Below are 59561 nucleotides of genomic sequence, written 5' to 3'. Positions count from 1 at the left end.
CGGACACATCCCTATCGAGACATACGAAAACCGTTGTGGCCCGAATGAACTTTGTGCCCTCAACATCAATTCCATTCGTCCGATAAATCTGACGATTTCTCCAACGCTTGCCGACTTTTTATGGTTGTATGGCAAGTGGACTGTTCGACCCGATATTGGTGGATGGAATGGCTTCATGCAGCAAGTGATAGCTGAAAGATCATTCAAGAAAACGAGGGTGATTCCATTACCAGTCATCGATGCTCCTCCGTCCAAAGAAGACACTATTTATACCGCGTTACGTTTGGCTACCGAAAAATGCAAAGATGCCGGGCAAAAAGGATGTGTTGTCACTTTCGACCTTCCGCTTTTCATGAAAGCTCACGATATTATATCTGGCGTTGATTCGACTTCACCTGTCGGTAAAATAGTCCTCCGTTTGGGCGGGTTTCATTTATTGATGTCCTTCTTAGGCTCAATAGGAAACATTATGGATGGCAGTGGCCTGACAGAGCTTCTACAGACGATATACGCTGGTAACAGCGTCGTCCATATTTTGTCTGGACATGCATATTCTCGGGCTGTCAGAGGACACACACTGGTTCACCAATCGCTAGCCAAGATGATAATTGACAGCATGGAGAGCGAATTTACGGAAGAAGAGCGAGAAGAACTTGATTCGATTTTATCCGGGCCCGAACGATCCTACATCCTCGCAGAAGCCGAGAATCCTGTTGTTGAAGCCGCGTATAAGAAATTCGAAAATCAACTGAAAGTACTTGAAGAGCTGAGCCCGACCGGAAGACTTTGGATACAATACTTTCGTATGGTTACGCTCATGAAAAACTTCATTGAAGCCGAAAGATCGGGAAATTGGAACTTGCATCTTGACACCATCCAAAAAATGTTGCCATATTTCCACGCTAGTGGCCATTTCTTGTACGCAAAAGCAGCACATATATATCTGCAGAGAATGATGGATTTGCAAGATAAATTTCTTGATTTCGAGCTGCAAGATTTTGTTAATGGCTTCTTTACGATGCACTTTACGGACAAGTCGTGGTCAGGAATTATGTCCGACATGGTAATTGAGCAAAGATTAAATCGACCTATGAAAGTAGCTGGTGGACTAACGCAAGGACGTGGGATAAACTCTCACACAACATCCAGATGGATTCTAGGAATGATCTCAATGCTACACGTTTGTGACGAAGTCGAAAATTTTTGCGGCGTATTCAGCGCAACTACTGAGCAGCATGTTGATGCTAGACCGTCGCGCATTGTGCGAGATAACAGCGACTCAGAAAAACTGGACAACTGGTTGAGTGAGCGCCAACCTTTCATCGAGGCATGCAACTTGCGGTCACTAAGTACTGGTGCCATCGGCGACTCGACAATCAACTGTCATCTTTGCGATGAAGTTGGCGCGAAAATGTTGAACGAGATGATCGGAAGACCATTCGCGACGTACAAGTTTCAACGAAAAAAAAAAGTCCTTCCATTAGCTGCAATTACCAACAGCATCCGCGTGGATGACAATGCGCCAGTTGTTCCAGTTCAGCCGCTGTTATTATTCCAACGAATGACTCTGTCTGAAAATTTGCCAACGGAATTAAAAGAAATCTTAAAACACGAGCTGGCACCTTATCCGATGTCGTTATTCACACAGGAAGGAATGCGCCACGGCACAAAATCTACGTTGTATGATTGCTTCCTGCCGTTAAAAACACCTCCGGACTTAGGGCCGAACCCAAAATTCATTATTGACGGTGGATTTCTTCTACACAGGGTTGTGTGGGGCAGCAACGTTACCTACTCCGATATATGCCAGAAATACGTAGCATACACAAAAAAACACTACGGTACAGACGTAGTAATTGTATTCGATGGCTATCCCGAAGATATTTCCAACTTTGGCACCAAATCTGCCGAACGACTGCGCCGATCCCAGTTGAAGCCATGTGTGGATATAATTTTCACCGACAATATGACCGTCACCGCAACTCAAGATAAGTTTTTAGGCAACGAGAGCAATAAGACCAGATTCATCTCACTACTGAAAACGGTTCTCATCAAATCAGACATAGAGGTGGAGCAAGCCGTAGAGGATGCGGATGGTCTAATTATCAGTACGGCTAAGAGAATTTCGCAGGAGTATAGTGCTGCGGTTGTTATTGGTGAGGACGTGGATTTGCTGGTTTTGCTGACTGCAACAGCCGGCGCGTGCAACAACATTTTCTTGAGAAAACCTGGCCGAGGCAAATCGACGGACGCTACATATAGCCCACACTGCCTCAAACCGATATATGGGCCGAATGCCGCAAAAAACCTATTATTTTTGCACGCCATTAGTGGTTGCGACACAACGTCGGCACCATTCAACCTAGGCAAGCTGAAAACAATGACCGCATTGAAAAAATCTCCGGATTTGGTTTCGTTAACTGAAGTTTTTCTGCAAGACAAAGCAGATAAAACAACTATCGCTTCAAACGGCGAACAATTCATTTTGAATTTGTATCGCAAGGCGGGTGACACGAATTGTACAAATCTCAACGAGCTCCGATATAAGGGATATAAAAAAATGGCAGGCAGTGGGAGGGTTAAATTAGAATCCCTTCCTCCTACCTCTGATGCGGCATTTTTTCACTCGCTGAGGTGTTTCTACCAAGTACAATACTGGCTGGAAAATTATCTGGAACCCGAGGAGTGGGGCTGGCGTCGCACCCCCCGTGGATTGGAGCCAATAACGATGTCATTGCAACCAGCTCCGGATAATTTACTGAGATCGATTGCGTGCAAATGCAAAACCAACTGCGGCAAAGCGTGCGGATGCAGAAAGGCCGGCCTCTTTTGCTCAGTTATTTGCAATAATTGCCAAGAGAACTATTGTTCCAATATGGCCAAGATTACCGACGATGATGATCTTGACGTAATGGACGAGGACGACGTATGCCCCGATACCGCCAGGGCCTTTAATATTCACGAATCACTTCCATCGACCTCGGGTGCTTAACTTTCCGAATTTTATAACCTATTTTTTTTATCAATAAATGTGTGAAACAGTTTTAATTGTTAATTTACTTCTTACCCAAATTAACCGAAAAATTTACCCAAATTAAATACCCTATTTTTAAATAGTTTCATCGATTGACCTTTTTATATTGCGACAGTGGCGCGGATTTCGCTCGGTAAAATGATATATAACTACGAAGGTATTGACACTACAGAAAAAAGTTTAAGAACAAAATTGTTCATAATTAAAAGATCTTTACGTTGATGATCGGTAAAATTCAATAAAATCCAATGGTTGGGGAGAAAACGACGAAAAATAGGAAAAAAAATGAAATTTTTGCCTTGCGGGAGTCATAAGTTGAAAAATATTAATGTTAGAAAAAAAAGTTTTAAATAAAAAAGTTGGTAAATTTAATTTGGAAAAGAAAAGGTCTCTATAATTTTTTGGCTAACAGTGATCATTCTCGAGATATCGAATTAAACGCGTTTCGGTCGAAATGACCTTGAGCTGACCTCACTACAGCCCCTCAAATTGGAATTTAAGCTCAGGGTGCACCCCCCTTTCGATCCTCAAAATGCCCAAACTGTGTTCGCTCATGTTTATTCATTTCGTAATTTGACTGGACTAAAATTGGATTACTAGCTGCCAGCCTCGACTTCTTCCGGGTAAAATAAGCATTAGAATTTAATTTTTTAATTCAAACAACAAAGATTTTCGTAAAATGTGATTATGCTTACGTTATAGAATAAATCTATCTTCAAAATTTCATCTTTCTAAACTGCGAGGGTTTGACACAGCATTTTATAAGTTGGTTTATCCTTTTCGACTACTTAATTTTATTATAACAAATTTGCGTGCACAATTGATTCCTTTTATGTATTAATAATATTTATTGAAATAACAAATATTAAAATGTCTTCATCAAAGCTTATCGTTATTGCAACACAAATTTCAAATCAAGTTAAGTACCCCCTTTAAGCGAATAACAAATTTAAAAACTCGACGAAATAATATAACAGGATAATTTTATATATTTAAAAAAAAAAAAAATTATGAAAAACAATAAACTGTATATAATTTCTTCAAATATGTCTGTTATAACCAATCTCACAATCTTTAACTGTTTTTCATTTATGCTAATATTATAAGGCGAAAGTAACTCTGTTTCTGTTTCTTTGTTGCTCTTCTGTTTGTTTGTTGCTCTTTCACGGCTAAACTACTAAGCCGTATTTGATGAAATTTAGTATGAAGGCAAAGCCTTAAAACGCGAGAGAAGTCGCTCGCGACAACTAGCATTAAATTTAAAATATTTATATAGTGTATGACGAATCTGAATGTTTAAAAAAATACCTAACCAATACTTATTGTTATTAATGTGTCTAATTCGTTTTCTTACACGGATTACTCATCAGGTAAAATGGAATGTATTGGCAATTTGTTTGTCAAACGGAATGACTTAAGTTTATTAAACTAAAGCCTTAAAACGCGAGAGAAGTCGCTCGCGACAACTAGCATTAAATTTAAAATATTTATATAGTGTATGACGAATCTGAATGTTTAAAAAAATACCTAACCAATACTTATTGTTATTAATGTGTCTAATTCGTTTTCTTACACGGATTACTCATCAGGTAAAATGGAATGTATTGGCAATTTGTTTGTCAAACGGAATGACTTAAGTTTATTAAACTAAAGTGTCACAAATATATATGAACATATAACTTGTTCATGGAAAATGAAGCATCTCGCTTTTGGTTTCTTTCGAAACTTAAAAGTGAAATTAAATTGTAAAGTTTTCAAGCATATTACGATTTATAAGGCACATATTGTCACAATCCGATCAATGACACCTGAAATTACTTAGTAATTTCGGAGCACCTCACGCTTTTTTAAAGATGGAAGATTGAAACTTACGACTAAGCATTTAAGGCTGATCAACAGTTCTGTTCCGTTTTATCATTATCATAAGAAAATACAGGAGTATAATGTTAAATTTTGTATAGTCATGGATCGTTTGATACGAATGAGTAATGTTATAACTACAGTATAATTAGCATAATTTTAAAACAATACCTCTGTAATAAACTTGAATTATAAATTTTCTTAAAGTTGAGTAGTTATAACCGATTTTCGGTGAATGATTGTTATTTCTTTTTCCCCGATACCAGATGGAGAACTTGGCTCCGATGTGACGAGCCACGGCGAAAGTGATGATATCGGTTGACACTTAGGAATTACATCTTCCATTCGTTCAACTGGTTTTGGTGATGCCAGCTTTGTTTGGGAACGCGGTGGCTCAACAACAACGATGGAAACATATTGCGAATTATTTGGATTCGTTTCATTCAGTATCTTCGGCGATGGCGTTGAGGGTATCGACAGGTTTATATTAGAGGATTCGTTAATGATCTTAACTTCGTTTTCGCGAGCCTTTAGAATGTTATTGCACTTAAGCTGTCCTGGAGGAAGATTCTTTGTTGAAGGTAAATAACATTTACTTTGATTGTTTGGCACTTCGTTGTCAGTCGAATCTAATTGGTCCTTTTTGACTTCGTTCTTTGAATCGTCGTTGTTTAGTTTCTCTTTTACTAAACTCATTAAAAGATCATTGAGTGGATTAAACTCAGCCACCGGTGAACAATTGCAAGATGGTTTGTTAATAACAAGTTGGGTTAAGTTATTTTTCTTTTCTTCAATACTATCCATCTTAAAAAGAACTTTATTGCTGATTGCATCCTCCTTCGAAATGGTCATTTCTTCAGGTTCTTCGTCATTTAGGAGATTTTTAGTCGAAGGTTCTCCTATTTCACTTGCTTTAAGATCAGTTTCCACCAAAACAGATTTATGCGATTTTGCACTACTTTTCCGCGATAGTGTATCTTGTCCGCTTTCAATTGCAGCAGTTTCTGCTGAAGTACTGGGTTCAGGTTGCGCAGACGTTTCAGATTTAACAGTTGTATTTTGTTTTTCACGTTCCCTCAACACGTGACTTTGTCTTCGGGCAAATCTTTGGCTGGGCCGCCGCTCAAACTGAACTGTTCGACGAGCGCGATTTTGTTGTGTTGTTTGATACTCCGTTTTCCCGGAATATTGGAATCTCGATCCCATTCTAAAGAAGTTTTGCCTTGCAGAGGGACCTTTCACTGGAGCACGTAAGCGGAAGAAAGTGTGATGTTCCACAGCACATTTCCAAAGATGTTTACAAGCTTTTTCATTGTGAAGTCGAAATACAAATGTATGTTCTTGTTCTCGTCCTTGATCGTCGTCTTCTACAACGACTAGAGTCAACTTTTTTTTCTTAAAATCTAATTTACTTATTTTGGGCCAGAAAAATAGGCCAATCTTCTGTGGTCCCTCGAAAACAAGAATTCCTGTCGGTGTTAATCCTAAGTGATATTCACACCCATCTTTGCCTAGCACAATGTGCATATCAACACCATACATTTCAAGCCACTTAGCCTTGTTCAAATAGTTTACTTCTGCTTGAGCTGGTGTAAGACCCTTGTATTTTTTGTATTCCTCAAGTATTTCTATTTCCATTTCTTCAGTTTGATTAGGTACAAACCGAAACTCAGACACAGTAGCTGGTGTGTGGACTAGCTCATCAAAATCACCCAATTCTGATTGTAGAGCAAGTGCTGCTAATTCCACTGCTGTTGAATGGGGACATTCAAGTTTGCTCTCTAATATATCCCTCTTTAATTGTAAAAAGAATTGATACCTAGTTAACTCTTCTCTTAAATTATTAGGTTCAGATGAATAAAATTTCACTTTAAGTCTCAAGGTGTAGGGTGGACCTATCTTTACTTGCTTTTTTATAGTTTTTGTTGGATCCAACCAATGCTTTACATTGTTTGTATCAGTGAATTGTAAACCAAAATAGTCTTTTTCAATTAAATCGAGGGAATAAAACACCTGCTCATAGAGATCCCCTGCACTAGCTTTTTTTGATAAATTAATAGAAAGGTCTGTCTCGTCAAGTAACATTACCTTACATTGTATCAAGTTCTTGTTGTTTGAAGTTTTCTGATTTTGTTTGTTGCGTGTCTGGCTGGAAGACCTCCCTCTTCTGCTTAGAAATCGTAGCATTGTTAACTTTTACTTCACCTACAGAAAATACAAAATTGTTTTAAAAATCATATCTAATGAACAGATGTTTTCATGTTTCAGTTAATTTAATATATTAATAGTTAATGGAAAAAAAAACATATTTAAAATGAATAGCTTAATACAATAAAAACTAAATATATTTTATGCTCGAAAAGTTCCTATAGCTTTCATTATCATAATTACATATCCTATTTCAACATATCAAAACACATAATATTGTTGTTTTATCAAACATTATGAACACTGTTGCAAATATCAAATAACATTATTGAAAATTGATACAAAAGAGTACTTCAAAGTAATAAAGTAACATATCAAATAGTACATAAACATTAATTGTTTTTCATTATACTATTTTAATTTTAATCATGAGAAAACTTAATTAATCCGGGAATTGATACTAATATTAAATTAAGTTTAACTTAAATGGGTTAGACTAGTTTGCGCAAACTTTACCTTGACTTACGACGACTTACGTCGTGAGGGATGTCTTGTGGGTATAGATTTGCATATAGACAATTCACTTTATACAATAAATTATAATATCAAATTAAAAAAAAATCGCTTCGCTTTTATTAAAATGATTATACGTACCAAATTGGTAATGACTACGAATGACTGCAAGTCTCAGCTTTAAGCAACAATCTATCAGCAGAAATATTAAACTTTAATCATGGTTGCACTATTTTACTGTTACATTAAAATTACAGGTAATTGGTAAAAAACTTTATATGATTATAAATGTGAAACACTGAGGAACTAATATAATCTGATATTGATAAAAGTTTATAACGTGTTATTCTAGATACAATTTAGCAACTAAACTTAATCACAGATTAGGTAAATTTTAAGAGTTAATTGACAGTGTCATAAGCAAAAGCATTGATCAATAAGTGCTGCCAAATGCAAAAATAACTTCGCTATTATTTTATTAAAAACTTATTTAATGTTGTCAAAAAAAAAATATTTCTTAAACGTATTCTTTTGTCAAACCATTGAAACAATTTATACTTGTGAACAACGTATTAAATGTACTAATTGCTTTTAAGTAATGAATACAATAACAACTATAAGTACTACAATTTTAATTTTAAATTTTACCTTATTAAATTAAATTTTACCCTTTTATGACAAAATAAATAAAAATAAAGACAAATAAATTTCTAATTCGTCTTTAAGAATTATATGAACCCCACGTGTAATGAAGCCTTAAGCTAATAATGGTTGTTTATACTTTATTCTGCATTCATATTTTATCTGTATATGTTTGACATTTTGTCGTCGTACGTATTTCATTAAAAAAATCTCTGTAATTTGTAATGTAAGGTGTTTTCGGACAGCTGTACTTTATAAGCTTAAACACGCTTATACCAAAATAATAAGAACTTATATACCTACATCAAGTTTTTAAATTTTAAAACTGTAAGTACTGATTTCTAAAATATACTATACACTAAAAGATTACAATAATATCCATGAAACATAAAAGTAGGGTTATTTTCTGACAAGTCGACGTTGGTAATAGTCCCATGGCCAGAAAACAATAAAATTTAACTAGTGGAATTACTTTGCCTGTGTTGGTATGTTTTGTCTAAATACTTGCTCTTATCGAAATTCATCTTTTAAGCTTACAGCACTGTAAAGCAATTATTTTTCAACAATATTAAATCGTATTTTAATAAAATGATTATTTTTACATACTAAGTTGTAAAAGTTGTTAGTGACTGTCACAGGCAGACTGAAACAGCAATTGTCATTTTAATAGGAAAATATTCAAAATTTTTTTTCAACTACCAACAAAAGTTAATAATATACATGTACTTGAGTTATTGTCTGAAAAAGTCACTTGAACAGGTGAAAATGCTTATCAGGACATGAGTGTACTCAGACATTTACTGAGAATTTTTGATGCTAAAACCCAATTTCTTGTATATGGCCTGACTATAAAATAATTGTATAGTATTTCTTTCCCACACCTTTAACTGAAATGTGGTACATTTCAGTTAAAGGTGTGTGTGAAAGTTTACAATATACAAGTCATACTTTCGATGTAAAATCTCAAAGTTTATATATATAAAATTGTTTAAGATGCCAGTTGCTGATGAAATCCAGTCCTCATGGGCTGATGAAGTGGAGATTGATCAGGGAGCACTTCCACCACCATCAGAAGTTGTTGAGAATGGTTTAAAAATTGTTACTGAATATAAATACGACAATGACAACAAAAAAGTAAAAATTGTCCGCACATACAAGATTGAAAAGCGAGTAGTGTCTAAGGTAAATTTCGTTTTAATGTACAAATCATAATGCTTAGTAAGTTAGTAGTGATTAAGAGTATTTATTTTGAAACATTGATTCATTATATTCTTTACTGATCATATAATTATTTTTTTTCCTTATGTTTTCATTTGTAAATAGAGTATTGCCAAACGTAAAACCTGGAATAAATTTGGTGATTCGGCAAATGATAAACCAGGACCTAATCCAGCTACTACAAATGTTTCTGAAGATGTTTTTATGCAATTTATTACAAGCAAAGAAGAGGCACAGCGCCCAGATGAAGGAGGTCTGGAGGCACTTAAGGTATAATTATTTTTTTAAACTGTTTCATGAATATATTTGCTTGGCCAATTTTGAATTTTGGTTCATCTGTCATTTTAAGCAGAAACTAGCAAATAAAGGTATATTTTTTATTCTCATGATAAAGTTTGGGTGCAAAACTAAAAACTTTATTGTAACTTTAATGAGCAAGAAAAGGATGTCCAATGTTTCAAGCTCCATTAGATTAACTAAAAATTTCTAGACAAAAAAGGCTAAGCCATTTGAACCCCAGACAATAGCAATCTCACAAGTGACCATATGTTTTCTGTAAATATTTACTGTCTACTAATTCAATATAAGAAAATTTATTCACAACTTCTTAATTTTAGGCCAGACCAAGTAAAGTATTGGTTAAATGTCGTACGTGTCATGGTGAACATTGGACAACAAGCTGTCCATTCCAGCATACAGAGCTTGCTCAAGCTAAAGCTAACGAAGCTGCTAAAGCTGCAGGTAAGATTTGGTCACTTACTTATATTAATAGGACAATAAAATTTCACAATATTTTTAAAATTTAAAATGGTATCTAAAAATTCACTACCATAGTTTTCACAACTAGTTCTAACCAGATTTATTGGAGAAGAAAAGTCACTAGAAAGCCTCCTACCTGGTTAACTTATCTCTTATTTAGTATTAAAATGTACTTTTTATTTATTTTTAAAGATAACAGTTAAACTGTCAGTTTATTTTATATACTCCACTTATATTTATTTGGCACAAATGAACACTAATATACTTATGTTCATTATAATTTGTTGTGATTATAAATCATTTATCTCCATTTATGAGTGCTTGTAAATTGTTTTCCATTTCCATATTTGCTATAAACAAATGAAATATAATCTTAGACAGCAGTATATCCATAGAGTTTTAAGTAGGTAAAAAAAATTAAACATTGATGTTACAACTTGAAGATACATTGCCAAACAACCTGTACAGCATTTTATTTCCAGGTAATGGTTATAAGGGGACGTAGATATTGAACAACCTAGACATAGCTATTTGTTTCGAATCTAAGAGTTGCATATTCATTAATAAAAAAATATTTCTCTATTGATAAATTTGGTCTATTTTCTTTCATGGCAAGGAAGTGCAAGAAAATTGCCTTTCTTCTGGTGCCTCCGATGTCTAGTTGTTGGAATTAATCAGATTTTCTATGTGTCTTATAGAATATCATCAAACTTAATTTATACAAACAAGTTTGCTTCTTGAGAAGATTAATAAAAAATACTGAATTAAAATGTGAGAGTACCCACTACAAAGAAATCCACTACTACATTCTACTAAAAATTTAAATTATTCACATTGTCATGGGCTTCAAAATATTATTATTCTTTATTATATTTTACAGAAGCGAAAGCGGCATCTTCCTCTAATAAATATGTTGCGCCGAACTCTCGAGATGGTACCGTCCGTGTTACCGGTCGGGAGCCTCCGAGTGCTAGACGTGATGACTTAACAGCCATCCGTATCTCGAACCTTAGTAACTTCGCCATTGAAGCCGATCTTGATGATCTGGTTAAAGGATTTGGACCAGTGCACAAGTTGTATCTTGCTAAGGAGAAGGTATTTTTATTTTTATTAGACAATAAATTATTAGTTTCAATTATTAATCGTTGTCACTATTGGTTTAGGATCTATTTAATGAATGAATAAGAAAAAGTACCCGGTATCTTTATTTTATATTGTTTCCATGTGGTATGATCTCCATAACCGGTGACATTACTGAAGTGAAAATATTTATAAGTAGATAATTTCGAAACATATTTTGTTTGCTTTTTGTTGGAAGAATAACCATAAAAATCATTTTAATATTTACCTTCATTCATAATTATTTACTAAGTACTGTAAGTAGTAAGTGTCATCAGTGAGTTCTTATAATAAGTGGTTGTTCATATTGGTTTGTTTTTTCAGAGTACTGGCCAATGTAAAGGATTTGCTTATGTGCATTTCAAGTTTCGAGCGGATGCTGCTAAAGCTATTCAAACTTTGAATGGATATGGTTATGATCACTTAATTTTGAATGTTGAATGGTCAAAGCCACCTCAAAATAACTAATGATTTGTATACTTATTCAACCTTGTCACACATTACAGAATTTTTAAATAAATTGAATTTATCAATCAATAGTTTTTCATTTGGTAAAATAGATATACCTAGTAAATTGAAATAAAAAAGGAATGCATGTTATTGGTACACATAATGAGAATATATGTGAGCCAGTGTAACTACAGGCACAAGGGACATAACATCTTACTTCCCAAGGTTGGTGGTACATTGACGATGTAATGAATAGTTAATATTTCTTACAGTGTTATTGTCTATGGATGATGGTGACCACTTATCATCAGGTGGCCTATATGCTCGTCCACCACTTATACAATATATTTATGAGGATAATAACATCTTTTTATTTCCACTTAAAACTTGGATGAACCTTAATAGAAGAATGTGAACATTGGCTATGAATAAAGAACAAATTGCAACATAAATTAATGCGAAGCCTAAATCCATCCTGATTTAGGCTTTGCATAGCTTGCCTAAATCCATCTTTGCCTATACTACCCAGACTCGCATCTGGGTAGTATAGGGGTTACAATAGGTCCGATGTGGATGTTTAAGATTTTAATAAGATCTCTGATTTAAGACCTTGTTCTTGAACAAAGTTCATTAAAAGACTGATTAATGATGATATGTTTTCCTAAAAACAGGAAATTCTGGAAAAAATATTTTTCTGCTATATCTTTTTGAAACAAGTATTTAATTGTGAAAAAGAATAATTTTTAGATATGTATATTGGTATAATCCATATATGCAAATTGCCTTTCTAAGTTAAGTAAAAACAATATATATATTTTTTTATTGATTAAAAAATATTCAATAACTAACGTTATAGAGGAATATAAGTAAAAAAAAATATTAAAGGGAATAATTTAATAAAGCAGTTAAATACACAAAATCACAATATTCTTAAACAATACATCCCACAAACATTCACCATCATTACGTTTGTTTTGGATAACAATAAGGTTTCTTTCTATAGGCTGAAATAGCATAAAAAATCTTTAAACACCATTCACAATAGCAGTACATTTACTTTATTTAGATCCAAAGTAATACTTATATCAAGAATAATTTAGTGAAAACTCCAATTTTGCTGTAAGTCAACTAAATCTTGCAATTTTCATGACCTATAATTTGTTTTTATATTTAGATATCAATGTCATATTTTTCATCATCACTGTTAGGGCTGTAAGTGTCTTCAGGCAGACGAACTTCCCCACAAAACATAAGCTCAACATAATTAAAGTAATCTAAGGCAATGTTTGTAAGCATTGCCCCAGTTGATACACCAAGAATTGTACCAAGAACTGGTTTTTGACCAATTGAGCTTCTCAAAATAGCCCAAAGGAAAATCGAACCAAGTGGCCAAAGACAACCTCCCAAGAAAGCCCATGAAAACCGTCTTGCAGGGGCCGCTGCAGCAATGTGCGGACGTGCCCACAACCATAGTCCAGCACCTCCTCCAGCAGAGAGAAATAAAACATCAGTTATATCACGACGAGGGAATAGCCTGAAATATTATTAGTATACATTTTTAATATGCTCAGTAATTTAATATTTTAATTATTTTAAAATAATTATTATAAGTTTATCAGTTACAGTTAAAAGTTTGGAAAGAACTAGTAAAAGTAACTTGACAGATTATTTTATTCTACTTGATTTTTATTGTTTACTGTGGCACAAGATCAAAATGTAAGAAGACACTCGTCTACTACATACGTACCTTACCATGAGATGAGGGTTCATTACACCTATTGATAAAGTTGTGTAACTAACAAGACCTTGTATAGGTAAATAATAAAATAATACATTTTCTTTTGTAAGCGGCGGTACTCTCGCTTGGATTATTGATTTATTCACTGTCTCCACCGTCTTCGAAAATGTTACCGGTAAGGCAGTAACTTGTCGTTTTAGGTTGTGGTAAATTCTTTCTATAATTTCCATCTTCCTCTAATGGTTATGTAGCTCAATATAATTAAACTTGAGCCGAGCGTAGCGACGTTACGTTGCTAAGCATTATTTGGCAACTGTATGTTTGTGACGTTATTTAAAGTACGATTTAACTATCACCATTATACATAGATTCATTCAAGAATAATTTTAATTTCGCAAGATCAGTTTGATATCTGACATTGACAATTATGTTGTTGATTTAATCGATTACGTCAAAAGTTTTGACTTTAGAATCAAATTCAGAAATCAAACAACTCATATAGTATTTTATATAAAATTAGTAAAACGGATATTGAAAAGAACACATAGAAAAATATAAATTTAATTCTGAAGAACAAGAAACAATTTGAATTATAATTAAACTCACTATTAAAATTATATTGACAAAGAAACCCACAGGATATTTGCATGGAATAAGGCTTTTTTAGTTTTTGTTGGTAGGTATGTTTATTAAATAAAATTTCATATCCTTCATCCGTAATTTGTCTTTTGGTATGTCTTTTTACCAAAGATTCAAACTTTTGTATCCTGATTCCTGAAGTCATTTTACAGTAAATTTATTTCCACCCAATTACAATGTTTTTGCTAAATAAACATGGTAAATAAACAAAATTTATGTGGTAGGTTCAAACGATTGGACTATTCCACTTCAGTTTTGTCATTTATGAGAAAAACTCCTAATTGTAGAGCCAGTATATCGAAGTCAGTTACAAAAATTAAAAAGAGCGGTATCCTTAGGTTCCGACTTACAATATACTTAAGATAGATTCTGCTTTTTTTTTTCCTGCTGCCTCTATGTAAGTAAAATTCCGATAGCAACTAGCAAGTCGGTTATCTTGTCATTGCCAAATGTCAATATTTAAATATGAATTATTATTATAACCTCCTCTCCTTATGTTAAAAGTGTTTTACATAATTATTATGTTATTATCACAATAACTAAAATATTGAAAAATATGTTTTATACTAAATTATAATTTTCTCCTCTTCTATAGCTATATTTAATAAAAATGATTAATTTAAGGAATAAGTGTTTTACTCCTTTAGTATTTAGAAGAGCAAAATATAACATCAACAATCACTTAAAAAGAACTACTCGAAATTTATCATGTCTCCTTGGAATAGAAACATCCTGTGATGATACAGGCTGTGCTATTATCAGTGATAATGGTGAAGTATTAGGGGAAACTCTGAAATCTCAAAATTTAATGCATCTTCGTAATGGTGGAATTATTCCTGATGTTGCTCAAGATCTACACAGAAAATACATTGAACCAACTGTTGATAAAACTTTACAAGCAGCTAACATAAGTATGTCAGATATAAGTGCTATTGCTGTAACTTTACAACCTGGTCTTCCATTAAGTCTTGCTATAGGTATGAAATATGCAAAGCATTTGGCTAGAAAATTTAATAAGCCCATCATACCAATTCACCACATGGAAGCACATGCATTAGTTGTGCGAAAGGAATATGATGTCCCATTTCCATTTTTAACATTGCTTATATCAGGTGGGCACTGTTTACTAGCTGTTGCTCAAGATGTGAACAAATTCTTGTTATTAGGAGAGAGTATGGATAGTGCTCCTGGAGAGGTCTTTGATAAAATTGCAAGAAGAATGAAATTACGAAATGTACCTGAATATTCACAAATGTGTGGTGGACAAGCAATTGAAATGGCCGCCAAAAAAGCAACAAATCCACACATGTTTAAATTACCTCTCCCATTAGCAGAATATAAAGATTGTAATTTTAGCTTCAATGGACTTAAAACATCTGTGTTGTATCAACTTCATAAAAAGGAAAAAGTTCACAATGTGGAAGCTGATAAATTAATTCCAGAAGTGAATGACTTATGTGCGGCAACATTAATGGCTATTTCTAGACATTTAATCCATAGGACTCAGAGAGCTATAGAATTTTGTAGTAAAAATGATTTAATACCAGATAATAAGAAACAACTTGTTGTATCTGGTGGTGTGGCATGCAATAATTATATCTTTAAATCTCTTACAATGCTGTGTAATGAATTAGATTATGCCATTTTCAGACCCACACCAAAGTTATGCACTGATAATGGAGTTATGATAGCATGGAATGGTTTGGAAAAGTGGCGGAGAAATATTGATATAGTTACTGATCTTAAGACTTTAGATATAAAAGCTCAAAGTCCATTGGGTGCAAGTCTTGTTGAAAAAGTTATTGAAGCAAGGATACCAACTAAATTGTTTAAAATTAAAGTAAATCTATAATAAATTGGTAAATAAACTAGATACAACACATGTAAACATTTATATAATTCCTCAATCCTTTAAATTATTTTCTTAAAGTCTATATCAAAATACTAAAATACCTATATAATTTTTTCAGATTGCTTAGCCACGAACTTGAGTTAAGTAATTGCAATTTTTTATAAAAAATTCAAAGTAAAGGTTATTAATATTTTTTTTCTTTAAAGAGGTATACTTATTTATTATTGTGCATGTAATTTCCTAGTTTCAAGCATGGATTATTATTTTCCTTTTCGACTTGTCTGGGCGCTGAAACATAAAAACTGAACTTATGTTAACATAGGGTAATATATATCACACATTTACTTTACAATACATTCAAGAAAAACCTGGACTTTAAGAAATAAACGACGCAACTCAACGAATTAAGAGTAGAATGCATAATACAATCTGTTTAGAAAAAAATGACTATATAAATACGTAATTCATACCTGGAACTTCCCAAGTGTGCGATACACGTTTTTGTGGATACTTTTTAATATGTGCATCTGATCTGTTTACGAAGGTATTTTGTAACTTGAAGCTAGTCAGTAACGTGTAACTACTCGAAGGATAAGAGTGTGTTTTTCGTATTAAATTTCGTATTTAATATCTTAAAAATTAAAATGTTGAAATCATTAATAATTGAAAAAACAATTAAAACAGTAAATTTACTTCAACGTTACTTATCTTCTGTCAGACAGGAAGGTACTTATAAAAAAGACCAAAATGATTTATTGTGTTTTGAAGACATTCCAGGTCCTAAAAGTTACCCTGTTATTGGCACATTGTACAAGTATTTACCTTACTTAGGTAAGTAACATCAATGGTAACACATTTACATAAATAATATTTTTTTTTTATAACTTTTGACATCGAATTAACGGTTATTTTTGCAGATTACCCCTTTTTGTATATTTTAATAATTTTTTTTCGTAAATAACCTCTCTCTGAATTTTATATAATCAGTATGAGACGAGAATAATAAGACGTTCTGCTTATAAGGACTTGTTTACATTGCTCCGGTTTTTAAAATCCATATTATATTATTAAGTAAATTTTTCTTTAGGTAATTAAGGTTTTTTCTTATTTTAGTTATTATTTAGAGGTTAAGGAACCCAGTAAAAGTTGATGTTTTTATTTCTAGTACATATTTGCCGAAAAATATCATATTAAAAATTCCATATTTAAATAGCGCGCGAACACGATACTTGGATAATATGGCGCTGCAATGGGGTCGGTGACATCACTTGCCTGTATTTTAATCTGTTGTACTTATAGTAGGCAAGCAGGGCTAAAAACAAGTAACTTCGTCATAAGCCGGCCAATCAAGAGCGTTTTGTCTCACGTGACAAACGTTTAAAAAAATGCATTTTTATTTATGGAAATTTGAATAAATCACGTATTGTTTTCAAATGTCGTTAGTAAATAACCATTTTTAAACTCATTATTTAACTGATTACAATAATTGACACTTTATTTTCGCATTGTTAAATAGCCTATTACAGGACACCAGGAGCATAAGGTTTCCTCGTTATATTTCAACCGGTGACGCCCAAAATCTTCCGATATCCAAGGCGAGCAAGTACAGCACCTTGGAGTTACCCTATCCGATCCGTAGTCGTCCTAAGCACGTCCTATACGATCCCGTCGACAGACTCATTGCCGACAACTCTACTCAAATAAGTACATACAACACAAACCGACCCTGCCGGCGGGGTCGAGGTCCCTCTTATTTACCGACTCGTCGGCGCCTAGGCGTACGACGATGAATGCTCACGTTATTCCTCCCTGCAGCCGACGACGGCATCCTAAGCCGAGGTCCGGCGTCACAGGAGGCACCCTAGGATGCGCGTATTCTGAGCCCTTCAGTGGGCTCCCATCATTAGGTTTGAGTAGTTCAGCTCGCCTACCCCGCCCGGTGACGCTGTAGGGGCCAATAGGGCCAACTACAGTACTCAGTTCGAAAAAAAAAAACAAAATTTAGAATGGTCAACGATAAATATTCACCTTTTAATAATATGTTGATATGTACCTGAAGTTACTAGTTTTAATTGTCTATCCGTTTGACACGATTTCACGTTTATCTAATTTGATAAAAAGAACTGAATTTGATAAAACTTTTTATGAAGCAAACTTGAATCGTAAGGATAAGGCTAAGTTAACAAAAATAGAAGCTACTAATGGTTCAATTCTTGGATTGGTTACCATTTTGAACCGCAAACAATATTCATTTATGTAATGAAATAGATTTTCTTGTTTTGATAGAATTGGAAATACTTTACATTGCTATGAATAAAATTGTGCTTTTCCGATGAATATAAAACCTAGGTGCCTCATTATAATGAGAAGTGAGTTTATTTCCTTTTTTTTAAGTTTATATGTTAAAACGATTTTGACTATTTTAAATTTTATTTAACAACCAAATGTATATGAGTAGTGAAAATAGTTTAATTTACTTCAACGGCTGAGAATAAGTGAAAAATGTGTAGTAGGTTTAACTTGTACAGGTAAATTAAATAATTCTAAATATAAATTAAAAAAAAAAAAACTATATAAGAAATGTAGGTCTTTTTAATTTGATGTATTTATTAAAACTCCAGTTATTTTTATAGGTGACTACGATGCGGAGGCGCTAGACAATGTTGCGTTGCTCAATTGGCGTAGATACGGAGGCTTAGTCAAGGAAGTTCCTGGTGTGAGATTGCTACATATTTACGAGCCCGAACTAATAGAAGCAGTATTTCGTCAAAAAGAACGGTATCCAGCCCGCCGGAGTCATGTTGCTATGCTACATTATCGGCTTAGCAAACCAGAAATATACAATACGGGCGGACTTCTTTCCACGTATAATTCAATATTTCATTATTCAAATACTTTACAGATACAACATGATATGACTTTGTATTTACTTTTATATTTCTATTTCGGCACAAATAATAAACATTATACTAATATTTACTTCCGTATAATATTTCAGAAACGGTCCTGAATGGGGTCGAATCCGAAGTTCATTTCAAAAGAATTTTTCTAGTCCTCAAAACGCTAAACAGTATGTTTATGATGTTGATAATATTGCGAAGAAATTTGTGATGTGGGTTAAGGAATGTAGAACTTCTTGCATTGAAGATTTTTTGCCATACTTAAATCGCCTTAACTTGGAAGGTATAAAATTAATCATTTTTAAAGAAAGTAAAGGAAATCTTATTTCAAAAGTACTTAAGGGGAGGTGATCATTATTGTAGGCCTACAGTTCAGTTACATATTCTTTTAATAATATAAAATTGGAGTGTCAGTTTGTAATATTAAAATAACCGCTTTTTTCTAGATGCACGGTATACACGGTAGATATACCAAAATATTTTTTTATTGTTTTTGTCTGTGTCTCTTTGTTTCGGCTAATCTCTGGAACGATTGGATTGATTTTGGTTTGATTGGTCTTTCACTGGCAATTAGCCGATGTAATAAGAAGTAACTTTGACTACAATTTTATTTTTGTTAATATCAGTCGCGCACGAAGTCGCGGGCAGATATTATACTATATTCATATTTTCTTTAAATTAAAAAATGTACTATATTAGCTTAAAAATGGAATAATTAAAAAAAACACAATATTTTTTACAGTGATTGGTGTTATTGCTTTTAATGAGCGTTTTGACAGTTTCTCCCCGAATGAACAAGACCGAGAATCTCGAAGCAGTAAAATTATTAAATCAGCCTTTGGTTCTAACAGCGGTATTATGAAACTTGATAAGGGATTATTTTGGAGATATTTTAAAACACCATTATACAGAAAACTCGCGGAGTCTCAGGAGTACTTAGAAAAGTAAGTTTTTGTGTGAAATAGCTTGACGTCACAGAGTTTAAAACTTATTTAATATGTTAATCTTTGGTCCAAACAGAATATCTATCGATATATTGTTAAATAGAATACATTTTTACGATAAAGAAAAGGATGACGATGACAAATCCCTGTTGGCTTCTTTTCTTCAACTACCTAACGTCGATTTTAAGGATATTACTGGAGTTATGGTGGATATTTTAATGGCAGCCATAGATACGGTAACTTTTTTATTTTTTTGTGGCTTTTGTTTGTGCCAAACAGGCACATATTACTTCACCAATGTCACGTGCGATGCTGAAGACACGATAGAAATTGATTGGTACGGTCGAGATTACATGTTCAAATTAATTTTGAAGGCATAATAGTAGTAGACAAATTGGGAACATATAACCTAAAAAACTTTTTTCTTAAATATAAATAAAAATGTATATATCAATAACTACGGTAATAATATTATGTATCTTATTCAATTTTAACACCGGAATGAAAATTACTTACTGATTTAGAACTTAATAGAGACAGCTCAGTCAACTTGGTACTACTGTTGTGATATACCTACTTAAAACAATTGATGAATGAATGAATGAATTGGATGGTCGCTTGACTAATCTAATAAATTATTTACATGATTGTATTGGTAATTGGACATTTATTAGACACATCAAATAGTATTTTTTTATTTAAATTGAAACAATTATTAAAATGACTAGATAGTAATTAATAGCGTTATTATTGGCCCCACGTTGGGTTTTATAGATTTTCGGCTGCACACACATAATACATACACAGAACGATAATAATATGTCAGTACTTCTACAATGTTATAGAATGGTGTAGGTATGTCCTAAATGTCTCCGTGTGTTGTTAACGATAAGAAAAGGGAGAGGTCAGTCAAAATTGACTGAGAATAATAGCCTAAGCAACCTTTTGGAAGACCGCTTAGGCAGTTATTCTGTTCTAATCATTTCCATTTATTTCTAGTTTTATATTGGTCGATTTTTATATGGTTTCTAATATACTGATTAAATTAAATACCTACTTATTTTATTTTAGATTTCTAGATCTTTCAATAAATTTGCTTCCCAAATAAAGCCTAAAAACCACCTTTTGATTTGCAGATATATTATTTCTATTCTAATAAACTAATAGACTAGATTTTTAATTTAAATTATTTTTTTGTTATAGACTTCGTATACAACTAGTTTTGCCTTATATCATTTAGCACGAAATCCAGAAAGTCAGAATAAATTATTCGAGGAACTGTTCTCGCTAATGCCTGAAAAAGATGCAGAAGTTACATCTGAAATACTATCGAAAGCTGTGTATCTTAGGAGTTGCGTTAAAGAAAGTCTACGTCTGAACCCCGTCGCAATTGGAGTTGGTCGAGTGTTACAAGATGATGTTATATTAAAAGGATATTTAATCCCCAAGGATGTAAGTCTTTGTTTGTTTTTTAAAAACTTTGTTTTTCTCTCATTCAAAGGGGTTAAGTAAAAAACACTTAAGAAAAAGTACAAGCCAACAGTAATACTTACTTACTTTTATAAATACCCACTTATTAATATTTTGATTTTCCAGACGGTAGTTGTGATGCAGAACATGATAGCATCCCGTCTACCTCAGTACGTCCGCGATCCCTTGCGTTTCAAGCCGGAGCGCTGGATTAGAAACTCTGACCACTACGAAAATATCCACCCATTCCTTAGCCTCCCTTTTGGATTTGGACCGCGGTCGTGCATAGCACGGAGACTTGCGGAACAAAACGTCAGCATCACTTTGATACGGGTAATAGAAAATAGATTTAAAACATTATTTTTTTTTGAGTTTATTTTTAAATTGGAAAAAATATGGTGGTGTGTTAAATTTTCGAGATTTATTTATTTCAATGTGTAATACATTGAAATAAAACTAGTTATAACGGATTTGAATCGGTATATTAATTATTTTTGACATCCCGACGTTTCGAGCACTTTACAGCGTTCGTGGTCACGGGTAGGTCTACCCGTGACCACACGTAATAACTATTTTTATTTCAAAATATGGTGGTAATGAGAAGATAGTAGAGTCTAAATAAGAAGGTTATGTGAAAAGCCAAATACCTTAGACTTCAATTAAACTTACTTATGTTGTTGCAGTTGATTCGGGAATTTAAAATAAAGTGGATCGGAGGTGATCTCGGTGTCCAGACTCTATTGATTAACAAGCCTGATAAACCCATATCATTATCATTTACTTCTAGAAATGTATAATAATATGACATACCAAAATGTATTCAAAAAAATATATAGCGTTCAAACATTATATGTTTTTTATTTCTTTATGAATTGTGCAGATAAATTGTTCGACTACCTATCTATTAACTTTATTTTTAGTGTTAAATAGATACGGGAAGCTAACGAATTACAAGTATTTTTAATGATTGCTCTGCATTATAAGAAGCTGCGGTCACTTCTTGAGTAACATTTTAATATAAAAGTATTTTACTAAACTACTTATAAATCTACTTATTTTACTTACCAATATCCCGTAACAAATTCGTAGATATCCAAAATGCGATTTTGTTTTCACAAATCTTGAATATCATAAATACAAGGCTTTTTAATATTTTCTCGTTGTACCTACATATTCTTATAATCTTTAATATTTGTGAATTATAAAATGGCCTTTCTAAATAGCATTATGAATGGGTTTTTTTTAACGTATTTATAACTACATAAAATCAGATAACAAATAATTGTATTAGCGACCATTTAAATTACAAACTTAAAAATCGAACAAACTAACCAACTTAAAAGTATTTAAATCTTAAAGTATATACAATATAGTTTTGTAGTCAATACGCATATCTAATTAGATGAGATTTAAAAATGCATTGAAAGAGTTGATCATAGTTATTTTGTGAGCAAACAGAACCAAATAACCTTAAAGAGTTTGTCGCAATACGAAATCACATTTATTGAAAATTTGTGCTCATAACTACTTTTTTTATAAGCAAGGATTTTATATTTTCTGTCACTGTCCGAGTTCTCTATGAAAGCTAAAAAGGAATAAGAATATTATGATACAAGGGTGCAATTGGTGCACTTTCATCTTATTGGCATTCTACAGTATTTTTTCATGTATATTTAATAGTCCTAAGCAAATTATTCGAATGTTAACACATGTTGTGATGTTATTAAAAATAATTTATCTAATGATGCTAATTCAATTCGCTATGCAGGTAATACTGATTACATGTAATGGAATATTTTTGTTATCATTTAGTAAGCATTGCATAAGTGAAATATGCCTTAACTCATTAATAAACAATCACAAAATTAGTTTTATAATTAAGGTAATATCATAAATATATATATAAAGGCAGAATATTGTTCAGAAGATTAATTACACAAAATACGAGGAAAGGTACGTACTATTATCTAATATCTTTATTTTATGCGTAAAAATGATTTTACTGAATTTTAAATGTCATAAATTCTACGTAATAAATATTTCTTTATTAATATTATTTATTTTTCCAGATGTATTGTATGTACTTTGGTGTTCTTTGTTTGGTTGCGTCAACACTTGCGCTTCCAACTATTTCGGGTCCTTATTCTACGAGTTCGAATGAAATTAATGAAAAAGGAGAAGAGCATTTGCACAATGTAGAAGTTGTTAAAGGCGAATCTGGGTTCCACGGTTCTGTTAACGTACAATCGTCAGAATATAATGGAAAAGATAAAGATACAGACGATTGTAAGGAAGAACAAGAAAATAACGAGTATAATAATGGCCACAACCAAGTTTCTAAAGTTGAGGATGAAGATGTTGACGATGAAGAGGTAGAAAAAGAAGAAGTTGGAGAGATAGAGGATGGAGATGTATACGATGAGGAAGAAGGTATTCAGAGTCAAGTCGAAGATGACGAAGAGGACAGAAATGAAGAGAATGATGATAAATATTCGAAATTTGAAAAGAGTGTTATCATAAAATGGAAGGTTCCAACGTCATTCTTATTTAATAGCTTGTTTGCTAATGTGTCACCTGTACTTCGAGCTCCTTCTCCTTATGTTTATCAGAAATACCGATTTCCAATACAAAATGTGCCATATCCGGGCTATGTTAATTATCATTTGTAAAACGAACTAACAAAATAAACATAATTTATTTTTAATTTCTTTCATATTTTGTCGTTAGCGGCTAGCACCTATTTCGCCCTTATTCATTCCAATTGACATTGATATTTAATAACAATTAAGTAGCATATCTCGACTATAAATTAATATAGAAAAGAAAAGACCATATAGACAAAAAAAGCAATATTAAAATAGGAACTACTGCAAAAGACAGCAATAACTCATTCCCATTATAAAAATTCAAGATATGTTTTTTACATAATAAAATGTGCCTTTAAATTATTATTATTCTTTTATGCTTTGTTTCTTCTTCTTTTTGAAAAAAAAAATATAATTAATGTAGTTTAGTTTTCTTAACTTCAAAAATTTATTTAAAAAAAGTTTCAATTAAAATCTACTTTTTCTTTTGTTTTATAAAAACGATTTAACACTGGATATTTATCAATATTTAAATAATAATTATCGGTCCAAATTTAAAAATGGGAGACGGAAAACAAATTTATTTCAATTTTTTTTATTTGTATTCCTCAAAAATGCCTCAAAAACTAAAAAAATCTTTATGAAACTTGGCCTGCAGATTATTTTAAAATCATAACCGTTTTCTTAGCTTTCCAAAAATGTTTAAAAAAAGGAAATTATTTCAAATCAACCGAAATAAAATCACCAGAAAGGGCGCTGGTGGACATTCGTATTCGAACATGAACGAATTCGTACTAAAGGTCGCTCTTTAAAATTAACTAAAAATAAAAACAAATGAAAAGAAACTAGCTTACTAAACTGACATACATAATACAAATTTAAAATAAAATTTAGAAACAGAAATAGTTCAATAGCTAAGTTATAAATATGACATTTTGTAATATAGCCTAAATAAAGTATTAATAAGCGAATCCGAGAGACTCTCTATAACAGAGCACAGCACACACAGCATGTTCTACAATTAATAATGCAGGATTCTATCCTTACTATTATCATCACGAATAAGTTTCTGATCATTTTTGACAAATTTTGAAAAAAAAAAACTAAAAAACGTGATAACTCAAAAATTTTTCACTTTTGGATTATGCATATGGGGGTTAAAATTATTGCAAATAGTCACCCCTATCACTTCCTAACGGATATACGTCGAGTTACCAATAACCCTGTATATAAATCTGTAATACTGTCTGCGATTGCCGAAGAATGGATAAACTCGTAATATCGGTATTTTGTTAAATCTTAAGTGTATATTAGAAAGTAAGACTAACTGCTACACTGACCAATAGACATATAGGTATTTCATAAAAATAAATAATAAAAAATAATTTGTAAACGGTATAGATACGGCAGTGCACAACAGCTTCAAATAACTCAGAAGAACATTCACGAATTTGTTGTATTAACTATGATAGTCCTACGGATAAATGCACCTGGGTAGGCTTTATATTACAACTTACGCGATAAGATGGGCGTTATCACCACGAGCTTGCCATCAGTCTACAATATTAACCGAAAAATGTAGCATTTCTGAATGATATCAGGCTTGAACAGCTCTCAAAATGCACGGTAATATTATCGATATACATGTAATATTGTTGACGAAGCCGCCGTCAGTCACTTCATACATGCTTTAAGTCAAATCACAGAAATCATCAGGATCATGTCAATAGAAGGTACATTAATTAAATGACTAGTTTGGATTAAATTAACAGACAAGTCATCGACCAACAATGATTAATTTATTACAAAACTAAATGTCTTTCCGTTTTTCTGTTTTTACTTCTGTGTGCGATAATCTGAAAACTATATAGATTTTACTTCTTTGAATAATGTGACAATCAACGATTGTTGAAGGCGTCGGTATAAATCAAGCTAACTAAGAGCTTTTCGCGAGTGCGAGTTATAAGTATTACGATTTAAAGATTTTATTTAGAACCTTAGAATGCATAATTTTTTTTTATATAGTTGGCCTATAAGTCAATAATTATCTTGTATCGAGTAACTTATTTATCAATTATGTTACTAAAATGACTTTAATTTTTTTAATAGGCCCAATTAATAAGTTGTAAGTAGATGGCAGTATTCTGTGCCAAAGATAGGATTTATTTGTTAGGACCTTTGCAGGGTCGGAAAATAGATGTTATTAGTTTACGTTTCCCCTTCATGTATTACATAAAATGGTTGTCAACGTTTCTTTCAAAGCGATACCTAAAAATGTTATAGCATAATTTACGTTTTCTTACATGATGTTTGGTCAACAGAACGCAGTTTGTGCGAAATGCAACAATTTTGTATGAGTGATACGTTTTAAAGACCGGCATTATTAGGTTGTTTCATGAGATCCTTAATAAGTAGTAAGATATAATCAGCAAACAATACGATGTGTCAAATACCTATCACATAAAAAGTGGAAACAAGTCTGGCTTGTTATCATTGTTTGTTCCAAAGCTTTAAGTGGTAAATTAAGAGGCGATGCTTATGTCGTCTGAACCTAGCGGGACGGCCCTTTTTAATTCCCGGTTCACCATCTCCTCCTGGACTATGATGGATTTTATAGAAGAAGGCTACGGCCCTCAAACTGTTTGCGTGTGCGGTCTCTTTCAACCTAGCGGGCCAGGAGCTGTCCCTCCGCTTTACATAAAGACTAAATGACTAGTTTTTAGTAATATGGCATATTCCTCATAATTTATGTCGTTTTAAATAATAACCATCACGCAAAACATTTTGTAGTTAAAAAAAATTACATTCAAATCACAAATATTTCTTGTTTAGAGTTATTTGTTTTATTAGCAAGATAAATAGAATTGCTGAGCAAAAGCAAAAATTGTACGTAAAAAGGTTTTTTTTTATTGATTGACAGATACCTATATTACATTTTATTTATTTTTCCTTGTTATAATTCTCCATAACTAAGTAAGTATTGTCATTTTATTGAATAATAATAATGTCTAATGATGATTCTATGATGCAACATATTAATGTATATAATTATTAATTATTTGTAATTGAATTGAATTGCTTACGCAATTCTCCTTTTACGTTAATTTCTCCTTACCCATTAAAAATCAATCACAAAATTGGTTTTATAATTAAGGTAATATATATAAAAGTCAGCATATTGTTCGGATTAATTAATTACACGAAATGCGAGGAAAGGTACGTACTGCCAATAACTTTATTTTATGCGTAAAATAATTTTGAATGTCATAATTCTATGCAATAAATATTTCTTTATTCATATAATATATTTTTCCAGATGTATTGTGTGTACTTTGGTGTTCTTTGTTTGGTTGCGTCAACACTTGCGCTTCCAACTATTTCGGGCCCTTATTCTCCGAGTTCGAATGAAATTAATGAAAAAGGAGAAGAGCATTTGAACAATGTAGAAGTTGTTAAAGACGAATCTGGATTCCATGGTTCTGTTAACGTACAATCGTCAGGAGAATATAATGGAAAAGATAAAGATAAAGACGATTGGAAGGACGAACAAGACATTTATGAATACAATAATGATCACAACCAAGTTTATAACGAATTAGAGGATGAAGAAGTAGAGATTGAAGAGGCGGATGATGAAGGAATAGAGAACGAAGAGATAGAGATTCTAGAGGCAGATGACGAAGATGAGAGTGGTTACGAGAGTGATGATAAATATTCCAAATTTGAGAAAAGTGTTATCATCAAATGGAAGATTCCAACGTCATTCCTTTTAAATAGCTTGTTTGCTAATATATCTCCTGAACTACATGCTCCTTCTCCTTACGTTTATCAACCATTCCGATTTCCAATACAAAAGGTTCCATATCCGGGCATTGGTGATTACTAATTGTATATATAACAAAGTGACATATTGCTTGGGAAGAATAAAAATTTAATTCGTTAATTCACTTTTTTTTAGTAACCGGCTATTCCATTATATTATATAATAAATACTTTTGGGTGAGATAGCATATATATATATATATATATATATATATATATATATATATATATATATATTTAGGAAATTATAATTTGTAACAAGTATAAAAATAACAAAAGGCCCCAAAGAATTTTTGTGTTAATGAGGAGAACGCTAATAAAATGCGAATTGTTATATATATATATATATATATTTAGGAAATTATAATTTGTAACAAGTATAAAAATAACAAAAGGCCCCAAAGAATTTTTGTCTTAATGAGGAGAACGCTAACAAAATGCGAATTGTTGGATATTAAACTTAGAGATCAAAATGTCAGTTCATTCAACTAACGAGGCTTGGTTATAATATAAAGTTTATATTGATTTGCTTTTTAAATTCTACCGAAAAACATGTGTCCATATATTACATTTTCTAAAATAAAAACTTATTACCATGGCCAAGTTTCACCTTCACTAGTCAAGAGTCAACCTCTTGGAATTTGTCACACCTTCAATATCGTCGTCGAAGGCTCGTGATCACTGTGCCAAAAAAAAAAACTGTTGTTGAAGGCAACTCTTTCAATTAGAAGATATGAGCGTGGTTAATGCTCGCTTAATGTAAATGAGATTATTTTTAAAACGTTAATTATTTTCAATTCCTTACTTACTTAATTAAACCAATATGGCACTAATTTAAGTGAATGATATTTGCTTGATTATTGAAAATTTTAGGCTTGAAATTTAATTGTAATATTTAATCGTTATTATCTGTCTGTAATCGTCATTATTGTGATCCATGAGTAAGATTTTATCTTCTACCGTTGTGCACAATGCACAGTTTGTCCATTGTTGTTTGAACATTCAGAAGTCATCGTTGATGTTAGAATATTTATTTTAAAAACAAAGCTCAAATATGTATAAAATTTACACTTATATAATAGTTTACTTCATAGTAGGGCTAAGACAACTCTAAGAAACATCCATACCCACCCTGATGGACTTGATTATGAGGCATATTGTAGCCAAACAGCAATACACTATACTTGGTGGTAGGGCTTTGTGCAAGCCCGTCTGGGTAGGTACCACCCTCTCATCAGTTATTCTACCGCCAAATGGCAGTACTCAGTATTGTTGTGTTCCGGTTTGAAGGGTGAGTGAGCCAGTGTAACTACAGGCACAAGGGACATAACATCTTAGTTCCTAAGGTTGGTGGCACATTGACGATGTAAGGAATAGTTAATATTTCTTATTCTTACAGCGTCATTGTCTATGGGTGATGGTGACCACTTACCATCAGGTGGCCCATATGCTCGCCCGCCAACCTATAACATAAAAAAAATACTCAGTTGTATCCCGGCTAACTATAGACCTTGTGTCTATAGTTAGCCGGGATACATCTTATTCCCCAGGATAAGTGGGGCACTGGCATACACTGAATGGTTTATTTTTTTTAATATTTTAATAGCTGCATCATTACACACATAGGCTGAGATGACCGAGACGTTAGTACGTGTGCATCTTATCATAAGATTAGCCAGACAAGTATCGTCGAATTTTCATGATAGCGATGACGGATAACACCGTGTGGGAATCTACATGTGTCTAATTTGTATGTAATTTTGCCACATGTATATGTACCAACCCGCATTTTTGGAGTAGGCCCCCTTCTCCTCAAAAAGAAGTCCCTAAAGGGACATTTAAAGGCTGTTACTTGTCATTTTAGAAAAGGAATTGAATTTAAAGACGACTATTATTTATATATCAAAACAAAATTTTGTTAAATTAGAAATATTTATTGGAGTGTCATTATAAATACATTTGTAAATAGTAATAATTAATTACCAATTAATTATTACAATATCATATAATTGTGTTTTAAATCACAAACTTATAACATTATCATTATAACAAGTTATTACACGTATACAATAAATTTAGGTTTGTGATTATAAATATATTTTATTTTTGGTTATCTAGTTAAATAAGTGTTATAAATATTTCCCACTAAATTGTCATAGCAACGAGAAGTCATTAAATATATTTTTAATTCAAATAGCATTTATAGTTGAAATGACTAATCATTCGCTATAACACTGCAAGTACTGTCACCAAGTTAAATACGAAAAAAGAAATACTTAAATATACTTTACAAATATATAACAAAGCTTTAATAAAGGAATGACAAATAAATTTAAAAAGTTTTATATTTTAAATACATTTTGTACATTTAAGGATTTGTCCTTAAACGGTAGAGCTTGACTATAATATGCCTACGCAATACTCATTCGTAAGAAAATAACAAATTAAGTCAAGTTCAATGCCCGCTTCATACGGCCTTACTACTACTAGTCTAAATCCTTTTTAGTATTTTATTACAAATATCAACATATTACGGTAAATTTTGCTTATAGAAACAACACCAATAATATATTCGTATTTCTAAATGTTTTCGTAACTAGTAGCGTAGGTATTGTATTTTTTGTCCGTCAGTTTCGGTTCATGGCACAAGTAATTATGAATTCTATTAATTATTTAGCTTGTTATTAGTCCGATTATCTTTCTATTAATTTAGCGAAACCATATGTCATTCTAAAATAAATTAAATTTATTCATTTATAATTATGACTACTAAGTAACTTAAATTTATGAACAATAATATGGCTAAGAGGTTTCGTTCGAAGATCAATCGTTTTGTCTCTAGCAATCACTTGAAGATTATTTAAAATTAGAATACTGCTCTATGTGGTAACTACAACACATTGAATATTTATACATAAAATTCACTTAGCAGGTCTTGGGTCGTAGGGAGTGGCGTCATGGCCAACATATCTGTTGTTTTTTCGAATTTGGAACCCTTGGCCCGGCGCTGTATTATAATATATTACTCGACGAATCCCGAAAGGATCTATATATCCAAAACTACCCGTTCTTTCATCAGCATCTTGAGTTTCTTCTTCATGATACTGCTTAGGAAGATAGTATCGGAATCCATTCCTTCTAAAGGCGACACCATCATAGCCTGGGAATTGTGGAGTGTAACCGTCGCCCAGGTGCACTTCAGGTTTTTGTCTCCTGCTCCAGTCATTTGCATGCCTATAGGAATTTGGATTGATGACATCAAAACGGCCATTAGGAGTGCTATCACTTGCATAATATCCGTCGATCGTATTAGTGTTCGATACATCGTAATTATAAGGATTCGGCGTTGAAGAAGCTTCACTAGCTGTGATTGGTGTTACAGTTGGCTTAAAATCGTATTGTGTCGATGAATCGATAGAGTTCGGCGACACATTAACTTTTGGTGTTGAAGTTGGACGCGAATAAGATAGAGGTGGCGGAGTAATGGATATTTCTGTGGGGTAAAAATTGTGTAAACTTGGGGTAGAAGAATGAAGAAGCGGGGCTTTAGTTGTCGTACTGAAGCGTGGAGTCCCTCGCGGAGGATGAGGGGCTGGTGCTGGAGTTATGTTAAAACCAGAATCAGTTGGTGCTGTTTTTGCTATTTTAAGAGATTCCTGAAACAAATCATTGATTTATTAATATGCATACATAGTTCAAATTAAGTTGACCACATAAAATATTTATTTTTCAAATATATATTTCGTAAACAATTCTTATATTATTGAATATTTGGTAAATAATAATTCATACTCCTATCGGGCGGTTTTCTCCCACGTAAACAGTCTTCGACTTATAAATTCTGTATCCTTGGTCATCAGCAATGTAGTCTTGCAGTCTTAAAAATCCATCAGCGCCCACCCAGCCCGTGGTTCCTGGAAATAAATTTATCAGACTTAGTTGTACGATGATTCAGATTTTGGCCTCATTGGTATGACTTATGTGTGACTACCGTGGACGTGGGTATTAATCCGACATTTAAGATAATATCAAGTTCGAACTTAATGTAACGACTGATCAAGAAATGATAATACTTTATATTCATGTGAACACTTATTGAACCACTTATTGTTCTGATAGTTAAATTTCTTTGTACGTGAGTCATTACATTTTAGAATTTAGTAAGGGTTATTAATAATTAACACAAAATACTTTAATTCATTATATGTGTAATAATAAAATAATTAAATATTTCTGATATTAAAGAATATTACATCGTTAAAAATAAGTTTAAAAATTAAACCTTGTTAGAACTTATTTCCTTTAATGCTGTTTCTTATTTTGGTATTTTGAATCCATTATGCTTATGTATATATTTTACTAACATACTTTATTGTTTTAATAGGGGAAGAGTAACCAATAAGTATCACACCGGTGATAGCTTTACATCTAAGCTGAAGTATTAATTTAATTGATCTAAGAATCTATCAGTGCAATTTGATTAAATCTCTTTGGTTAAGATAGCCTATTTATTTAGAATATTATATACATAGGATATAAAAACTGTAAGTAATGTTGAGTGAGTAAGGAGGGGTAGAGCAGTACGGACGGTCCTTTATTGGCAGCTCTCACCTGTGTTATATAACAATCTCAGATTAGATTTTGAGCCTGTAGTCATGTTAGTTGTCTTTAAATTGTGTTGGTCGATTCTTTTCTCTCGCTAATGTTACTAATGTTACAAATTATATCTTTATAGGTTTCGTAATGAAACGCTCAGTTCTTCTCACCAACTTATGTAATGCACGATAGGCATAATATGTTTAAGGATCGTACAAACCACTGACGGAGGTGACGCAGCAAGTTTAAGGTCCGAATAAAGTATATTTAGATTTTATGATTCGATAGAGTAGGTTGTTATTTAAGAGCTGACTACAGGGCGTTATTTGTTAAGTGTAGCGCATGATTGGGTGCAATATGCTCGATGCGCGCGACGTCGACAATGGAAAAACTTCCTACTAAAAAAATAATTTAATTTAAGTATTCTTCAACGTAAGCTTAGGTTAGCTGGCCGTAATGCTTAATATTTTTTCTTTACAGTGATTTATTAAACAAATCCTGTGCCATGTAACCTTATGTGTTAATTAGTGGTGATATACTGTTTATTTTATATCTAACTAGAGACCCGCTCCGGCTTCGCACGGGTGCAATACTGATACTAAATATACTACAGAATTTGTTTATTTATGACATCACATTAGAAACTTCTAAAATTGTTAGTGTTTCATTACTATATTGTCCATGTATTATATATAAAAACTTTCCTTTCGAATCACTTTATTTATAAAAAAATATGCAATAAAATCATTTGTCATAAGTTTAAACGTCTTAGTATTTATAGGGATAGACAGCAGTAAGCGACTTTTTTATGCTATGTAATGATGATGATTATTTAATCAAATATCTAAATTTTATTTCATAATTATATAGTCTTATTAAAAATCATCTTACCGACTACAGAACCATCTTTGAGTCGTCGCTCTTTACGATACTGGCCGTTGTGTGTTTGGTAAAGGAAATACCGATCGTCGTCTTCATCTGTTTGTATATGGAACTGATCGGGATCTTGTTGCGCGCTGTAACCATCTAGAGCAGCTAGTGCGCTGTATGCGCACATCTGAAAAACAAAAAAAAAAACTTTTAAATTTAAACAATAAGATATTTTTATCTAATTAAAATAGAGGAAAGTAACGGCTTGTTAAAATTTCACTGCTGGACTAATTCTTTTACATTTTAAGAGGGATTGTAGATTTCCTAACGATTTTTCCTTAAACGCTGACCACGAAATGAATTATAAACACATACGAAGATTCATGTGTTCGACCCAATTGGCAAACTCTGCATCTACTATGGTATTGTTTAAATATAAATATATGTCGTATATCAGCCCATAAATACCACTCAGTGGTACTCACTCAATTAATCACGAAATTTCAGAGACTAAAAACATTACCTAAACAGTTCCTTATACGGCTTAGACTTTTATTACAAGGAGGAAAATGGAGGTTAGATATTTGTGTTTTATAAAATTCGTGTTGGTATAGCTGCAGGTTCACCTATTATATATACATGACATGTTTACATCTCAATAAAAATATGTTTTATTTTGCAGATACATACATTTTGATCTTGTGGGTGCAGTCTTCCCGCGATGTGCACTACCCGTAAAATCGGGCTTGTGTGAAAAAACAATGGGTAAGCCACGAATTAGAGACGCACGGAACCAGCACTTTATTGAACAATGGATGCTAAGTAGGCCTCGAAGGTCAGCATGAAGCAATGGAATTTAGTGGAATAAAATTAAATTATTGAAAATTAATTGCCACCAATACAATTTTATCTATAGTCTCATTATCTTCTTATAAAACGAACTCAATAAATTAAATCTCGAAACAAGTGCGTATCATAATATTTATAAGATGTAAATACATTATAAAAATAAATTCAATTTTGAAATAAATAATGTAAAACAAGCAACCTTTAAACAAATATCTAAATAAGATTCACGTTGTATTTGGTTTATCCATGTGAATTATTTTTCTGAAAATGTGACACAGGAAAAGTATGTACAGGAAAATCGGTCTAACTTATAAGATACCTATGTGTCAAGGTGTCATTTGCAATTAAAAACATATTGACAACAATTGCTTGTATAATGTATGGTATGCTTTGTTTGTAAAATTATATTTATAATTAAGTTGACATAAAAACTTCGTAATGCGTAAATACTTCCATGCTACATAATATTAGATACAGGATGACAATGATTTATTTGTCTTTGCTTATAGAGTTTCCTGAACATATCATGCTTTCGTACATTCGTACATTGTAAGATTTTTAAGGTAACCTGAAATTATTTTGACAGGGCATAGTCAAGATGAAACTTAGATAGTTGGGTGTATATCAAGAGTTAGACATAGAAATCCAAAAGCAATCTATATACATAGAGGTCCTTTAAAAGGATGAGATACGAGATAATTAATTGTGAACTTAGGTATAGAAAATTGAAGTACTATGTATAATAAGTACGAAGTATACTGAGAATTTTAAATGTATTGCCAAAAAATAATTTCCTGAGTATTGATTGATTGAGTATATCAGTACTGATTTTTAAAATAAATTATATCAATATGATTGAGTTTCCAATAAACGATTAGTCACATACTAGGAAGAAGCTTAGCACAATGCTGATAGATGCGCATACTGTAGCCTTATACATGACTAGTCTCGTAGAATAATAATATAGAGGTGTTCATCAGCATAACATACGAGGTTGGCGTTGTCGTAACCTCGGGAACAAACGTGGGCCGCGAGCTAAGGACCTACGCGGAAACGCACACGCATGTCAGATTAGGTGACAATTTTCAATAGGAAACTGAAAGTCCGAGTACTCTTAACGCGTTATCATATAGTCTTCATTTGAAACCATATTCTTTCTCGTTTAAAATAAATTTTCGTTGCCAAGCAACCAGTATACGTAATATAGGATTTCATGCGAATTATCGTGACTATGTTTAACCTAAGACAGCTATTAAGATATGCCTAATAGGAATTCAAATCTGAATGTTCGCATCGCTTTGACCATAAAATCAAATAATGACTCATATAATACTCAGAGCTATTTTTTCAAATTTGTCGAAATTAAACACGTACGTTTTAATCGCTGTGTGCTTAGTAAATATTTTAGTTTTTCCAATGTTTTAATAAACCTTTTATAAAATTATTTAATATGGCTGTAATTAGATAGAATAAAAATCTCGCTTAGATGGTAATTCATGAGGGTATTTTTATTTTAAAACTACGAAATTGTCGTCCTGGTCTACTATAGTTTTATCCAGGGCGCAATTTACTTTAGATACGAAATCCTCATAATGTATCACTTGTTAACTTTTCAATAAATTATTTTACTGTAATATCTCAGCCTATTTAAGAGTAGCGAAATAATATGCAGGAAAAGTGAAATAAACCTAAACGTTATCTTTAAAATCGGGGCATCAGGTTTTGCAAGATGCTTGAGCAAATAAACATTTACAATTAAGGTAATGAAGACTTTTAGTTTATATGTTTGATGTAAGACAGTACTATTGCTCATTTATCTTTTATTTAGCATCAAAGGAGAAATGTTGTTAGCATTCATGACATAATTTCACGCGGACATGATTTGTACTGTAACTACTGTCTTGTAGAGCCTTTTATATAACCTTTATTTATGGATTTGTAGTGGATGTAAAAGTTCAACACATAACTGTCATTCAAAAATATCGATAAGTAAAATTAGAACGGAAATCGTATTATATCACGAAGTTATTGTTTCGAAATTACGTTATGGACACGCGCCTTGTATCTGACAATTAGTGTTCTATTTAAGGACCTTGTACTTGCTATGTTGTCTTGCGTAATCCTTGTTTTAATTTGTTGTGTATCACGGCTTATTATGACTCACCATAGATGTGGACAATACACAGAAATCAGAATACATGTCGTATTGTAATTAATTCTATGCTAAGAAATACCGTGCATTTGTTAACTGTAGACTGTTCTAGATAATGGTTTAAGAGTGCTAGATTGCTACTTTAAATTATAGGTTACTTACTTCATTAAAAGTTTTTGAGAATTTTATTTACTTTAAAGTTATTTGAAAGGGGTATTGGAAAAGTATTTTTCACGAACGTTTACATACAACAACAGCCTGTAAATTCCCACTGCTGGGCTAAAGGCCTCCTCTCCCTTTGGCAGAATTTCTATGAAATTTGTCACATGCAGGTTTCCTCACGATGTTTTCCTTCACCGCTGAGCACGAGATGAATTATAAAGACAAATTAAGTACATGAATCAGCGGTGCTTGCCTGGGTTTGAACCCGCAATCATCGGTTAAGATGCGCGCGTTCTTACCACTGGGCCATCTCGACGTTTACATAGTAGGTATCAATCAGTGTGCTTTGAATGTTTAACTTGTTTGTATTTATTACTATTTTTAGTATGATAATCAATTTACTATTAAAATTTTATAAAATCACGGGTAAATAATGTCTTTCTGACCAAAATTTAGTATGTCTATCTGAAAAGCCTAAATTATGCCATCTAGCTCGATGGCATAATTTAGGCTTTTGATCGCGCTGGTGTTTGACTAAACATCGTCGCAGGAGATATATTAGAGAAACTCGTGTGAATTCTCCATTTTCTAACTCACGTTCTCCGATGAGAGAGCAATGTAACATAACAACGAAAAGAGGGCAGAGACAGGACCCAACGGCGTCACGTTCTCTCCGAGGTAATTAAGGTTACCAGAGATTCGCATTCTATAAAACGCAATGCTATAAAACTTTGCCAATAGAGCAACAATGTATATAAAAATAATAATAATTTTCGGTGTCATAATAATAAACAATGGCCATTTTCATTATATCTTTAGTTTTTCCTTCTAAGTCTATTTTCAGAAGCGTGAAAGGTACAATAACAAAATATAAAAAATTATAGATATTTATATAGTTAAACTAATCACCGTGAAACCCATGAATCAGTTATTGAGCGACGGTGACCATATATGAACATGAATTATACCGATGACTTAGGCTACCATTTATGGAGTATATTTTAGATAATAAAAGATAAATGTTATGTTTAATGTAGGAACAATTTCAATAATTAGCAGCCCACACTCCGATGTGATTATTTGATAAAATGAGCGTACAAATAACTTTTCCATACTCAGTATATACCTACTATTATAGTGAATATGTAGCCGTAATAGCTCTTGAGTTTTATAGACAATTTAAACTTCCGTGTAGGTAGGTGTTGTGTAAGTTTTTTGGTGACTTTTTTACGTGTACTACAGAGACGTAATTATAAAGACTTAATTAAAATGTTGTTGATGTCATGAATTTTAAGGCTACGGTGAGAATGTCAAAATATGAGATCAGCAATAAGCAGTGGGCGTGTAATTACTTAGCCTGATAGGTGTAATACTTCTTAAAGGCAGTTCAATAGTTGTACCGAGTTTGTTGCGCGTTTATATAGTTCCAGATCTATTGGACCATGTCCTTTGTGTTTGTAGGCGCCACCCACGGTCTGTGTGGGTTTGCAAAACGCGCAAATCCGCATTGCACGTACTGTAATAACCTTGGAATATGCCATGTTTATCAATCTTGATTTACATTAAATGCGTTATCACGTTTTTTTTTTTAAATTTAATAAAAAGTTTTTTAAAAGAAGTATCTACATTTTGATCATTTTTTATTTTGCAATAGTGTCCAAAAAACAGAACGTAAAGATAACTAATTGATTATTACGAATAAAGACCAAAAAGTTTGATTAAGATAATTTATTTTTTGTGACTTTCGTTATTCATGATCTGGATTATGAGTCGTTTCATAAGTAGGCACCTTTATTTTTCCGGAAACATCGAGAGTGATGCACCATACGACAAGCAGTGGTTCTCACGCGATGAAAGCAGCCTGACGTAAGCGTGTGTACCTCCATGCAAGGTTGCCAACCTTTTACAGATATGCGTAACCTAAATGAAATTACGTGCCTGAGAAAATGTATTTAATGACATTATTAAAATGCCCGAATTACGCATTTATTACTACAACGATGTGAAATGGTGCAGGCGATTCTTTAAATTCTACGTCGTTACGAGCTTTTTGAATAATGTTAGTCTAGTTATTAATTTATGCAACATTGATATAAAGGTCATCTTAGTACGTATAGCAAGGTCTGCATATTATAATTTAAAAAAATTAAACATATTTATTTAGATATACATACATACCGTAAGTATGGTATATAAGTGGGTTATAGGATTATTTCATTCATTAATAATGAAAAAATGTTTTTATTTTTTTTAATTGTGTGTTCTTTCCGCTTAAATTTTGACATATTGGTACTTCATAATAATATTTACTTAAAACATTATTATTAGTTAGCGGCATTTGTATATACAAACCCTAAAGTAACACTCGGTTAAACGTCCTCATGTCCTTACATAAATAAATTACATAAAGCTTACACAAAATCAGGACACGTTAAAACAATTAAAGAAATCCGAATTACTTAACTCTTAATTGATTTTATTATCGAGAAATTGGCAAATTTAGGCCAAGAAACGACAACCAGACCGGATTTATCGAATTCATTTTATTCACTGCAGAATATCGAGAACATATAAAATCGTTCCCAATTGCTAATTACTTGGGACACGTGCACATAGTGAACTGTTTTAATAAATTTTAAAGATATATTACTCAATATGGAGTCAGAACGGCTACCAAGGAATGCTTGCATCGATAAAATTCCATGATTTGAAACAACTTTGTGTTTGAGATACAAATCACGTGAACGATCACATGAGAAAATATGCGTGTGCGCATTGTTTGCAACAAATTCAACATGTCCGATCGGAAGTCAAATACGAAAACACTTTATGTATTGTTACACAATTTTTTGCACATCATACGCTTCGGTATGTGCCGAAATTTACTTTCTAATGGACGGGTAAGTGGATATAATGACGATTAAAAATATTTTTTTTCATTTTATTAGCATTTTAATATATTTATATAGTGTTAAACATTTTGTGAATGGTGGATTATTCTAATTAAGTCTGAATGTGCATTCCAAACTGGCGGAGACACTGGTATTAAATCTTCTCATAAAAATATATGATTTAAATAAATTATTAGTATTGTATTTGGTTTTATTTTGTACGTTGAAAAGCCAAATATTATCCGTACATTCCATTGCGTATCCTGCTTATATACTAACACGTCTAAGATTTTACGCTTTTCCAAATCGATCATGATGATTTGTTTGTAGTGCAAATATATTCTATTATTGTGTGATTTGCGATGCGGAAATGTATATAAAAGTTTATAATACATATATAATATCATATCTAAATTTACCTGTAACAATATTTTCGTGGTAAAGATTTTGCTATGCCAACTTAGCACACCTAACTGTTATTTAATATTATATAAGTTCGCCATGTAAGACAAATGCTTACAGAACGTTTTAAGTTAATAATATAGATAAGAAGGTATTTTTATGAATATCAAGAAAATTAAACTACTTAATAAAAGTAGTACCTAATTGTATTTAGAATCTTTTTAATCTTCACAGTCTTTGATTAAACGAAAATAAGCTAGAATGCTATGTATTGTCAGTAGCGTTTATACCGAATAGAGTATCCAGTAATAAATATGTACATATATAGAGTATCAAGACATAAGACTAGAGATATAGATACGTGAGATAATTTTGTATATTTTTTTAAATCCTCCTTTAGACCTAAAAGGCACATAGATGCAATAATAGCAATGTAAAATTAAAACTTGATTATATAATTATTTTTCTGAACTTATAATTTTTGATTATATTATATAATTGCAATTATATTAAAGCTATTTTACATTAGGCCTTAATGTTACTACCGACGCAACACTCAAGTGTATATTTCGAAACATTTTATTAATATATTGTTGTTATGATTTTTAATTTACGATAGATATGAAAAAAAAATATTGTTAAAACATTAAACAACTATTAGACATATATTATTTGAACATCAACAGGAGCATATGTCGAGAAGGACCAGTCTTCTTGGGAATCTTTAAAGGCAATCCGATTTCCTGTAACCCATCCAGTTCTTTCCGGTTTCTTAAGTGGTTTCATATGCAATAAGACGTTTAAAGAATGTGAAATCTTGCATCCCGTGATGTTAGTTACGGAAATGTACCATGTTCAATCAACTTACGAAGGATGGTTAGTGCCTGCTGCCCACTAACTCGCTTTCACCCACGCAGTAAGATACCACATCACTCGCGGTGAGTCAAACTTTGTCATTTTACGTAAACAGTCGTGACCTGCTTAAATAGTTATCGGTTCTTAGATAAGGAACTGTTAGTGCCCCTTTCGTTTATATAAGAACATTAATACCTAATTACATTACTTGAGGTCTAAAAAATAGTTATAATCTCTCCTCGACGACATAATTGATTTTATCGCCGCTGACTTTCCAATTAAATATTACATTTAAAAGAATGCGTAAATATATCTATATTATATAGGAATGTAGAGTGTTTAATATATTATTATTTTATTAAAAAGTATCTAAGCCAATAAATCTAAGATGGTACAATACATATCTTTGTTGGTTATGTAATAAGAAAATAGTTCAAACGTTGCAAATTTCTATTGCAAAATGTAAGCGACTGAGTAATAAAATGAAATAAATTCGAACCTATGGATATTTCAATATGAAAAGAAATAAAGTTCTCTCAATAATTGTTAGTGGTCTACATTGATTATTATACGAATGTGTTTCGTGTATTAATAATGTCGATATAAAATTGCTATAAAAGTATAGACAATGTTAGTAAATAAATCATATGTCGATGGAGAAACATGCCGTTTTAATAAATTTAGGCTCAGAATAGTTTCTTCTGTATCATTGCATGTAGTATTTAACTAGTGACCTGCCTGGCTTTTCACAGGTGATATTTATTAAAAAATGATTTGATAAGTGCGCTTGGCAAGGAAGAATTTAATACATTTGGTTGTAGGGCTTTGTGCAGGCCCATTGAGTAGGTCCCACCATTCATCTCCATTTACCAAACAATAATACTTAGTTTTGTGTTTGAAGAGCGAGCTAGAATATTATAAATATTTAAAAATTAAATGGATATACCTTCTTCGTGTATAGTTAAAATATTATATTAAGATTAATTTAAAGTGTTTCTGTTATGAATAAAGAAGTTAATGAAAATATAGCGAACAAAGGTTTGTTTCCTCAAGCATTCAGATAATTCTTACTTTTATGATTAATTATTTTCAGGACACTTATGCAATTTTTATTATTATATTATGTTTTCTACTTTACGACAATAATATTTAGAGTTACCTAATTAATAATTTCCAGACAAATACAAATTTAATTTAGTGTCTTAAATTATTGTTATACTGAATCAAAATATGTTTTTTAAGCTAGTGAAATTCAAATTTCAAGATTTTTTTAACACCTTTGTATCTGTGAATATACGGTTGCTACTAGGAGTTATTCAGTATTTAGTAATATGGAATTATAAAAAGCTTATATTTTTACAGATTAGCTTAAAATAATCATCATTAAACTATATTCCAAGACGAAAATACAGATTCTTAATTTCCATTCTCAGTGACAGATTTAAAGCGCCTTAAATTATGTAATAGCAATTTTTCTTAACGTCACGCGCTATTGCATCTTTCACGCGCAAGATAATAATTATTTCGAGGTGAATCTAGTGTTTTTAATGCTATTGGTTTTCTTGATTGATAAGATCTTTGTGAACACAAAATTAAAATGACATTGATTAAAAAAAATTGATATTATGACTTATAAGTAAAGCCTTGAGTTACTCAGTCGGGCGGATTTTATGCAAGGTTTAGGAGTATTGTATTGTTGACAGCGAAGTAACCTTTGTGTCCCGCTACCGATAACATTGTCGAAAAAATTATATTTCGAAAATTTTAAGACTTTATTTTTAAAGTACATTTATTTTTAATACATAATTTGCACATTAATACGTAAATGTAATAATTGCGTCAAAGTTTTAATTATTTCTTTATTAACGGGATATTTTAAATTATATATAAATATCATATATAATCATCGTTTCTGTTCGTATTTTGTGCGTTCATGTATGGTTGTAAATTTTAGGCTTGCATGTAGGTAAAGGTGTCGTCCATAGTAGGTATCGTATATATTTCAACTCTCTGAGCGCAAATCTAAAAGTTTTTTCTCAGATACCTATACTCGTTTAATTGGCAAACTATAAACGATACTAACGTAATCCGCTACCTTCGAAACACTTGACAAATAAAATTCCATTTATTTGGGGTTAATGTAGTCGTGTGTGGCGTGGCCTCTAATTATATATTCAAATAATCTCTTATATTATTCCATTCATAGTGACCGAAAGTAAAAAATTAACATGTTTAGCGGAGTTTTGATTAATTATCTGTCCTAATTTAACGCATATTATTACGTATAAAAAATATTTTTCTAATAAATTAAATAACTTTACTAATATTATAAACGAGAAAGTAACTTTCTATCTATGTGCTCTTTCAAGGCCAAACAATGCTGAACTGAATGTGACGAAATTTTGTATGTTTGGTTGAACTACAAGGAAGGCTTTTATGCATAATACCTGAAGAATAAGCTCTAAAACGATAGCGAAGTGTCGGCGACAAATAGTAATCCATAAATCTTTGTTTGCATCAGGGCTGTATTCGGTAATAACTTAACTGAATACATACAGATCAAAATCTAAGTAAGGTCCACTTCCCGTTGTTGATTTCAGTAGAAACATTTAGATCGTAAATGTACGCTATGTACACAATGCACCTAAGCGCATTTCCTTTACTATTCATTATTAACATATCATACGAAATGCTGACACGATATGCATACACGATAACAAGAAATATAATATACAACAATACATAGAATCTGTTTTAGTCGTTACTATTTAGCGTGGCATATGTTTTCATCTCTTTGACACTCATATATATCCGAGCATAACATTGACATGTGATAATTCGAAAACACATGCCTGTATTGTGCAATAAAATATCAATGAATACAGACACAATCAATTAGATATTGTTTGCTTTGTGGGCGCATCTAAATTGCAGTTGTCTTCTGTCTGGTATTGAACGTGGGTAATTTTGGCAAAGACCTCGCTTTAATAATCTATTGTAAACCGCGGTTAGGTGTTTAACGATACCATATATTTAACCAAGGTTGACGTATATATCAAGTAATTGTTTAAATAGTTGTAAGTGTACAAGCTATTTCACATGACGTCGAACTGATATCCGACACATTTGTCGGTAGGCTAAATTAATTCACAGATTAGCGTATACGCTTTATATATGTGTAAGTAACATTTCATTTATTGCATAAAGCATAAGTATCGGTCACGACATATTAAACAGATTCTGTCATGATTTAACGGTTTGGTCAGCATTATTATCAGTATGCACAGCAAGAGCGAAACTATAAGTACAACCTATTATTAATCGGCTGTTATAATTTGCCTAATAATTAGTCAGCTTACAATAGTTTCTGAAAAATAATTTTCTCTCAATTTCTATACTTTATTTTATTTAAAGTTACCTAGAATGCATTTTGAAATAAATAGCCGTATCCTGCTGTTATAAAATATGAACGTTTATGTATTGGATTATAAAGGCGGTAAAAAATGCCGGTATTGCTGTAAATGACGCAAAGTCAGTTAATATAATCGGAATAATACAGCATTTGCTCTGTTATTCGATAACAAGATATTGCGGAATGCAATCGCGCCGTACACTAGTCATGTTACCAGGCAAAATTAAACTAGTACAAAAGTTGAATACATAGTAAGGTAAAAAGTTTCAGTTTATAAATATTTACGCAGCCTTGATGGCAATTTAGACTTATCTTGTATAAATATTGCTATTTCTAAGGCACTCGCTTGCGAAATATGACCTGGCGACTTAATATGGGTGCGTTAGTTATATAATCAAATTCAAGTTAAACTACATATTCATCACGCTATAAAGACATGTTAGAGTTTTATCCTTATTGATGTAATGAAGATACGCATGTAGGACAATTGGTGTTATACACGCGTACTAATTTTCAGGAGTTACGTAATTCCGATCTTGTACCCTTGACAATGTGTGTATATTTATGCAAATTTTCATGAATATAGGTTGAGTAGTTACGGTCACAAAAAATTCACTTTCACATATATTGCTTAAATATACATAAGAATAACTTTTTCTATATAAATGTAAATCAGAGAGGATGTAATACAGATTACAGATGTCAACATGCTTATTATTGGAGCGTTACAAATGAAGCACGTTTGCATTGGCAATCTATCTTCTATCTAAGTGAGATATTACGGACAACTGCAAAAAATTGTAAAACGTCGATCTGTAGAGATATTCTGTAAGAATAAGCTTGAAACCGACTGCAGAATATAAGCGTGAAATGTCAGAATATGATATACGATATTGACCATAATAATAACGGAATACACGTATCAAAATTGAGAATCAACGTAAGTCAGTTGTCACGAGTGAAATACGATTTTTTTTTCAATAACGCATTGCCAGTACATATATATAATTTTAAAGTTTATTAATATGAGTAAACACTATGTAATATATAAATATGTATAGTGATAAAAAACGGAAGAGCATATGATGTACAATTGGGTATCGAAAAGAATTTGTCGAGTTTAAGCAAAAAAGCACCATTGATTAATTATATTAATTTCTTTTAGATTGTAAAATGACATCGCGCGTGTTATTAGTAGGTAAAGTGGGTCAGCTTGATGAAATAAACACCAAACAATCTCCTTAAAATAAAAGCAGGTCTTAGTGCAGCAGTGCATTTATAGAAAATTTACTTTTTTTTAATGATAATTAAATAATTTAACACTGGTACTTTTAACTAATAGTTCTCCAGATAAATATTTTTTATTAAAAGACATTTCAAGTGCAAGTTTAATGTTTCAGTTGATAATATTATGTCGAAGAATATTGGCGTAAGATTATCCCTTCGTGCGTAACGCCAATCATATTATTATTTAAAGTAGACGACACTGTAGCGATACGATTTCCATATGCTCGCAGATACAAGGGATTGAAACAGCATTTTAATGCATCATATTCATAAATACTATGCTTTTAGTCAGATTATGCTGGCTTAATGACAGCTAAATTTAAATAGATATAAAATATAAAAGACCAAAATGACCAAGTATCGACAGGTAGGTGGATTACGCTACAATACGGCAGGAGGATGAACAATGAATACAGAGGAAGGTTTCAGTAAGCAGATTTTAAAGTTCCATCCTATCTCTATATTATGAAAAGCTTTAACACATTACGATTGTATTGAATACAGATATATTACCGAATCGTATTCTGTAAATAGAAATTGGTGCTGCGAACTTGTGTCTGAAATTGTTATAGAATTTTGATCGTTTTAATTTATATTATTACGAATTTTTCTGTCGGCGTTTGTTGAGGTTAAAACTTTTTGCACAAAATCCTATCGATATTTTTTTTTATTTGATGATAAAAAAAATATCGATCGAAATATGATTCGATGATGCAAGTTTAATTTTTCCATTTTAATCAACTTTCTTTTTTTATTTTTGTCGTTGACTAATCTTTGGTTTAGTGACCTATTATCCGTAGATCTTGAGTTACTCACTGGGCACAAACATTCAAGGTTGAATAACTTATTTATTAGTAAATTCTGTATTAGTAAATTAAGCCAAAAAAATATTATGATTAGTGTTGCAAATTTACAATGGATACTAGCCATCTACCATTGCGCAGGAGATGTCATGGTCAGAATAACTCTAAGATTTTTGTATATTGCACTCCTGGGTAAACTAAATACACCTTCGAAAACGTAATACGCCAGGAAAACGATTATTACCAAACTCAATAGGTATTGAAGGTATTATAATACAATGAATCTTGTTTTTGCTTTAACTAATATAAGACAAAACAAAAATTATTTATAATCGTATGTAAAAATATACATAATTGGAAATGTTTATTTAATTGAAGCTTTAATTGGCTTTTTTATTATAAAAAATATTTTATGAATTACTTATTTGATATTACGACAACATCATTAATTTTAAAGCGAAGTAGTTGCTCAATAAATAGTACGTAATTACATTCAGCAATTTCCTTTATGGGCTCAATGAGATTTATAAGCATATTATATAAATATATCATTTTGAAATCAGGTCATACTAATAAATACCATAGATTCAAGTTTCTTATAAAATTAGTGGGTGTATCCTAATGGGCAGCGTGAGAATGGCGGTCGAAGATAAGGCTAAGGCTGCACTGCAAAATCTGACAACACGAATTAGGTTTTTGCGACTTATATACTCTCAGCGTTGTAATATTTTTTTTTGATAAAAAGAAAAGTTATTCTGCATATTTCGTGATTGTACACATATAATAACGCAATACAAAAATATAGAATCGCATACTTTTTTCGCGGTGTAGACTAGCCCTTAGATACAGCGTATGACTCTAAGATTGGGTTTAGGGTTGCCACTTCTATCATAAAATAACTTTAAGTGTATGGAGGTGTAATTTATTGACTGTTTTTATAAGGAAAATTCACTTAGTTTATAAAATAGTAAAATACTATGAAATTATGAAAGTAGTAAGTTTAGCTTTAGATTTTTATTTATTTAACTTATTTTTTATGAATGCGGATTTTTTTAAGATCATTGAATCTATAAAAATTGTTTCAATAATAAAAAATATAGATATATTTTGTTCTTTAATTTCGCATCTTCACTTAGAGAGAAGGTAAACTGAAAACCATTGCACATGCTAAGAACCCTGTACAAAACTGTAGAGTATTACGTAATATACGGGTTAGTGGTTCGATAACTTGCTCCACATTCGCTTTGTCTTACTTGCAACTGGCCCCTGGTTACTTGTTTTATTATCTCATATCGAGCGCATTCAGCCAGCAAAGTACTTTAGACTTTGCAAAGCTTTAAACGAAGTTGTAATCGACCTGTATTATGCAGAAATATTTTATCGCATTTAAAATCGATTACTTTAAAACAAATTTAATCTTATTTAATTTTTACGTGGATTTTATTGTAACGAACATATAGAATGTATATTGTGTTATGTTATTAATACACGACAATGTAGCGGTGGGCGTCTATAAAGGCACCAAGGGCGATCGATACATCTAATAACCGATATGAGTAGTACTCGTTGTCTACGTTTGCCTTACCATTGTGCTGTTATCACGTAACAATATCATCATATATCATTATTTCATTCTCGTTATGTTAACAATCTCAGCAAGAATGCGCATTGTGTGCCAAACACAGTTGCCACTTCCGAGCGCGGCTGAGAGCATTCGGTGCAAGGTTCCTGTCACACTATTGTTTGAAACAATCGGTTTAGCGATACGACATCGACTATTAAATATTCGACAATAAGGCTAGTTTCATATCAATCGATGTATAAGTATGGCGGTTAGTTAACCCGCATCGATGTTACACGTTCAATGTATAACGTGTTAAATTCTTTGGTTCTTTCTCATCAGTTCTATTGTTTGTATTATCTATTCAGAGCTTAAGCAAGGCTGCCGTCAAATGTAGTTACAATACAACACATAGGTACTTATAAGATTATTTAAATTTTAAGTATATTGTGATTATTTGTTTAGCGAACTTCATATTCACAACGTTACACATATTTAAATGTTATACATTAAAAATAAAATATAAGTATATTTCATAAATACATTGAGTAAAACGATTCGATTAAACGATATACGATTGATTTCTAAATAAATAAATTAATATATGTATAACATGCAACTGAGTCGATTTTTGAAAAATGCAATCCATTAATGGTCTTTTATTTGCTATGTCTGCAAGTTTGACATTCACTGTTATATATTAAGAAATAGCCGTTACAAAAGAGACTGCAATATGTTTCATACTTAAAACGGACACGGTTCGAATAATAGTTTCTCGTGTGGTAAAATACTTAATCACTTATTAATTCAATTTACGTATTTTATGATTATAATTATATATTTTCTTGTCAATTGACAATTTTAAATTTGATTAATTGATGAATCAGGCACTTTTATGAAGATATTGATAAAATATTTAAAAAAAAATTGTATGGCGTGAAACATTAATTTTGTCAAATCAATTATCTGATAACTATGGGAATTACGATGATTGCTTGTAATAAAGATGGTTCGATTACTTTTCAAACTGGAACACATTATTACCTGATGGTGTTTTGTTTTTTGTCCTCTTTTATTTTCGGTAGTAATAACAATATTTTTAATGAAATATATATGTATTATATTAGTTATATAAATAATACTTGCGCAATTAAATACTGAATGAAGTCTTGCACGTATGTTCGCGCGCGGTGGAACTTCGTCCATTTTCACTGCCAGGGCGATTGTATGAAAGTAAAATTTATCTTACTATCTGGAACCTTCTTTGAACCAAGTAAGCATGATAGTTATTATGTATAACAGCTTTATTATTTGTGATCTTAGACGTATTTAACTAAAATATTTGTAACATATTCTTCAACTGTTAATTCAAGTTGTCGCCGGCGCACGGCGCGGCATTTTGAGAACTTCTTTTTTATCTACTAACACTTGACAATTAACCGGTCATCAAGTGTTCGGTATAGAAACAACAGTGTAAGAGCAACAGACAGACGGACAGAGTAACTTTCGCATTTATAATATTAAAAATGAATATACATAAATTAATTAACTTCTAAATGGTCTGTATATTGCTTTCCCTGTTAAATCACCGTTGGTCCTGAGTCCCTTTTTTATTTTCAATTCGTGTTGGTTGACTATAGATGGGTACATCATTAGTGCACAATCAATGAGTCTTAATTAGTCATTATGATCATACTAATATTTTAGAAATACGTTGTATTTAAAAAAAAAATTAATAAAGTTTAGGTACAAAGCGTTAAAATAATCAGTATTTAATAAAATAACAAAATATAATACAATAGTCATGAATATTTAATCTTGATTAGTAGTGACGTGAAAAACAGAAATTATAATCCATAGCCCTATACTTCTATTATATCTTGCAGCCCAATTACTAATTAAGAAGGTATAAACAGATTACGTGTTTGTGATGTAACATTTGGTATGCATAATCACTACATCCACCTTAAGTATAAGTTATTCGGTCACATATTTGTAAGCAATCCAAGTCACATAATATATTCATGTTTATGAATAAAATTTCTGACGCCGCGCGCTTGCATCGTACGACACGATCGAACATGGAGCTATAGTTTATATTATGTTGAGTCGATCCATAAATCGTATCTCATAATATCTCAAATCTTTCTAATGAAAATTATTATAATTTAATAAATTTGTTTTGGGTAATAAAAGTTTAGTATTTTTTTCTTGTTGTTATTTTTTATTATGAACTTAACCAACCACGCTCATTATATACATTCCTTGAACTGCCAGATATTTCTTTGCAGATTTGCTGTTTGTTTCCATAATAGCATCTGTATACTTTGCCACCGGGCGGTTCATATCTTCCGGCTCTACGAGTGGGTTTTATCACACCGCTATATCCACACCAAGACTCATAACAAATATAGTTTAAAGTAACTAAATAGCCTCCAGTTTTCAGGAGTATTTTATTATCTATTTTAATTATTTGTTTTGCCTTGAGACCATCGGCGTAAGGCACGTAGCGATCGAGAACACAGGTGACCCTTTTGTCTTGAGTCTGTTCACATATGAATTCCTCCTGCGATAAAACATTGGTTTCGTTTGGCCTCGCCACGTTACCAATATCTACCAATTTGGTGTATGAATCAACTTCGTCCTTCTTATGGCATACTCGCCCACCGTCTGAGTATGCTAAGCAATCTATCAAATAGAATAACTTATTCGGTATATTATTCGATAGGAATAACAACTTATCTATATTTTTGTAATAATTATATTTCAAACTTTCGCATTTATATTTTTCAGGCATTTCTAGATAGCAGTACTTTAGTGGTAATTGGGGTAAAGCTAATTGAGTTATTGAAGATATTTTTAAAGCTTTGCATTCATGTGAGGAACAATTATAGAATAAACCATTTTTTGCGCTCGGGAGATAAGGTTCGTGCGATGGAATGTTACTATTAATATTTCTTCTGTGCTTGGGAACATTGAATGTCTTGCATCTTGGAAAATCATTCTGCAATGTATATAAAAAAAAATATAGATGCATATGTATAAAAATTGTAATTAAAAAAATATAATGACGTAATCGGAAACTGTAGCTATATCGTAAAATTAAATTGATCTCCATTATCGAGGCCTATTATATTTTTTATTAAACTAAAAACTAAAGATCGTGGTTTGCGAGTAATATTTCATCAAAAATATGCAAATAATATGTACAAGATTTGTTACGCCAAGAATTTGTTTTAGTTATAAATCCATTAAAGAGCGGAACGTTAAAAGAATCTAACGAAAATGTTACCAACGATTCGAAAAATAAACTCTATTCTATAGAAATGAAATTGAAAATACCTCGTCAATTGTACATACGACATCCTTGTTATAAAGCTGCAAATATAAATATAATTTTCTAAGAAAGTCATTGTAATTTTTAGGATTATATAAACAATAAATAAATATGATTGAAGTTGGAATAATATTCCATCGAACTTCACCCAAATTTAAATATCTTTTTATTTTGATGGTTTTCGAAGAGATTGTTTAGGTAAATATTACGAAAAATATAATATTAATTACACAACTAGGGTGAACGAACAAAATTTAATGATTTTGAGTCGTGCCAGCTGGGTTCAGGTTGTGTCACGTAAGAAGGAAAATATTATAAATGACATACCGCGTAGACATCTGATAATAATACAAACTGGAAAGTAACTAAATATAAAAGAGCGACAATCATGTCTCCGATATTACATAATGCACTTTAAATATATTTTCAACAGTAAATAAGGTGGCTACGGTCATGTATAATAACAATTTACTTCTGCTTCGCTTCGTTGACAAGTTATTAGAAATGAAATTGACTGTAGATATTTTAACTGACTTCAAAATAGGAGGAGGTTCTCGATTCGACTGTATTTTTTTATTGATTAGATGTATATTTGTATTATAACATGACTATAACGAGAATATTCGTCCAATATTCTCGGGAATCATATCCATCATTTACTTCAAAATTATACTTAAGTATAATGTTAATATTGTAGGCTTTTAAATATTCTTTTAAATTGAATTATTTATTAAACGTTATGGGCCGGCTTAGAAATTAGTTTCAACGAGAAGAGTCAGCAAGAAATATGTACTATCCGGCTTATGTTAATGTAATCACTGGTTTACTTTGATTAACACCAACTAATTTATCTGCTGCATGCTATTTGTAACTTGTCATATCCAGCCATTTCCCGTTAGTATATCTAGTACTGCGTGTGGTCGTTTTTTAGCCACATCTATGGTGTACTATAAATACATTTATTCTACTATATATATTCTACGTAGGCTAGTTTTATTTATTTTATAATAGCTCAAGACAGAAAAAAAAGAATGGAGTGTGATGGACGAAGCCATCGTCTATATATACTCGTCGGGAAGTCCTTAGTTAAAAAAAAAAAAAAAAACTCTCTCATTATATTAAGGAATTAAAGAGGTTTAAATAAATATTTTGTACGTAAGCTACGTTATCACATGCTAAAATTTATGATGCTATTATATTTTTAAATTGATTCGCAAATGAGTCACCTAATATTAAGTGGTCACCCCATCCATGTATTTAAAGAAATTTTATCATATCTTATATCGTCGATATAACTTTGGTTAGATGTTATGTTGTGTCCTTTGGTGCTTGATAGTTACGGTACCTTTATTAAACTAACATTAAATAGTAAATACGTACTTCTTAAATAAGCTGTTAATATAATCTAATATAATTTAGACTTACCAGCAGAAAAAGCTTTTGTTTAAACATTGTTCATCACAACAATAGGCGCTGATCCTGTAACAATAATAAATTAATATTAAATTTATTGATATATAACGTAGACACGAATATGAATAACAGATTGTTATAGCCCTTCTCGAAAGATACACCTACACGGTACATAGTCTGGCGCCAATTGTATTTTATATTATTGTGCGTCAGAGTTAGTAAACGAATGTATGTATGTATCTCTATACATACATTTAATAATATACAAACATTTATATATTTATGGTATTGTTATTAAAGTTTATGTTTGAAATTGCAGTTTCTAGCATTTTATAATTAGCTCTATTTCTAAATTTGTTATTATTTACACAATGAATCATACAAAAACCTTGCTTGAAATACAGAGAAGTTGAGATGTTATTTAATTGTTCGTCGTAGGTACATACATACAAATATATAATTATATTCATTGGGATTGCAGTACGTTTATAAAATCGTGTGTTTGAAGGTAAAGTAACACGAAGTCGTGCTTCTTATTTTGTCAATTATATGAAGAAGTTGATTATAGCCACAAGAATTAGGCCTAGTTCATATTTATTGTGAAACTATTTTTATGTGTCTTTATATTAAAATAATGTAGCCGATTTCTACAATGGAGCATAACGTATAATCTGGTAAAGTGATTTTAATGAATATTATTATTATTTTTTTCATAGAGATGCGTGTCTACATGAAATGTTATCATCGTGAATAATTTGAGTATATTATGGTATTAAATAATATGATACATCCTGTTTTGTTTCCGTTTCCTCTAGTATAGACCAGGTTTTACTTTAATATCAACGGTAAGTTCAGTTAATAACAAAGCATCATTGATTATACGGAGTTATCATTTACCTTCGAGTAACGTTATGAATGATGGCCGTGTATTTTATATTACCTTCAGAGTAATTTGTTTCAGTTAGGTCAGTAGTATTTGCTTGTCCTTATGACAGAATATTCTATAAAAAATATGCCGAGACATATAATGCCCACCAAAAGAGACACACTGGACAGTCTTGAGTTTGTATTATTTATTATTTTTAATAAAACAAAAATTTAATAAAAGGACTGCATTGTACAAATTCGACAAACTTTATCGAAAACTACCGTCGATCAAAATATTAAAAAAGAAGTTTTTAAATTATAGTTACAAAAATGTATGAGAAACATGTTCGCTATATACGCTAATTTTATACAACAAAACCCACTTTTAAGGTACACTGTACCGTTTCTAAGCGAACTACATTGTTTGAAATACGTTGACGCAACTGTACGGCTGCTCATGCTAATGTATTAAATTATGTGATGCATTGCAGGTTACATCTGATAACTCGAGATTACTTAAGCTCGTTCAGTGCTTTTGCTCTAGTTTCGACAAGGTTATGGTGGGCGTATGCGCGATAGCGAAGTGTTCGTTGTGCAGTATCGTCATGACACGAAATATTTTTGACATTGAAAATGTAGGTGAGTATGACGGTCGCCTTGTTATGACCGACGACCGTGCCTCTGTTAGCGATTTCAAGATGATAATTTGTCGTAACATAAAATAGAATGTTTGATACAATACTATATCGTATTTATATACGATTTAAATATAATTGGATTGATATTTTAAAAGCATTCAAAGTTATACAAACATTATAATTATTTCTGTGTGTAAGAAGGTCCAATATCGTCGATATAAATGTTTATACTAATAAATTAAAAATATTTTATATTGGGTTTTAAATTAACATGGTTATTTTTATTATTAAAAATTTGTTCGGTGGAGCTCGATATTTCGACATTGTCGTGATCGATGACATGTCGAAATATCGAGCTCCACCGAACAAAAATAAAAAACATGGTAAATATCCCGAAATTAATAACTTTAATAATATTTTATATTGTTTAATAAATAAGCACTGCTCTTATTAAATGTTCGTTACTTTTACTCTCGATTAAATACACCGAAATTTATTGCAACAATGTATATTTATAGAAAGCGCCGTACACAATGGGACATTGAACGATAGTGAAAATACAGTCATCCTGTGCATATCAATTAGCTAAGTATATTTTATGCAATAATAATAATAATTGATCAACTTTATACGTGACAATGGCGATCTTTTGTATAGACGGCCTTGTGATCAAAGTTATAAACCGAATGGTAATTAGAATATCGCCACGAAATATCGGATAACTCAAATCTATCTTAATTTTTTTATTTAATTTTATTACACTATTATACCGTAGGTACCTACTACTTTTTACAAAAAATGTGGGAGTATTGTTGTTTTATAGTACCTTTATGTTTTTATAAGCCGTGTAAAAGTTTTTGAAAGATATTAATAAATATTATATGATCATGAGTTAAAAAAAACTAACAATTAAGTTTTAATTCCATTTTTATTGGTGTTAAATTAAAAAATTAAAAAGCAATATTAATTTTCAATATCGTAGTACTTATAACATTATAGGAATATAATTCTATTTATGAAAGTATCCTGTTAATTTCTTTAGAGTACTTATAAGGCTTATAATTTGTCAAGCATAATTACCTCCTATTTCCATAACAATAAAGTTTAAATTAAGTGTACGTGTTTTCTGCTCAGCGTTTGCATCAACCGCAATTTGCACGCGTTGAACTCGGCCTAGCCGCTTTTTCTCGCATATATCATTTACCTAATTGAAAAGTTTTACTTCCGATAACTATTTCAAGGTCATTGTACATTAATCTCTTAAATGATTGAATAGTTAAAATATTCCTTTATTGGAATTGGATTCTTTGAAAACAATTTTTAATTGTATCATAAAATATTTATGTTCATATTAATATACTTCAGTTTTTTTTTATATATGTGAGCATCAGCACAGAATATTAAATCCCAGTCGTCTAGTATCACGCATAAATTGGATTGCTTTTGATTGCGTGTGTTTTATGCCCCGCGGTAAAATGAGGCAAGTTTATATACTCGTATATGTTAATTGGGAAATGTTTGATTTATCAGTTTTTTTTTCGTTTTTAGTTATAAATGTGAATGGTTCTAATTTATTATTATTCAGAGTTTGTTCATTTCCTATTAAGGAAATTAAATCCAATAACTTATGTTTACTAAATAAAATAAGTTTTTATTAAATTTGTTTTTAGAACTATTAGTTAAAGTACTTCAATTTTGTTTTTATTTTTGTTTATCTTTCGTCTGTACGTTATTATTTTAAATGAATTATTTGTTGTGCCTATAGTTTAATACTAAATAAATAACTAGTAATCCTTCAAGACTTTTAGGCTTTTATTAGTTAACTGGTTATGTATGCATTATTAAAAAGATTTATTTTATATATGACCCCGAATACCTCATAGTGTCACATAGGGTCAAACGAAGGAGACTGGAATTTACATCATATTAAAGACAGATTTTGGATCAATTAATTGGTTTTTATTATACCAGAATATAAATTATTTTTAGTATAGGTTTATGTCGATGTCAATATCCTACATAATATTATTTGATAGTTACTAACGAACTGGAGGAAGATCTGTTTTTATGAATGTGATGATCTCCTTTTGCCTTTTAGAGCATAATGTGTTTATTGGCATGTCGTTGACCTAATAGGAGCAAATAGTATTCTGTAGAGTTGATAAAATTTCAATTTAAACTTATTACTTAACCTATAATAGATCACAATTTCTAGATTAATAAGGACATTAATGTCGACGAGTTAGGTACGAGGCAAAATATTGTGATAGGTAAATTTTTTTTCTTGATTTTCCTTTTTTGCAAATAATGATATGATTAAGGATTCTTTTTATTTTTTTTTATTAGAAAAAAAAAAATGAGATTTACTTCAATAGGATAACACTAATTTTTATTTCAAATTATGAGGCTTATTAAATTTATATTTTGGTTTCGATATACAAAACAGAAATGCCACACAGTTGAAATTGGTATTTAACCTTCCCGTGTGCATGTTTTAATTAGATTATTGTTTTTCAATTGATTATTCTTTAATTGACTGGTAGATTGCTTTGTTATATAGTTTAATATATTTCCTTATATTACGTACTCGGTTAAATAATCGACCAATTATCAGTATTAACTTCCGAACGGATGTGAAGCTCGTTATATATTAAGTGATCTTGTGCATGATAATTACATTCTTTTTTTAAATAACGTTTGGGAAAATAATAATAATACAGTAGTTGCTTAAATTTTGTATTGAAAAAGGTTAATTTAAGACTAAAAATGACGAAGCGTAATTCCTTTGCAATTTGAAAATTAAAAAGGTAGTTAATAAAATTGAATAATTATTAAATTAATGTTTTAAAGTGGCTTGCTTAAAATATTGTTCGCTTGTAAAATAATATAAGAGTTATATAAAGAGACTGAATTTATTTATTCACAAATATTTAACAATTTTATTGGTTCAAAGTCAAGAGTAGACATGAAATCTAGTTGAGATTAGCATACAATACAAAGCTTTTGTATATATTATACGTTCGGTAATTAGGATTTGGGTAAGTATGTTCTATTGTTGTTAATTAGCTCATTAGCTTTTTGTAAAGATACGCAGTCGAGCAAAACGGTAAAGCGTGTGTCACGCTATACTGACTCTACATAGGTATTAGGATGGCGCATCAAGACTGACCCACATGCTACAGTACTATTGGCAGATAAATGACCATTAAATAGTTTCTTTCCAAGCTAGAGTGTATCGAGGCTGAAGTTTTAAATCAGCGATATTACATTTTTCAAGCTATCTCTATTCTATTTAACTAAACTAGTTCTATTCAAAATATTTAATCTCTATATGTATATAGGTACCCTAGGTATAAAATTTTACACGCAGTCAGGAGCCTAAATAATTATTAAAAGTATATCTAGATTACCTAATCCTTACACCTGTAAGGTACAATTATTTCTTAAAAATGCATATGCTATTTTAAAAGTCACAATTTTTTTAAAAAATATATTTTTAGCTCGGTATAAAAATGCACCTAAATTTATTAAAATATTCAAACAGAGCGAGGCCGAAAAGTCTTTGCCCTAGGAGAATCGTTCGATTATTCATTATAGATTAAATTTTGATCAAACGTTTCATCTCTTACAAAGTGTAATTTAAAAAAAGAAACTTATTTTTGTAATATAAGTAAGTGCGAAGTGCGGAAATACAACGCCTTTAAAAGCATGGTAGTAAAATATCATTATTATTATTAAATGTCGTACTAAGAACCTTACTGCCTTAACTCTACTAGCTTAGATTTATTAAAAAAGCGGTAAGGTTAATTAAATATTTGGTAAGCAGGCATTTTAAATGCTGTAATTTTATCAAATTAGTCTTCATAAAATTGGTTAGGAAATTAAAATAATAAAAAATTGCTTTTAGTAACCTTTTTTTAGGATTACAGTGACACAGTATTTATTTTTAAGTACATTAGTTTTAGCTTGTTATTTATGTATAAGTAAGGACTTCATATCATATTATTTCTTAGTTGAAATTTCTAAATATTTTTAGCAGAACTGATTCTGCCGCAATAAATTATTTAATCTTAAAATTATATATTTAATTACTTTTACTTTAAAGCCAAAATATTGTTTTAGATTAATGAAATATAATTTGAATAATTTTTTTACTTTTGACATAGTATAGCACCATAGCACGTGATAGTCGTTCGATCTGGGAGAGGAAAAAGTGACATCTTTTCGTAAGTTGTTGTTATTATGTTAGTTAAAATATATGCGACGTATACTCTATTTATTAAATGAGGTCATTATTTCATTTATTTATTTAAAAAAAAAGTAATCTCCTTTATTTTAATAAACAAATGAAATATTTTCTTATTATATTTGTCAAGATTGTTTTTTTGTTAGTGGAAGGCTTTCGTTTCTTTTTATATGATCTTGTTAATTAGACATTTAACATACATACCTACCAATGATTATTATCTTCCCGGTATCTAGTACTTCCGTACAAATATTACCAGTAATGAGGTGTAAATTTATATTCACAGGGCTTATTTTATTTAAATTTTAGGAAAGTAGAACTAACACTGCTATTGTAAGTAACAAAGAATATTCACAGCATGTTATAGAGAATCGCAACAAAGGAAAATGAGGTGTGTCCTCAATACTTCCATTTGAACGAATTGTTAGAACAAAAAGATTAGGAGACAAAACGTCGCGTTCGCGATCGCATCGGACTCGGAGTTTGGCTAATAGACGCGTGTTGCGCACGCGCCGACTCTCTTGTAACTGCTGGCTGTTTACCGCCAAAACCATGCGGAGATAGTAGTTTGGAGTCAAATCATTTCATTCAGTATTACAATATTATGCAATGCACTACTTGTGGAGTTTATTATTATTCCGTTAAAGCGACCGGGTTAAGATTTGCAGACGACCTCATATTACTGTTATATATTTTCTTTGAATTTATTCATGGAAGTTAGTTTTTCTTAGCAGCCTAGTCTAGGACGAGATATTGTGTTGAACCGAAGTGTAACACTTTTACTTTACACACACGGTACAGGGGGTGTGAAATCTGTGCGCTTATACATATTGTTGTGGTAAAACCTCTTTACAAAATGAAGCACTATAATTTATGAAGCTGTTGCGTGACCGTATGCCGTATGGTGAATACATGTATCGATGTGCTTGGTAAAAAACGTTGCAAATGAAAGCATATTTTCATCTTAAATTACAATATTTCACAAAATCCACCATACCACTTGGTGGTAGGACTTTTACTTGGTGGTAGGGCTTTGTGCAAGCCCGTCTGGGTATATACCACCCACTCATCAGTTATTCTACCACCAAATAACAGTACTCAATATTGTTGTGTTTCGGTTTTGAAGGGTGAGTGAGCCAGTGTAACTACGGGCACAAGGGACATAACATCTTAGTTCCCAAGGTTGGTGGCACATTGACGATGTAAGGAATAGTTAATATTTCTTACAGCGTCATTGTCTATGGGTGATGACCACTTACCATCAAGTGGCCCATATGCTCGTCCGCCAACCTAAACCATAAAAAAAATCAGCTACATATATATTTGGACTCTTTGATCATTAGCTGAATCGACTGACATAAGCTAAACTAAGATTGATCTCACCAGAACGCGATAAGTTAAAGGAAAAAATTAAAAGTATTGTTTTTTTTTTCAACATTTTTTAGTAGCTGACGCTATTGATTAAAAAATTGTTCCTCACTATAATTAAAATGTTTATAATGAATCACAATACACTTTATTTCACAC

At 31.5% G+C, this 59561-nt stretch overlaps 7 protein-coding genes across 8 annotated transcripts; 3 read left to right on the top strand and 4 right to left on the bottom strand.

Moving 5' to 3' along the window:
• Positions 1–4494: 4494 nt before the first annotated feature.
• Positions 4495–7979, bottom strand: LOC124530362 (band 4.1-like protein 5). Its single transcript, XM_047104509.1, has 2 exons — positions 7697–7979; positions 4495–7099 (listed from the first exon to the last, which is right to left on the bottom strand). The coding sequence occupies exon 2, from the start codon at positions 7079–7081 to the stop codon at positions 5096–5098; it is 1986 nt and encodes a 661-aa protein (XP_046960465.1). The 5' UTR covers positions 7082–7099; positions 7697–7979; the 3' UTR covers positions 4495–5095.
• Positions 7980–8351: 372 nt separating this feature from the next.
• Positions 8352–11830, top strand: LOC124530561 (eukaryotic translation initiation factor 3 subunit G). The gene is made up of 6 exons (XM_047104764.1): positions 8352–8524; positions 9191–9379; positions 9521–9685; positions 10033–10156; positions 11055–11269; positions 11618–11830. Exons 2-6 carry the CDS (start codon positions 9191–9193, stop codon positions 11759–11761), a joined length of 837 nt encoding a protein of 278 aa, XP_046960720.1. The 5' UTR covers positions 8352–8524; the 3' UTR covers positions 11762–11830.
• A 792-nt stretch (positions 11831–12622) lies between these two features.
• LOC124530645 lies at positions 12623–13917 on the bottom strand. Its single transcript, XM_047104880.1, has 2 exons — positions 13491–13917; positions 12623–13277 (listed from the first exon to the last, which is right to left on the bottom strand). The coding sequence occupies exons 1-2, from the start codon at positions 13709–13711 to the stop codon at positions 12914–12916; spliced, it is 585 nt and encodes a 194-aa protein (XP_046960836.1). The 5' UTR covers positions 13712–13917; the 3' UTR covers positions 12623–12913.
• Positions 13918–14635: 718 nt separating this feature from the next.
• Positions 14636–16002, top strand: LOC124530656 (probable tRNA N6-adenosine threonylcarbamoyltransferase, mitochondrial). Its single transcript, XM_047104906.1, has one exon. The coding sequence runs from the start codon at positions 14731–14733 to the stop codon at positions 15970–15972; it is 1242 nt and encodes a 413-aa protein (XP_046960862.1). The 5' UTR covers positions 14636–14730; the 3' UTR covers positions 15973–16002.
• Positions 16003–16292: 290 nt separating this feature from the next.
• On the top strand, positions 16293–22105 carry LOC124530733 (cytochrome P450 302a1, mitochondrial). Its single transcript, XM_047104993.1, has 8 exons — positions 16293–16803; positions 18606–18837; positions 18971–19155; positions 19615–19816; positions 19893–20052; positions 21020–21268; positions 21413–21619; positions 21970–22105. Exons 1-8 carry the CDS (start codon positions 16617–16619, stop codon positions 22081–22083), a joined length of 1536 nt encoding a protein of 511 aa, XP_046960949.1. The 5' UTR covers positions 16293–16616; the 3' UTR covers positions 22084–22105.
• Positions 22106–29628: 7523 nt separating this feature from the next.
• On the bottom strand, positions 29629–58575 carry LOC124530473. Of its 2 annotated transcripts, none has more exons than XM_047104654.1 (5): positions 58239–58575; positions 52296–52349; positions 33181–33346; positions 31486–31607; positions 29629–31349 (listed from the first exon to the last, which is right to left on the bottom strand). In XM_047104654.1, exons 2-5 carry the CDS (start codon positions 52320–52322, stop codon positions 30615–30617), a joined length of 1050 nt encoding a protein of 349 aa, XP_046960610.1. In that variant the 5' UTR covers positions 52323–52349; positions 58239–58575; the 3' UTR covers positions 29629–30614. The 2 variants fall into 2 exon arrangements, with proteins under 2 accessions (XP_046960610.1, XP_046960611.1); XM_047104655.1 differs by having other exon boundaries at positions 58243–58575.
• On the bottom strand, positions 49366–51351 carry LOC124530474. Its single transcript, XM_047104656.1, has 3 exons — positions 51198–51351; positions 50876–50911; positions 49366–50537 (listed from the first exon to the last, which is right to left on the bottom strand). The coding sequence occupies exons 1-3, from the start codon at positions 51258–51260 to the stop codon at positions 49761–49763; spliced, it is 876 nt and encodes a 291-aa protein (XP_046960612.1). The 5' UTR covers positions 51261–51351; the 3' UTR covers positions 49366–49760.
• Positions 58576–59561: the final 986 nt, after the last annotated feature.

Source organism: Vanessa cardui, chromosome 6, assembly GCF_905220365.1.
Source record: "Vanessa cardui chromosome 6, ilVanCard2.1, whole genome shotgun sequence".
In the NCBI taxonomy this organism is placed as follows: Eukaryota; Metazoa; Arthropoda; class Insecta; order Lepidoptera; family Nymphalidae; genus Vanessa; species Vanessa cardui.
This window is presented reverse-complemented; position numbering and strand designations above follow the sequence as displayed.

Bases quoted from the DNA above. Each gene is read 5' to 3' on its own strand.
- LOC124530362 (XM_047104509.1), bottom strand. From the start codon at position 7,081: ATGCTACGATTTCTAAGCAGAAGAGGGAGGTCTTCCAGCCAGACACGC.
- LOC124530561 (XM_047104764.1), top strand. From the start codon at position 9,191: ATGCCAGTTGCTGATGAAATCCAGTCCTCATGGGCTGATGAAGTGGAG. The intron at 10,157-11,054 runs GTAAGATTTGGT...TATATTTTACAG, and splicing joins CGAAGCTGCTAAAGCTGCAG to AAGCGAAAGCGGCATCTTCC. The intron at 11,270-11,617 runs GTATTTTTATTT...TTGTTTTTTCAG, and splicing joins TGTATCTTGCTAAGGAGAAG to AGTACTGGCCAATGTAAAGG.
- LOC124530645 (XM_047104880.1), bottom strand. From the start codon at position 13,711: ATGGAAATTATAGAAAGAATTTACCACAACCTAAAACGACAAGTTACT. The intron at 13,278-13,490 runs GTACGTATGTAG...ATAATATTTCAG, and splicing joins AACCCTCATCTCATGGTAAG to GCTATTCCCTCGTCGTGATA.
- LOC124530656 (XM_047104906.1), top strand. From the start codon at position 14,731: ATGATTAATTTAAGGAATAAGTGTTTTACTCCTTTAGTATTTAGAAGA.
- LOC124530733 (XM_047104993.1), top strand. From the start codon at position 16,617: ATGTTGAAATCATTAATAATTGAAAAAACAATTAAAACAGTAAATTTA. The intron at 19,156-19,614 runs GTATAAAATTAA...TATTTTTTACAG, and splicing joins AAATCGCCTTAACTTGGAAG to TGATTGGTGTTATTGCTTTT. The intron at 21,620-21,969 runs GTAATAGAAAAT...ATGTTGTTGCAG, and splicing joins TCAGCATCACTTTGATACGG to TTGATTCGGGAATTTAAAAT.
- LOC124530474 (XM_047104656.1), bottom strand. From the start codon at position 51,260: ATGATTGTCGCTCTTTTATATTTAGTTACTTTCCAGTTTGTATTATTA. The intron at 50,912-51,197 runs GTATGTCATTTA...TTATATTTGCAG, and splicing joins TATTATCAGATGTCTACGCG to CTTTATAACAAGGATGTCGT. The intron at 50,538-50,875 runs GTATTTTCAATT...TATACATTGCAG, and splicing joins TCGTATGTACAATTGACGAG to AATGATTTTCCAAGATGCAA.
- LOC124530473 (XM_047104654.1), bottom strand. From the start codon at position 52,322: ATGTTTAAACAAAAGCTTTTTCTGCTG. The intron at 33,347-52,295 runs GTAAGTCTAAAT...TTTGTTTTTCAG, and splicing joins AACAAAAGCTTTTTCTGCTG to ATGTGCGCATACAGCGCACT. The intron at 31,608-33,180 runs GTAAGATGATTT...ATTTATTTCCAG, and splicing joins CAAAGATGGTTCTGTAGTCG to GAACCACGGGCTGGGTGGGC.